The 72,089-nt window shown below is 39.5% G+C and overlaps 2 protein-coding genes and 1 long non-coding RNA gene across 6 annotated transcripts; 1 reads left to right on the top strand and 2 right to left on the bottom strand.

Moving 5' to 3' along the window:
- Nucleotides 1-19,995: 19,995 nt before the first annotated feature.
- On the bottom strand, nucleotides 19,996-21,063 carry LOC112848014 (uncharacterized). Its single transcript, XR_003221885.1, has 2 exons — nucleotides 20,927-21,063; nucleotides 19,996-20,220 (listed from the first exon to the last, which is right to left on the bottom strand). It is a non-coding gene; the product is annotated as an uncharacterized LOC112848014 (long non-coding RNA).
- A 9,517-nt stretch (nucleotides 21,064-30,580) lies between these two features.
- On the bottom strand, nucleotides 30,581-66,155 carry septin8a (septin 8a). Of its 4 annotated transcripts, none has more exons than XM_025910770.1 (10): nucleotides 65,844-66,134; nucleotides 57,319-57,433; nucleotides 56,845-57,040; nucleotides 54,433-54,619; nucleotides 49,113-49,274; nucleotides 47,155-47,251; nucleotides 40,988-41,156; nucleotides 40,692-40,824; nucleotides 39,508-39,677; nucleotides 30,581-31,402 (listed from the first exon to the last, which is right to left on the bottom strand). In XM_025910770.1, the coding sequence occupies exons 1-10, from the start codon at nucleotides 65,871-65,873 to the stop codon at nucleotides 31,234-31,236; spliced, it is 1,428 nt and encodes a 475-aa protein (XP_025766555.1). In that variant the 5' UTR covers nucleotides 65,874-66,134; the 3' UTR covers nucleotides 30,581-31,233. The 4 variants fall into 4 exon arrangements, with proteins under 4 accessions (XP_025766555.1, XP_005452619.2, XP_025766556.1 ...); XM_005452562.4 differs by having other exon boundaries at nucleotides 30,581-31,399; nucleotides 65,844-65,873; XM_019363935.2 differs by lacking the exon at nucleotides 30,581-31,402 and adding an exon at nucleotides 36,582-37,740 and having other exon boundaries at nucleotides 65,844-65,873.
- A 2,434-nt stretch (nucleotides 66,156-68,589) lies between these two features.
- sowahaa (sosondowah ankyrin repeat domain family member Aa) lies at nucleotides 68,590-71,573 on the top strand. Its single transcript, XM_005452564.4, has one exon. The coding sequence runs from the start codon at nucleotides 68,748-68,750 to the stop codon at nucleotides 70,365-70,367; it is 1,620 nt and encodes a 539-aa protein (XP_005452621.1). The 5' UTR covers nucleotides 68,590-68,747; the 3' UTR covers nucleotides 70,368-71,573.
- Nucleotides 71,574-72,089: the final 516 nt, after the last annotated feature.

The following is a 72,089-nucleotide window of genomic DNA, read 5'->3' as shown; positions in this document are numbered from 1 at the left end:
AAGAAATGAACAGAACAGTTTGAGCATTAAAAAAAATCCAGTTGCTGAAGTCAATAAATATTTAGATTTTACACATGAAATGCCTTCTCACCTCAACCTGACAACATCAGCAAAAGCACATCTGTTTAATCGGTTCTCGGGTCGAAACCACCACACGCAACTCCCACCTCCCCCACCCTCTGTACAAGCTGGATTTCTATGCATGGACGGGCTGCAGATGTGTCCAACTAACAGGCCAGTAGCAAGTGAGTCAATTCTCAAACAAGTGTGCAAAGGACAAACGCGGTTCCACTGACATGTTCAGTCAGCGTTGTTGAATAATGGATTCTGCCTCGTGAAACTGAATTGGTCATGTTTTTTTCATGTCAGCGTGAACTTTGACCTTGCGTGTGCTTTCCTAAAACGAAACAAAACATCCTTCCCAATCAGAAGAGAAACAGGCTCTATAATTATCATTGCAACAACAGATAAACGTGTCACCCAAATATTCACTGACTCGTGAATAATAAGGACGTGATTTTAATTAACATTTCCGCAAAGTTACAAAGAGTTCACAGTCAAATTATCGGCTACATGTTAGCCGACCATGTATTTCATTTGTTTTCCTCACGCTGTCTTCTTTTGCTGTAACTACAGCGCAATGCACTCAGTTATATAAAGGCAATAAATTCACTTGGTTAACCGTTGGTTTAAAGACGGCCAACAGTGGCTAGGAGCACAAACACATGGCTGTTTAAACATGCATTTTCTTAACAATGCTTAAAATACTAATATCATAATAAACACAATAGCCACTATTTAGCCCTCCTTCCACTCCTACAACCACTCCAAATCGCAACACTTTTGACTGCAAAAATGATGCATAGCAATTGGCTGTTATCCAGACAGCAGTTTTGTTTCCTTTAAATGTTGCGTGGGGAAACAAATGTGCAGGCTGTATTTTCCTGCGGTCTTAGCTGCCGACATTTTCTCCATTTAAAATTCACATCTCCGCTTCATTTGTCAAAGATGAAGCTCAAACCCTACCGAGTCACGTACATCCAGCTTTTCTTGTGCTGAATAGATTCATGCTTCAAGGTCAATTTTGAGCATTAAAAGGATGGTATAAAATGCCTCAGAGAAAAGGGGAAGAAAATACTGAAATGCTGCTCATAAAGGGCCTGTTTGTTAAATATGGCTATGAGATTTATACATCGGGTGATTGATAAAATGTTAGGGAAATAAAGGATCCCCTATAACTGACAGAAAACTGTATAGGAAAGTGTGCTTTAGGAAGGGTACAGGAAGACGCCAGTGTAGACAAACTTTTTGCTCAAGCTAAGATGGAAGCAAAACGAAAGGTTCATTGGAGAATATATCTTGAAACTGTTATTTTCCCACAATCCTACTGGGGTTAGCATGAGGACAAATCCAGCATAAGGCCATATTGAGTTAATGGGCAGAGAAGTCCCTTATTTGTTCAAGTGGGCCAGAAACATTGGATGGATGAATTAAAGCTAAAGCAAAATGGATTTGAAAGTTTAAAAAAAAAAAAAACACTTAAGAGATGTACTGGGAAGCTGTTTTGATGTGGAGCGTAGATGAATGTCCACAGACAAGTCTTAATTTGTCCTGATGCACTGTGATGAACTCTATTTTCAGCATGCACTGCTTACTTCGCTACAGCCTTTTACCATCAAACACAACCCCATCAAGAGCATCTGTTGTTTACTGCAGCGAGGAACATGAGAAACACGTGTCCCTCGCCGCATTCCATTTTAGATGTGGCCATTACTCTTGGTGCCAAAATATAAGAAACGGTGTGGTACATTTTCACTCCACCTGTGTTGATGCTTCAGTTCTTATCATGTTTGTCACACATGAAAGGCATGCCCGCTCATGCTTCCTCCACTGTTTGTAAATGGGTGTGCTGTGAGTGAAATGAACAAACACATATCTGTGTGGCAGGGATAATAAAGCAATGTCAACTTCCCGATGAGTGGACAGGATAAAAGCATTCAGATGAATCATTGTTGTCTTTGTAAATTTTAACTTTTGCGCTGAGCAGAACTGATAGAATTAATAGATAAGAATTATGGTTTCAATTATAACCCTGACAGTTTAAAACAATGCCGAACCGAGACAATTTGACATCCTGTCAGTGAAAGCATTTTGCTCTGTTCTGACTCAGAAAAGATCACTATTTTTGCCTGCATGAAACACGGAAGCCTCGCACACAAAACTGTAACTTTCCGCCTCAAACTTTCCACCTCGAGTCAGGAAAAATGAATCATTACTCTTCACCTCTTCCCCTCTTTTGGTCACATTCACACCCACGCACTTGTCATCATATTGTGATGAGCTGTCTAGCTTGCCTACAGCATTCTGCCGCAAGTGTTGGAGAATCTTCAAGAAGAAAAGAAGTGCTGATATTTCACCATTTTCTTGACCTTGCTATTTTTGACACATATTCAGTGAGCTGTACAAGCTGGCCCACTGGCAAATACACAGTGGTAAGGCATTGTGCAGCATATCACATGTCTTTTTAGCTTCAGATTTATTTTTCTTGAGCCCTTAACTAAACAGGAAGGGTTTTATGAGACATACTTGCGCAACAACATACAAAAAACAACATATTATTGATCAAGTAGCTTTCAGCTTCCAGAGTTCTCCTCAGGCAATAATCATATTATATTGTGGTTCACATTACCACATTAGCATCATGCACTTTGTGCATGAATTTGTTGGCCTCGCATCCATGATGATATGATGAAGCTCTGGTTTCACCTCATCCAATAGGTGCTCTGCTAGATTTAAATCTGTTGACCGTGGAGACTTTTGAGTACAGTGGACTCACTGTCATGTTCAACAAACCAGTTTGAGATGTTTTGAGTTTTGTGACATGGCTGCTTCCAGCAGAAAACCATCAGAGGATGGTCATAACTGGATGGACATGGTCAGTAACAACATAGTAAGATAGGCTGTTGTGTTTAAATGATGCTTAGGTAGTACTAACAAGCCCAAAATATGCCAAGAAAATGTCCCCCTCATCATTGCACCACCAGCAGATGCCTAAACCACCAATACAAGGCAGGGCAGAGCCATGCTTTAATGTCGTTTATTCCAAATTCTGACCCCACCATCCTAATGTCACAGCAGAAATCAAGACTCATGACAGCAAGTTTCTCGAATATTTTGTTCTCCAATTTTGATGAGCCTGTGCAAATTGTATCCTCAATTTCCTGTTTTTAGGTGAGAGGAGTGGCACCCAGTGTGATCTTCTGCTGCTGTAAACCATCTGCTTCAAGGATCACTTCAAAGGTGCTGTGCATTCTGAGATGCTCTTCTGCATACCTTAGTTGTTTTTTGAGTTGTTTTGTCTTCTTCCTGTCAGTTCAAAGCAGTCTGGCTAGTCTCTAAACTGCAGAGAACTGCAGCTCACTGGGTATCTTGTCTTTTTCAGACCATTCTCTGTAAACCCTTGAAATGGTTGCGTGAGAAATCCCAGTAGATCAGTAGTTTCTGAAATACTCAGACCTGCCCGCCTGGTACCAACAACCATGCCACGTTCAAAGTCACATAAATCACCTTTCTTCCTAGTTTTGATCCAGGTTGCCTTTATTGTGTCTACTTGCCTAAATTCACTGGGTTGCTGTCATATGATTGCCTGATTAGAGATTTGCATTAAATAGGAGTTGATTAGGTGTACCTGATGATGTAACCAGTGAGTGTAAATGTTGCTTTTCATACAAAGTCAGTCTGGACAGCAAAATTCTCAAAATCCTCCCAATTAAGCTTGTTTGCATATACAGCTGTTATGACTGATCATAACAGCTTCTGTTTTATCTGCATTTAACCCTCCTTGAACATGAAAATCACATTTGTATGATTAATAAAAATCCCTCGATGTTGTTAATTTGTAGAGTAAAAACTTCAACATTATCTATAAATTATCAAAAACAAGCTAAATTGTTCTCTTGAGGACCTGAGGGTGAAAACATATCTGGTAGAAATGTACTATTGCATACAAATGATCTAATCAATCAGACTGCACTTGGCTGGAGCAAGCCTGTACATATCACAGTGATTTTCACTATTTGTGCAAAAGAAAGGCTTGTGTCAAATCACTGCTATACATATATATACAGTAACTGAAGTTTGGTGCAGTAATAGATGTGCTATGAACTTAGATTTCTTGCAGTGACTGTCATATATTTGGTTATATGCGTGGTCTCCAGGGAATAACACTCCTTTCGTATTAAGCTCTTCCCCCACTGAGCATCCTTCCTTACGCAGACCTCTGCTCCCTTTTAATTTTCCCTGCTTCCAACCCTTTGAACCAAACGTTGGTTCATTCATTAATATTTATTTCCCTTTACATCACTTTGATGGTGGAGCCTTTTAAATGTTTAATTTGGTTCAGGGCCATTAAACAGTAATGCTGGAGTCTTTTAATTCTAATGTACACATTATGCCACAGACTGAATACAAGCTGTGTGGACATGGCCTCTACAGTCTGCATCATTGTGGCCAACTGTTTTGCCTCAAGTCCATTATATATTGATGTTGGTCAGAACCAGTAGGAAGCACATTTGAATATACTGGATAGTTCTTTAAGACCATTTGCAAATGAGAGCAAGTAACCTTGTAAAAGGTGCTTAATAGTGTGAAGAGGAGTATATTAAATAAAAGTGTTAGCGAAAAGCTAAGACTAATGAGAAATTTAAAACTTAATATAAAATGAAATCAAGTGTGAAAAAAACAGTCTAGTCTGGATTCGAGTCTTCTGGTTGTAAGTCATGTGATTATGCCACCCAACATACCTCAACTCTTCATATTTTGCCTCCAAGGTGCAATAGTCCTCCAAGGCTTCTGACACATTGGCTGCTTTTTCAATCATTTTCATTCCAGTCCTTGTACCTGAGCACTTTCAGAGGCATGTTTGTTTGATAAGCCATTTAACATTCACAAGCATGAAAAGTCATCCAATTCAAGGGATGAACCAACATTGTGTCTACAACTTAGCAAAGAATCGATTCAAATTTTGTCTTTAGGCACTTAGTTCTTTTTTTGCTAGTAACAATCAGCCAAAAACTTGGCACATCTGAGGATAGTGTACAGTGTGTTCCTACAAATGTGAGGAAACCAGATAAGTAGATGGCCAAAAACTACAGCAGGTGAACAGTATCTGAAAATCATGTCTTTAAGACATAGGAGGAAAGAAATCTCACCAAGATCTGAAACTGAACCTGGGACCTGCAACTGTCTCTGTAGTTGATCCATCTACTGTCAAAGAAGCCTCATCCAAAACGGTTTTAGAGGAAAGATGTGCTGTCAAGAGGCAGGGGAGAAAAGGCAGAGGTATGCCAAATTACACAAGAACTGGACTGAAAATTAGTGGCCACATGTCTTATGGAGTGATCAATCCAAATGTGAAATTTTTGCTTCAAATTCTCCTCAATATGTATCCAGAAGGTCAGGAGAGAGCATCAACAGCTTGGGGGAGGCTGTCTGAAACAGCATTTCAACCAGTTGTGTTAGGGATCGTCAAAACTGATGGAATTATGAATGCATAAAAGAACCATCAGATTTTGATCCACTATGCAAAACCACCTGGAAAACATCGGATTGGCAACGGCTTCATTTGTCAGCATGACAATGATACCAGATACACTGCCAATGCATTAAACGTGCACCTGGATAGAAATACACACAATGGAACACTATCAGTGAGCAAAATTCCCCATAACATAAAGTTGAAGACATATAAGGCTTCCAAGTTTGGTTTGTGCTGCATTACTCTCCTCACTTGTCTGCCTTTATACTGAAATGGAGGTCTTGTTAGACCACATCAAACACATGTCCCAGCTCTCTGTTATCCCCACTCACACTCATTTCCATGTCTCTCTAACTGTTGGGCTCAGTTCTTTCCTACTAATGCATCCCCATCTCTTTTTACTTTGTAGTCCAACACATGACACCGACATCAATAGAGGTCCACCACCTTTAAAGAAATTGCATTAAGTAAAATACTGCTCAGAGGGAAAGCAAGAAAGGAGCCTCTCATAGGAGGTTTATATATAACACACATAAAGAACCACAATCAAGTAGTCACACAGAGTGTTACACAACCTGTGAAATGTGTTGTATAATGTGTCTGGTTGCTTTGGAGGAGCTTTGAAAAGTCATTTAAATAATGTTGTAAGATGTAGGAGTCATGGCGCCTGACAAAAGATGTCATCATGTTACATTATGGAAAGTTTAAGACCCAATTTTTTGGAGCTTGAGCTTCAAAAGTTTTGACTGTCCTTTTTAAACATGTCTCTGCAAGTTACTGCACCACTGGAGTACTCGCTTTAAAAGGCTGCTGTGTTTATTCATAAACTTTAGAGACTTTTCAAAGAGCTCTACTTGCAGGGCAAGCGGTGAAAACATGTTATGGATTCTCTTTGACTTCTCTCTGCAGCAGGAAACCTTTATGTATTTATTTATATTTTACAGGTGATCAATGTTTTGGAAAGGAATGATTTAGCTTTGAAAAACCATAACCATCACTTACACTACTGTTGGACCACGTGTGTTTTATGACCCGCTGAAAGCCTCAGCTGGCCTGTGCGAATGAAATCTGTATCCAGTAACTGGATGCAGGAGGTGATCTGGTGGGACTGCAAAAAGATGACACAGTTACAGCAAAATCATTAAAGTCTTTAATGAGCTGGAGTTTGAATGAAACAACACATCTGTTAGAAAATTATATCTATAAGATTCGAATGATTTGTGTAATTACTTCCAATCATTTCACTGTGTGAAATAAACTTACAAATCATCTGATTGATTTTCATTCAGGCAGGCCTAAATAAATCTACATGTTTGCAGTTCGTGTGAGGATTTATGGTACCCTGCTTATTGAATGTTTCATTTTAAAGGGACAGCATGCACATGGTTTCACAACCTTTTTTTTCTTCCCCTCAACTAACCCAGGAAAGCTAAATAAAAATGTAGAGATTACATTAAAATGTTGCCCAGTAACAGGTAACGCAGATATAAGTCAGGTACAAACCCGTTCACTTTTTATTCACAATTTAAAGTTGAGTTTGAAGATCTTATAGTATTATGTTTACTTATAGGCTCAACATATACGCTAAATACACATCAATTAAAACTGATATCCAATCCTTCATCCAAAAACACATTATTCCCCAAAAGACTTTTTTAAGTCATTCAAAATTCACTTTGAATGAATTTTAAAATCTATTAAATACAGTAGATGGTGTTTTCTTCCTTCATTCTCATTTACCAGCCCCGTGAGTGAATGAGTGATAACAGAAGCAAGCTGAAAAAAAGCTGAGGCAGGAATCAATTTAGCGTGGATGAGGGCTGTTAAAGTGCTGTTAGAGGCCACAACGCTGGCCACCCGTATATCACTTGACAGTATGTGCAGGCTGTGTTTTAAGCTGAGGGTAAGTACACACAATGTAAAGCATACTTTGCTCAGTAACTGTACAACAAGCAAGATTTAAAATGCCAAGTTACAAAATTCTATTAGCTCTTAAACCGACAACTCCGAGAAAACGTACAATATTAATGCTGGATTAACCTCGGAATATGAAACAGTAATTTTAACATTAAGCAATAAAACAGAGAAATATCCTGTAGGCAAAGTGGTTAGTAAATCTAATAAAGCAGTTGTCTGCTTCAAACTGTACACATAAGCTGTTCCCACAATAAAAAGACGTTGTATAAAGATCTAATAAAGTCGGCTATAAAATAATTCAGAAGAATGGGCGTAAAATCCCATCTCATTAAGTCACAAAAACAAATAAAAATATAATTTTCATGTAGACACAATGTATCACAGATAAAGTGCACTACGGTGTAATTACTGAAGTAAGCTACACAGCTGGAACAGACAAAATGCATTTTGTTACATCTGTCAATGAATTTTCTTGCAGAAAACAACATAATCCTGATATTACAACTAACCACACACAGTCTAGCAACTCAAATTATATTTTTACTGCCAGATTCAACAGTTTTTTTTAAATATTCTAAGGTTTTATATAATATATGCAAGCAGAAAACAGTAGCTGTGTTATTTTGAGTGGAAAATGTTTATTTTGTTGTTTTTTTGGCAGGTGAAAAATATGGTTATATCTCACAGCTGTGGCTCGTTGCTTCATGTCTTTTCAGTTCATGATCATTCAGCGTGATTTTGTCACAGAGCAGGTATTCAGGTGTGCGTGCAGACGATACAGTTGTGTATCTGTCTGATGGAAAACTTTCATATTCAAAGCTGTTAGTGCAGATAGTGTTTGACTTAAATACCGAGGTTTAGACACAGATATGCTTCTGTATGTATCAGTACAGCTGTTTGTACACGCAGCACAATAAGATGCATTTTTCTAGGGCTATACAGGTCTTAGCATGACCTCAAGCATAATTTCATACTTCCCATCTATTTATCCAGCATATATAAATAGTTGAAAAACGCATTGTGACTGAAGCTCCTACAGTACTGTTTCTGTTTCTTCTTCAAAAAGCTTTCTATTGACACGGGATGAAAGTCAAACTTGAAACAGTTTCTGTATAGTGATGAGGTGTGTAGTCACGGTGGTGGGTGCCTTCGATTGTAGTTTATACACTTTGGTGCCTTTGTTGTGGTTCATTGCGTAGTTGGCTGCAGCTAGACCAAACACCTGGTGGTGGCTTTGGTGGTGGAGTTTCAGGGTGACCAGTTTCTCCGAGTGTTTTACTCTAATCGTCCTTGAATTCCAAACTCTGAATTGCAGTTTTTCATTCACCCATTGGCCAGTGTTACTCAACAAAACTCATCAAAAGTTATGAATTATATAATGCTCATTACTCGTTTTAAAGTGTAATTTAATTACTCTCTGGAGAAAGTAAGTCGTTACAACATAAACCTCAGGCTACACTCCTGTATATTGACACAAATACCTATAATAATGAGGATAGACATATGGGTTTTCTTTTAGCCTTTAACGTTGAAGACAAAGCCAACAACACAAATTAAAGTTGAAAACTGGCCTAAGCAGACTTCAGTCCAATGACTATTGTGTTTCTACTATAGAGGCATGTATAGGTAGAAATGGAGGCTACAATGCTACAAGCCTGAGAGCTCATCACCTGTTGAAAATCAGGCTCTGGCTGTTAGGCTGGGGTCAACATATACTCAGCTTTAGTATCATTCCTTACCAGCATCGTCACAGTCAGAACTCATTCAGTTGAAGACCGAGTCAACCATATTTCCATTTTATCACCATCTGGACACACCAGAGTGGTTTTGAACGTCACAAATCTGGTCCCCATGTTTTAGGCCATTTCAAGGGCAACAAGATTGCAGACATTTGCAATAATTTGGGTCATGCTACAGTCTCCAGCCACCGTTTTTCCTAGTGTGACAGTAGAAATAGTATTATAATGGAGTTGTTTCTGTCCTGAATGCTGTTTGCACTCAAATTGCAGACCATCGTTGAGAGATACGTTTTCAATTCAATTCAATGCAATTTTATTTATATAGTGGCAAATCAAAACGACAGTTGACTCAAGATGCTTTTATATTGTAAGGTGAAGATCCTACAATAACAGAGAGAAAACCCCATATATCAGTTGGCGACAGTGGGAAGGAAAAACTCCCTTTTAACCAGGCGCAGGGAGGGGCACCCATCTACTGTGACCAATTGGGGTTGAACTTTTTAACATGTTACACCCAATATTGCCATTCGCACATGCAATGTAAAGCCCTTTACAGTACTGCTATAAGTTTTATAAAATGCTTTATATTTAGAGTATTTTTCATTTTTTACTTCTTGCACCAGCAGCAACAAGTGAATTAAGCTCACAAAGTATTTAGTACTCTGAAGCTTTGTCTTTGGCGTGCACTTAAACAAAACAACCTTAAAATTAAGTCAAGCTAACATGAGTCATTCAAACAAAAAGGACGACACCGTTATCTAATCGGTTTAAGCTCATGGTGGGGAACAGAGGATTTCTGAAACAAAGTTATGCTGATGTTATATGTAAGTTTATTTTACAAAGAGGTGGAGAACAATACACTAACCCAACGGCTGCTGAAAGAAGCTTCTGGTCTGGAACACAGAATTTCCATTGCTGTGTTTCAATGGCTGACAATAAAACATTACAATAATAAAACATGACTGCTGTTTGTTTTCTTAATACGGACTTTATCTTTGGGAGACTCCAAGATGATAAAAAGAGGCCGGCGAAACAGATGTTAGCATAAACTGACTTTAGTGTGATAATTAAGATCCTGATTGTTGGGGCAGGCATTATTGCACAGCTGTTAACAAAACAACTTGTCTTCATTTAAAAATTGGTTGAATAACAATTATTTGATATGTTGAAGTAAATAAAGAAGAAATGTCTGCTTACTGTAGATGTCAGTATTTTCCAAGTGTGTGTGTGTGTGTGTGTGTGTGTGTGTGTGTGTGTGTGTGTGTGTGTGTGTGTGTGTGTGTGTGTGTGTGTGTGTGTGTCCATCACTACATTAATGAGCACCTTCCAGGCAGGTTGCTGTGATGAGGACCGGTGCTCTCCTTTCCACAGAGATGAGAAATGATGGTGGCAGCCCAAAGTCTAATTATAAAGTGGGTCTAACAAACCAGCCGTTCATATGTCTCTCACAGCTTAATACCTCAGAGGAGGCAAGACAGATTTTTCCTGTAATTTTCATTCTTTGTCTTCTGTGTGTTTTGCTCCCTCAGAAATGTCGGAATGCCGCGTGCCTCCGTCCTCCACCTACACAGTAGCCGCTGTCTTTGATGCAGCTCCCTCAGTCACTTCCCGAGAAGAAATGACATCAATAAACAGTTGTCATGGTTTTCAAACTCCACCAACAAGACTTGTGGAAATGGTGTTTAATCTATTCTTTAAAATACACGTGGGAGGATGTTTGTGCATTGTGTATTCTGAGTAGTGAGAATGCCTTCAGACATTCATCAAGAGTAAAACACTGTAGTTCCCTAGGGGTCAAAAAGACTTTCTAAACATAGTTTAATCATAGGAAAGAACAAAAATAATTAGAATACAGTTTAGTCTTTCTGTGCTGACAACTCAGTGTGACTGAAACTAAAATGCCTTGATACTTAAGTCTCTGACCCAGGAAACATGCCCATGCAGGCCCACACCCCTCTTTACAGAGATGGTCACACTTGCAGATGATTAAGACCATATGGTTAGCAGAACCTGGCTGCTACTTAATTTTTTATTCCTAGTCCAGCAGTACGGATATCGTAGGTTTTCACAGGACTGCACAAAGTTCAGTAAAAACTTTCTTTTGTAAGTTTTCTTCACCGAACTATCAGAAAATTGATAAAATACCCAGAGTTGGTAGAGTTTCACTATTGAAACTGATACTCAAAGTTGGCTAAAGAAATAGAAAGATTTTAGCTTTAGATTGTGGCCCCTCGAGCTTATATAAAAATTATTTGGTTGGTTCTTAACTGAGCTTAAATGTGAGTGTTTTGGTTTTTTTCCCAGCCCTGAATATTTCACCTGGGTATCAAATGTACTTCAGAAATTGTGAAGGCTCAAAAATAAGATATAAAATTATTATGATTTAAAAAAGCAGCAAATTTCGATCCTATCTGGCCCTGCAGCATAGACGATTTTCCTAGTACGAAGGTAAGGTTGGATGGCTTCACTGGATGTGCTAAAGTGAATGTACAAGAAAAATCACTTGACTTTGTGGGATCAGGTGGAGACTGGTCACTGATTTGACTGATTTTATATGGAACGAATTTTGGGATAAATTAAAAAAAATCAGCCTCCTGACATGTTCACATTCTGATGTAAAATGGAGCAACATCATCAAATTCAGAGCCCCTCTGTTTTCTTTTCCTTATTTTTTTTTTTAACGCACAGCTTATTTCTTTTTTGGTGTGGATGTACAAATTTTTCCAGGTTTTATATTCCCCATTAAATGCCCATTATTACTGGGTAATTATTCCCATAGTAGTGCAAGTTAGCAAACTTTGTTTCCCTATACTAGTTATCATTTCATCCATTGTAATCACCAACAAACACCTAACCAGCTATGTAGCCTGGAATGTCCTTAAGTGACTGGCCGTCAACTGCAAAACAGTGTGAAATGAGCGAATCACTTCCAGTGGGTACGCAGCCCGCCTGACCCTCACTATGGTTGCAAACGTCATGCAGGTTTCTGTTTAAATAAACTCAATGACAACAAGGAAAACCACTAAACGAATATGAAGTGGAGTCAGGCTTCTGAAAGAGGAAGTAAGAGGAGAAACATTCACAAGACAAGTGGAGCAGATAAAAGTAGAAGCTACTTTCAACTGCTTCTTGTCCTAAGGGGTCGCCACCCCAACTGTAGAGGAGAGACACTTGAATAACATAACCTAGCTAGGAGGGCAGCCTAGCATGTCCAGGTGAGTCGACATGTTTAGCAGAGCATAGTTACCAACCAACCTAACCAATCCAGGGTAATAATTTAACAGTCATTTTATTGTACTGCTTTTCCAGTTGGTGTCACATTATTTATAACAATAATGGCAATGAACTCTGGTTAGAGGAGCCCCCTGTGAATTTTTTGCCCAGGGCCCCAACAGACTCTAGAATTGCCACTGGCCTGTAAATTTTATGACAATCCAAATTGGTGAACTGACTGACAAGACAAGTGCTACTTTCCCAGGAGCTTTGCTGCTTACATGGCTAGAAAGTCATGAGATTCTACTTCGAAAGAGCTGTGCCTCACATTTTCGGGGTTGTGAATGAGTGCAGTCGACTCCTTATATAAGATGATGAGGCGAAGCAAGCAGATGAGAAACAGTTGGAGGGGTTTGTGGTGCAGCATGAAAACTCAGCAGCTGCAACTCCTCCTTCACTTCAGCGAAATTAGATCAGAAGGCATTTTGATATTTCGAAATGGATGTACAGCTGCTTTCATAAACCCAAACTACATTATGCATAGAAGTTGCGTGGGGGTGCAACAATACAGATATCATATATTAACGGATCATTCTGATCGCATGGTTTTATTGTTTAGGGTACTTTATAAAATTGCTAATAATTCCCATAATGAACACAATTTTTCTGCCTAATCTCCACTGAATTCTAGATAACTGTAAAGAATGCCCTTGCAGGTACTACTACATAATGATATGTACAGTGGTGGACAATTAGCTGTGCAATAATGATTATTATACAGTGGGTGGTTTCAGCCAAGCAATCTTGAGCCATAAATTTTAATTTGTTTAATGCCTGAAGTAAACCCGCACTCAATACAGATCAGACCAACATTTAACTCTTCACCCGAGGTGCTATGCAACAGAAAAAAAACGATTTAAATGGAAATTTGCTTATTCCACTTTAACTTGCATGAGACTAGTGATTAGAATTTAATTTTAAAGTTAACTGGTATTCAACAAAGGGTTCCACAAGCGCCTCAGCCAATCAGAATGAGACTGGAACCAAGTCACTCACACTGAAATTATTCAAATGAGTGAGCGTGATGCTTGATTTGTCTGATTAGCTAAACCTAAATAAACTGCTCTCGCTGAGTAAATCATTGACTCTTTGCTTTCAGATTTACCAGCGAGATGCACTTGAGAGTTAAGGACGCGAGACCGCAATCAAAATATAAAAGGTAAAATAAAATCCACGGCTGACACTCCAGTCACAGAATCTAATGCCAAGAGAGAGACACAGAGCAAACACAAACTAAACTGAGCACACATGCTAAAATGAAAAGGTTTGCGCTGGATCAAGGTCGTTTTAATATAAGCCTAAAAGGTGAAAGGCACCAGAAGAATTGGGGATAGAAAACTCAAACTTGAACAATGAAAGATATTGAGTTTCCAGAAATTCCTAGGCGACTGCTGCTCTGCTTCCAAGATGATTTTATTATATAATATTTTCCTCTCTTTGTACTCAAGAGAGCTTTTGTTCACTATCCCTTTTCACTTAAAGCAGCGCAGCCTCTGTGAACCCACACTGCCCCCTATTGATCAAAACCAGCCCCGGCATCAACACTTGGTGCTCTGTGATGAATAACAAAACTGCTTTCTGTGAAGCAACTTTCTCCTCTCCAGTGTTTTACTTCCACAAAAGAAAATGTGACTCACGCTTACCTCTGTAAAAGGACAAAGTGAGAGCCCACCGGAGGACATAATAGTAAAGACTAGATAATATGCAAGTTCAAACAGAAAACTTGTATGCACTCTGCAAAAGTATTCTGCATAAAACTGCACTCTGGTTATACTGCAGTGGGAGTGCACGGAAACAGCTCCGCACAATTTATTTATCAGTCAAGATGCTTGACTCATTTGCATATGCTGAGTTCCTGCATATATTTATGCAGCAATAATAGAAAAGACGGTGACTCAGTCTCTGGTGATTACCTCCTGCTTTTTTTTTTTCTTTTTGAACAACAAAATTAACGATCATCACTCAAAGAAAAGAGATTCTATTTGCTGTCTTTGGATTTAAGAAGACACGGACAGGTGATGTAACCTTCCACTGTTTTATTTCCGTCCATTATGTCTCATCAGACACACTGACTGTACAAAGTAATAGGACAACCTGCCACCTCTCCATTAAACAGCCCATGAAATTGATTGAGCTGGCCTCAATGTTATTACCTCGATGTTTTCCACCTTCAGCGTACAACCTTTAATAAAAGCGTAAAGGCAGGGGAGAAAGTAACACAGTGGGTTTTTTTTATTATTCAGATGGACATGATGGTCAGGCTGTCTTCAACCCTTTCCCTCTTCTCTAATTCTTCTCTTACTATATGAAGTCTTGCCCTCTTGAAGTTATGCACTAAAGCTGGGGTGAAACCTTAGATCAGAGAGCCAATGACAGTAGGGTGCTCCGGAGGAGGACCAAAGAAAGAAATGTACTTTTATTAAAAAAGGTCCAGGGAATGGGTGTTCAGTTCAGCATTTGATCTTCGTATCACAGAGATGATGAAGAAAATGAAAGAAAACATGACTGAGGTTAATGAAAATCAGCTGAATGGTGAGACTGCTTGGAACACCTATGAGCTGGCCTCTGTCTCCCCCCAGTGGTGGAGGGAAAATGCAGCGATGTTTGATGGCTCATGTTAATTTTATGTCAGCTGGCAGGAAGTAAGCCTATTTGCCTTTAGTGATTCCAGCAGCATTTCGATGGCCAGCTTCCATTTACCCTTCTCGTATCTGCACTATGAAACGTCGATGAATAAGTGCAGAATACACAGTCTGGTCTATTTTACTGGAAGCATTAAATATTTGGCTTGAACTGCTTTAGTGTACGCATGTGCACTATGGGAAGTGTTCTATAGATTAATAGTACAGTCAGACTTTGAAAACATTATTCTGCAGCAGAGCAAAATGTCAGATGTTTGGGTTTAAACATCATTAATGCACATTTTTCCTCTTGAAGATCTTATTTAACTAACAACCCTTGTTTTTGTTGTGTCATATAACTTCAATTAAACTGAAATGAACATATAATGATGTTGAGATTATGGACTTATATGACATCAATATTCATAATAAGTCATAAAATATGTCATCAAAGCATTAACCGGGTCCATTTATGAGCAAACCATTAAACATGAGACTAACGTTGGTTATAAAGCTAGTCAGCACCGTCACCTCACCAAAAACAGGGTTTGAATCCACTGACTGACTGAGGCCTCTCTGTGTCTGTCTATATTTGTGATTTGTCCAAAGACAAATTGGACATAGGCATGAATGGTTGTCTGTCTTAGTCCTCTAATAGACTGGGGACCTGTCCAGAGTATACCCTGCCTCTCACCCTGGTATACCCAACCCCAGGTGGAAAAAAGTGGACGAATTATAACAAACAAATCAAATATTTCCTTGTTTAAGCCTCTCAAATGTGAAGATTTTATACTTTTATCACCTTTATGTCTCTGTAAATTTAATATGCTTGAACTTTGTTGGTCTAACAATAACACCTTGAGTTCTTGGCATTGAGATGGGCTTCATATGGACCAAATGATCACCTACTTGGTCAATAAAAATTTGTTGTTATTAATATAATTTCCATTCCTATCTTACACAATCTCAGTATTACTTTCCCTCTTTTTTTTTTTTACTTTACTTCATATTTATTTTTTATTTTCTTCACACTTTATCACTGTGGTATATATAAAAGACTATGTTTCCACTATCTCATAGTATGAAGCCCTCACTATGCATCTGTGGCACTTATTTTAGAATACACTGTTTTTATTTTTTATCCTGCTGCTGTAAGACAATAATTTCCCTTGTGGGATCGATAAAGCATGAAAAATCCTATTCCTTCAGCATTTATGAGTGCAATGAATAAAATAAAACATGACGTGGAAGACATAATGTCACAAACCAACAAGCCCAGAATGACAGCGCTAGAAGGGGGTACTGTGTACCATGCTAGAAAGCTAACATTCGCTGATTATCACTAATCCCAAAGAACAGTTGAGGCCAGTGTGAAGGTAATTAGTTTTGTAGGTACTGAACTTTAAATGTTAAGGGATTATAAAATGTTTTTGCAATTCATTCTCAAGAGGACATTTATGTCTTCACTTAAAGGCAAAAAAGAAAGTCAGAGTACCACCAAGGTCAGTATAATTCAGCCTCTGGAGGCTATGTCTGGGTCATGCATTCATCAGTTTTTAAGAGATTTTACTTTGGAACAAAATATTGGCCCTAGTAACAACAGTCTGGTTATATACTTAAAACTCATAGTATGAAACTACTGCAGGATGAGCTCTGATAATCAGTGATCAATTATTTTCTCATTATCAGCCACTGTCTGTTAACAGCGGTCATCTATGAGGACCTTTTTTTTGTACATTATGTCCAAAAAGGGAATTCCCAAAAATCTGGGCATGCCTATGTGAGCTGTAATGTGGAGGCGACGTTGCTCTAGAGGGGCCTCAAAAAGATCAGCCATCTCAGTTTGGCCCCAGCAGTGATCAAAGTCAGAGATCAGATGTGACTTTGGGCATATAATGTGCTCAGCCAAGTGCACAAAACCTTCCTGACAGGACAGAGATGGCTCGGCGTTGACAATGATTTACGGTGTGGTGTGGAGCATTCTTCGCCTACGAGGGTAGACAGGAGACATAGGAGGTCTGCAGACGCACTGTAAATTCTTGTTAAACTGATCAGAGCAGACAGCACTCAAACATCACCGAAACATCAAGCTAAACATGTAGAGTCTCCTTCTGCTTCCCACTTAAGATCCAAGAAGCCGAAGCCAGCGTACCCCTGAGGCTCTGTAAGTGTTTTCAACTCTTGTACAAGCACTCCGGCTTAACTCCCTTGTGATTTTACTATAGCACTGCATAATTACATACGTTCCTTTAAATTAAAACTGTGTTAAAGGCAAAAAAAATATTTTTACTGGGTTACCCAGATAGCCTAAGGTAAATACTGATGTTGTCTAGGGAAATTGTTATTGCTTCACTTGACAATTTAGGATTATTGGTTAAGTCTAATCTATTTTATTTATTTATTTATGAAGTGAATCTATAGTCGGTTGCAAGAAACAGGAAAATAAATAAGCACATATATTTTTTAAAGTCCATCTAGAAATGATTTTCACATGCCTGAAAGAAATTGGCTTTTTTGTACGCAGGCTGTTAAAAAAAAAAAGACACCTCCTTCCAGACAGGTCTTTATTACTTTTTTTTTTTTTAAGTAATAAAGTGCAAAAGTTCAAGCAATCTGAAACTGTGAAATCAAGTGAGTATCACAAGTTATGTGAAGTGATTAAAGCTCCATTGTTTGCTTGCTGAGCTATGACCAATGAAGGGTAAAAGAAAGGAATTTTGCACAAAAGAAATTAAACTTGATTAGTTCGATCTCGATTCCTGAATTTTCATATTAACTTGGCTAATACAAAGAAACAACCCCTTTGAAACAAACCTTGCAAAAAAAATCAGTCAGGCATCATGTTTTAGTAACTAAACAAGTGTTAAAAAGGAATACAGTTCAAGCCCATATCAGCTGATAGTTTAGCTGATTCATATAGAGCCTTTGCTATTTAAGCCGCTGTAGCCAGTCTATAGTTAGTATGCATTTGCAAGCCTCTTTGCAACCCTCCTCCATGCTAGCTTCTCCTTTCCATGCTGTATCTGGCATAATCTGTCCTATCTGTTCTTGCTGATGCAAGCTCTTTTACCTTTTTCCAGTCTTATGTCCTCTATGAATAAATGTGAAAGAATGCTGGAGGTCCAAGAAAGGAGATATGCTGCCAAACATAAATTACTGCATATAAAAAGAAAAACTGATTTTAAATATCATTGTCTACATAGTGCAGAGGTTTATTTTGCTGCCTTGACCAGCTTTAGATGCAAAACTATGATAAAACACAAAGTGTCCAATCAAGAGAAGCACTGAAAAAGAATGGTAGCGTTCAGATTCTAGGAAGTGAAGATAATTGGGTAAATAAAGAGAATTACACCATATGAGGGAGATATAAAAAAAGTACTGATATGTGCATCCCCAGAATATATGTGTGCATAACCTCTAGATCTTTGCACAAACTCGCCAGTCTCAGTTTAAACACTCAGAGCCTGGAGGACAAGAAAGATATATATAAGACAAACACAGCCTGACTTGATACACTACATACTGTGTTCACTCTGCTAGTTACACTCTGTCAACATGCAGATATGCTGCTTGCTGTGACTGTTGTTTCTTATCAACATTCCTGTCTTGACCTTGGTTCAGACACACTGGTCAACTTTGAGACGACTGAGAGGAGAAAACAAACACTTTCTGCCCATGGTTTGTTGGCTGGTGTAAGGTAAGGTTTGCCTGGTGTATAAATAGACAGACAAGGTCTAACGCTTCATTTCTGAGGTTTTCCTGACAGGAACCACAAGCACAGAAGCAGTCAGGAAACTGTGAGACACAAATGTGTTCTCTCCTAGAGCCGTTGTGTTGTTTGATTTTCTCTAAATGTGAGCCTAATTTTACCTCATGTTTGAAATATTCCTTTAATGAGTCTATCGTGGGAGAGTGTGTTTATGTGGTGGAGGAGAAAACTGGAAGACCAACACAGATATAAGTATATAAGAATAGCATGATTTTAGGGTTTAGTTTTAGTTTAGTTTGAGTTTACTAAAACTTTACTTTAACTAGCTGGAGACACCAACAGACTAAATAAACCGAACAGGAAGGCTGACTCTGTAATTGTCTGTTGGTTGGTGTTGATTGGTGTTGATGGTTGGTGTTTGTAGTGATTTTTGGTAGCTGTCATTGGTAGTTGTAGTGGTTGGTTGTTGTAGTTGGTTGCTGCTGGTTGTTTATTGTTAGTTGTTGTAGTTTATTATTGTTGGTTTCTGCTGTTCGTTGGTTGTAATTGTCATTTGTTATTGGTGGTGATTATTGCCAGCTGCTGCTGTTGGTTGTTGGTATTGTATCATTATTCAACTGCTGAAATACAAGAATTTGTGAAATATGGGATTTTGTGTTTTCCATCAAATTGTATTGTAGTTATATCTAAATTATTTAAACAGTTAGCTGTTAAAAATGTACTAAAGTTACATTTGAAGTGAGGGAGACACTATGTGATAATTTCATTTGCTCACTGAAGATCAGGCTGAAGGCAAAAAGGCTGCTGATACAAGTGTTAAACAAAGATAACTGCAGCACAGCCTCTCACAGTACCATTAGTTATTGGCAAAAAACAGATTTTAAATTTAACCTGTCATTAAACACAGGTGTTTGCCTTTATGTATAATTCCTCTATGGACTCGATTTTATGGCAGCTGAACGTAGCAACAGAGTAGCAAATAAAAAGAATGATGTGTGGCTGGTTTATGGGCTGAAGTGCGTTTAAACAATAACTTAAAGCACATAGCAAGTATTTTATTTCTTCATGTGAGAGCAAGCACTACTTCAAACCGGTTGTCTGGGTTTCATATCAAAAGCAGGCTGCTGGATTAAAGAACCAAGCAACAAAAACACCTTTTACTGTTTTCAGTGTTTGGTGTCGTGTTTTTTGTTGCGCAGCATCTTAATTTGACTTCTCTAAAGGCCACACAAGGTAATCTTCCTGTTCAGAGACATCACTCCCAGATCTGACTAAATGGGAGCAAAAGGGTCAGAAAACAGTCACTCCAAATAATAGTCTTATCATCCGTCCATGGTTGGGAGACTGTATGAAATGCATCTTGGGTGCAATTAATCAAATTCTGCTGCCAGTGGTGACACATTGATGAATGCTCCCATGTTTTTACTGGTTAAAGACAAAGGTGGAAACAAAAGAAGCAAATTTCTGTGTGATTTCTTACTGTCACTCAAACAAAACAAGTCTTTACACTTCTAGAGAATCTGAGAACCTTGTATTGATCTATTCAAACATTTTTTGTTTCTTTCTAAGTGCTTGTTTTACTGTAAAAAGCCTCACATAGGTGTGATTCATGATAACCGGATAAAACTAGAGGTGAGCTTTTATGAGCTTTCATGAATTCTTATAACCAAGTTTTCTACGGATTCTGAGGGCGACTGAGGTAAACAACCTGCTGTAAAAATAAAAATGCTTTATTGAGCAATACTTAGTATGGATTGCAACATCCTGCGGTGGTGCAATACCAACGATGGGGTTTCATTTGTTTTTCTGAGGTTGGTAAAAATTTATGTAACAGGAAATTTCATTTGACTGTGGCATTTTGATACCCGCATTCAGGCTATCGCGTGCAGCAGATCCGCGCTAGTTGCACAGAAAGTCAAGTTGGGGTTTTTTTATGTTTTCCTGCTATGGTGCTTGATATGGTATAATGTGTTATTCTATGTGTGTGTGTGCGTGTGTGTATATACATTCTTGAGCACCTTTATGCATCTAAATCAAACTCTTGAATTTGTTTTAAATACTAGTGCATTCCTAAATAGACTGCTCAAAAAATTAAAGCAACATTTTCAAAAAACAATGGGAAAAAAATTACCATGCTGGATATGAACTGGGTCGGGAAAGAAAGGATGCCACGTCATTTGACAGAAATGAAAATTATCATTCTGTAGAGGGCAGGGGTCATCTTGTTCCTCCTTACACAAAAGAGCAGATATCAGGCCTGCTGATGGGTTAAGGCAGTGGTTCCCAAACTTTTTTTGCCAGTTTCACACCTCAAACATTTAGTAAATGATTAAGCAAATACAAGTAAACGGCAATAAATTACAGGTAGTAATAAAATAACTCTTTTACGCTGCGTCCACACCTACAGCGGTATTTTTGAAAACGCAGCTGTTTCTATGCCTTTGGGCCTTTCGTCAACACGTAAACGGCGTTGCGATTCACCGAAAACGGAGATTTAAAACTCCTTTTTTGCATTTACGTGTGGACGAGGATTACTGAGTTCGTCACGCAACGTCAAAGCTATGTGCCTCTTTTCACGTCACGCTGTGCACCACGTTATTGTTTACATGAGATGAATTGCAGAATGGCAGATAGAGACAAAATACTGTTAATCTGACTATCTTCAGGTTTCACACGCTTACATATACACGCAGTTACTGTCCCTGCATTTAGAAAGGCAGAGGCGTCACAGTGTGATTGTTTTACATGTAGTTGTTTTTTTTCCTGTGTAATAATATTCAACATTGCTATCAATACATTTTTCAAAAAATGCCTCTCTGTGCAAAATGGGTTTAAACACAAACAGCTGTGGGATACTGTTTGTCCGTGATTTAGACAGGGGGAACAAATTACGGCAGGATCAGCCTGATATTATTTGTATCCCACTGTAACTTTACTGCATAAAGAGCTAACATGTCCAAAATGTCAGGAATAGTTAGTCATTACAAGAAGTGTTTGTGAACTAAAAATCAAGAATGTGGGATACTGTTTGTCCGTGATTTGGAGAGCCCAGCGCGTGCTCCCGACACAGGGAAACTAATTTTGCAGGGGAGACCTACCTCGGCACTTGTGCAGGTGAAGCAAAGGGAAGATATGCTTCACCATATTTTCCTGTCTTTGGCTTGGAAGGAAGTTGGTTTGGAAACATATTTGGCGATGCTTCATCTCCTGCTTCGCGTTTGTGTGGGAGCCCCATCAAAAACCTGTCCACAGTGTCCAAGCGCTCTTTTTTTTTTTTTTTTTTTTTCTTTTCATACCGCGCCCCCCCTGGCCCCACACTTTGGGAACCTCTGGGTTAAGGAATGCCTTCTATGGTCTTCTCATAGAGTAACTGCCTGTCTCCTGGAATCTCCTCCATGCTCTTGAGACCATGCTGGGAGACACAGCAAACATTCTGGCAATGGCACGTAATGATGTGGAATCCTGGAGGAGCTGGACTATCTGTGCAACCTCTGTAGAATCCAAATATCACATCATGCTACCAGTAATGATACTGACCCTAGTCAAATGCAAAAGTAGTGAAAAACAACAACAAAAATGTCAGCAGCCTCCAAGTATAAAAGCATTTCTGTTTTGGGTGGCTGTCTCTTTGTTGCCCCTTTAGTGCACCTGTTGTTAATTTCGTTAACACTAAAGCAGCTGAAACTGATTAACAACCCCCTCTGCTACTAACTGCCCAGATCAATATGCCAGAAGTTTAACTGACTTGATGCTGTACTTTGAATTAATGTTCCTTTAATTTTTTGAGCAGTGTATTTATGTTGAAAGGGTTCATAATGGCGCATAGCAGTCAGTATACACTAAAGCATGTATATATTTGTAATATCATTGGCTAAGCCATCTTTTCATTTGGATGCATACCAAATAAGGCTTCCGTCTTACATATATAGTATTTTTGTATATTAAAAGTTGCATAGGCTTTAAAAACAATCCAGTGATAGTTGGGCTGTGTGTTTTTTGATACAGAGAGATCAAATTCAGTTCTACTATATGGTGGTCCACTGCCTATCAAGCTAATACTTGATAGGCAAGCTAATACTGCTGACACAGCACTTCGCGCCTGACCAAAGGAATGCCGATGCTGTACGTAGAATTGGTTTGTTTAAGATCCCAATTTCAGACTCTCCTTCATTAGGCTAAAGCAGCTAAGCTATAAGCTCAGACAGCACCAGATTAAACAGTGTTAAACTAAGCTAATGGCCCCTGTTGACCACCCCCAACGCGTCGCCTCTATGCACACAACTTCAAAGCAAACAGTAAGACTACACAAGTCTACAGACTTGAGCTGAGATAAAACCTGTAGCAAGTTTGCAAGAGTAATGTGATTGAGGGAAATTAAAATGTTAGATGCACATTTCTCTCCGTGGTGCATGAACTAACATTCATTTCAGCCATCACAAAATGTTTAATGCTACAGAGAACTGCAAGTTTCGGGCTTATGGAAAGAATTTCAGTCAGATTAGATTTCAGGTTTACAGATTAAGAATTCAGGAGTAGTCCTTAAGGTAAACAGTGTCTTAGCAGTACATTACCCACAGTATTACCAAACAAAACTTAACACAAAGAAAGAAAGGTGAACTTTGATGTCAGTGAGAGAAAGATTAACAAAACTCTTCTTCTTCATCTGGCTGCTCTCTTTAGGGGTCAACCATCTCACCCGATCCCTAGTGTCCTCTATCACACCAACCTTCTGTAAGTCCTTCTCCTTCTTGCCATCTCTCTATGGTCTTCCTCTTTTCCTCCTGCCTGGCAGCTCCATATTCAGCATCTCTGACCTGAGAGAACAAGGCAGGACATATGGATGCACCAGCTAAGACAGATAAAAGGGGGCACAACCACTAAGAGACTTAAAGACATATTAAAAAATTTTTAATAGATTAGTAAATGAACCGGAAGCCAGTTAGGGGAAGCTAAAATTGGGATGACACGCTCTGGTTGGTTGCATCAGATTAAAATCTAGCTGCAGTGTTTTGCACCAGTTGTGGGCGAACAATACATCGTAGCAGGTCTCACCACCATAATGTAAACCATCCCTTTTACTCTTACTGCTATCCCTCTCTTGCAAATCAGCCCTGAGACTCATCTCCAGCCACACCACTGTCAAACTAAAGATTTCCTCTTACTTGCAGGCATACATATTACACATGTGCTTTCTATCCCACAGCTATACAAAAGATCTACCTGAAAAGGTCCATCCATCCATTTTCAGACACTGAGACCTCCCTGTCTTTATCTTCCTGGCCACCTCCTCCACCTCATGGGGGGGGGGGGCACCAAGGTGTTCCACAGCCTGCCAAGAGAGATAATTTTTCCAGCATGTCCTAGGTCTTCCCTGAGGCCTTTCCCTAGTAGGACATGCCTGAAACACCTCACCTAGGAGGCATCCTAATCAGGTGCCTGAACCACCTCATTAAAATAAAAAAGTCCTAATTGTAAAATCAGACAAAGCCACAGAGTTGTGAGGCTGCAAGATCTCACAGCCCTGTGGGGAATGAGCTGTAGCAAAGGACTTTGGGGGGGAGGGGAAAGAAAAGGGACAGGACCAGTAGCATCCCAGCAGTGAGAAGAGGAATGGATGGGATTCAAATGGAAATATTTTTCAGGTAGAAAGACCAGCTGCTGTTCATCCTTCTGCCTCTGAGCCGGAATGATTCCCACACAGGATAAACCGAGAGCAGCTCCTTATATTTCAGCACCTGAGCAAACACCATCACTTTCCTGCTGCACACAGCACAAATCTTCCATTTCCAGAGCGAGCTCGCCCATTTTGTGTGACGGGTCCCGTATGTCTGACCCACTAACACATTTCTGTTTATCAGGCGGCGTTACGTCACGCCAGTGGGCGGAGTCTAGTCGTTCAAAACACAGCCTGTCTTCAAATCCTCCCAGATTTTTTTTACGCTTCCCACCTTTTTTTTTTTTTTTAATTTATTTTGCTCTCATTTTGCAACCACCCGCAGCTTTTTCGGTACTCGGCGCCTTTTTTACTTTTTAAAAATTGTATCTGCTCTTCGTATATAATGCGGTGGATCTCCGACCTTTCCGACCTGCTTTTTCTTCCGAGATTGACTTCACGAACAGCATCATCCTCTGTTGTTTGTTTTCTGGATGCTTTCGATGGATATGGATTGATTTAAAAGCCGTATAAATGCACCTGCCGTCGGAGAGACACTCGGCTTTTAAAATCGCAGAGGTAAGGCTGAAGTGGAGGGTTAAAGGGAACGAATTCAACGGGAACAAATGTTTTTGTTTGCAGCAGCAACAACTGTGCAAAAGGCTGCAGGAGCAGCTGCGGCGCATTATCCCGCCTGGAGCCCGTCTGCATTGTGCTGCACGTACTGCACAGCAGAACAAAGTCCATACTTTCAAATGACTTCGAATTTGCATTTTGTCAACAGTGTCGAAGTCTGGGAAAATGGCGTTATTGTTGTCGAGCAGACTTGAGCGCGCAGTTCATTTCCTGCTTCGCTTCTTTTTCTGAGTAGAGCAGATTGTTTACCAAAGCAGACTAAAAACCGCCGCTGCAAATTTCGGTTTCGAGCCAATACCAAGTGAGCGCAGGCCCAGTGTTACCGATACCAGAACCGATACTGGTGCTTTAACCTTCTGTAGGCAATCTCAAAAGTACATTTCAGTTTTTCTACGTGATGAAGAAATGCCGCTGTAGTAAATGAAATCCATCTGTAAGCACGACTCTCTGGGTTACATGTGTAAAATTACAGATTAAACTTTGGTAGCTTGTTGCCCAGACTTCCCTCTAATTATAAAACTTTCTTTTTCTTACTATGAAACTATTTTTAAAAAACAAACAAAAATTCTAAAGTAGATGCAGGAAAAACAGGAAATTTTGTTATTTAATAGTTGTAATTAAACATGTAATGTGACCCCACTGCTGAGGTCTTTATTATTAGGAAATCCTATATATCCTTTGAAAATACTGCATTAAATGGCAGCATTTAGACAAATGTGTCTCCTTTCTGATTAATAGGAGAAATATATTGAACTTGGGGGGGTAGAAACAAGGTCAATTATCAATCCTATCCATTAGTATCAATCCAATACTAATATTACTGTTGATACTGTCGATATTTGGATCGATTGACTCATCTCTACTGTGGATCGTGGAAATCACTTTTTTTGCACAAAACTGGTTTATATTTAAAGAAGCTGCTCAAGTTGCTGTTTCTGTGAAACGTTTCAGCTTCCTGAACTTTACTAAGCTGCTATCATTTATCTTCTATTAATTAATAGAGGAAAAAGAATGTGATAGCTTTTTAAAATCTCTTGCTTCTTGTCTCACCCAACCCTCCCCCTACCATCAGGTGTGTGTGCCCTGGGTGCAGCCTGGCCTGTGCTGTGGATGTGATGAAGAACCCAGGAGCTGCGGAGAGCCGTCGGCTGGACGGCCTGCTGGAGGCCGCTCTGGTCCGAGAGGCTCGCCTCTGGAAGGTACCAGTCTTCAAAAATGGATGCATCCAGGTGAGCCAATAGTTGTTAGGGGATGCATAAATATAGGGTGTCATTTTTGCATTTTCAAGAGTAAAGGTAAAGAGTAAAGGTGTTTTTTTTTTTTTTTTTTAATGTTTATAAAGCACAGACATTTTACAGGCAGCTCAAACCTTTTTTTTTTTCTTTTTTTTTTCCAATGATATAAAAAAATGCAATGATGCCAACAGAAAATCAATTTTGATTCGGTCAGTAAAAGGAGCCGTTCTTATGACAGGAACCAATAAATCTCTTCATCTCAAAGTAGTTCAGCTGGTATAATAGAAAGGCAGCCTGTCATCTGGTTTTTATGTTGCTGTCATTGTGCCTCTTAAAGCGGTACCCACAGCAGAAACCTTACAGGTTCTGGTTTGCGCCAGGTTGCATTTTATTCTTTCATCTAAAATGTAGTTCTTTGCACATGTAAATCATTAATCGGTGGTTTTATCCTTTGCCCGCTCAGGGTGCTGACATCTCTTCATCCCAACACCAAGAAATGATCCTTTGGCTTGGAGAAATGAACAGGCTGTTTCATTTCTGTCCAGAGACCTTTGCACTGGGAGTGTGTGTCCTCAACCGTCTGCTGTCTACTGTGAAGGTAGACAACAACACGTGATGGTGGTGGTGTCTGGCTTTTGGTTTACACTTTAGAATAATGGATTATGTAGTTTTAAATTAAGCTGCATATGCAACCAAAAATTCAAAGTTGCATTGCGCACATTTCACAGCTGATATTGTGTATGCACACCCTGAGGGGCTGTTAGTTTATCCAGTGCTGCAGGAACAAAGAGGTGAGAACGAGGCAGATCTGTACTGTTGCAACATATCATGTACTTAAGTTATCAATTGTGATGTTTGATTTAATTCCCGCGGGTCTTTCTTTATGGAGGCAAACTAAACAAATCCTTTTGTGTTTTATAGGCTCAAACAAAGTACCTGAAATGCATTGCTTTTACCTCACTGCTTCTGGCTGCCAAAATCAACGAGGAAGATGAGGTAAGAGAAATAAGCTACAATGCAAAAATGAAACCAAGAGTTTAAGGCTCAGTCACAGAGTAAAATTGGAGGGCAGCCTCCTTGCGACTGTGGGGGGGAGAAAAAAAAAAAAAAAAAAAAAAATCAGTGGTTGCCGGGTGACTGCACTGAATTTATGTACTTTGGTTATTGGGTTGGGGTTTTTTTTGTTTTTGTTTTTTCACACAACTACTTGAGCGTGTGATATCCTCACCCTCCACATTGGATTGCAAGGTGATTGCACAGGTTGCCAGTGACTCAGACTCACTGCAATCACTCTCAGACTGACTGGTAAAGGTTTGCATATATTTGCTGTCTGATTTATAAACGTGCAGATTTCCAAAACCTTGCAATCAATCTTATTCAGTCTATGCAAATTACTGAAACTCCTCTGCAACACATCTCTTTTCAGCAGGAGACTAGCCAACTGTATGTATTCTGGTAATATTCTTGCAGCAACTATGTCACTATTTATAGAATTTTCTAAACTGAGGTTCTGACTGGACACTTAATTTAGCATGTAGATGGCAACAGAATTGGATTTTCACCGATTTATCACAGTAAATTGCAATGTTATTACAAACTGCATGTAGTTGCCAACCAGTTGCAAACTGATGGCAGACTAACTCCGTCTTATTGCCGTTTCAAGGCAAAGGCGACAAAATCACAAGTTTGTTGCACATGATCGCCAATGATGATTTTAAAAATAGAAATAAAAAATAAATAAACACCTCTGACTTCAGTGCATTTTCAAAACATTATTTATTCATTTCCCTTTTTGTCTGTGTGTGTTTAACAGGTTATAGGCTCTGTTAAAGACCTGGTTGTGCAGAGTGGATGCAACTTTTCAACAGCGGAGATTCTTCGCATGGAGAGGATCATTCTAGACAAGCTGCACTGGGACTTGTACACCGCAACACCCATCGACTTCATTCACATAGTAAGAGAGAATTCAGCAGATTGACAAGCAGACAATTTTTTTTTTTTTTTTTTTTTTTTTTTTTTTTTTTTTTTTTTTTTTAAATCTGGACCTGAACTCTAAATGCTTCATGAATTCAGGTCCTGGTCTTGCATAAAAACACAGGTGGTACAAAAGCGCACATAAAACTGTCATGCTTGCATCATGTTTGCTTCAAGATGGCGTTCACAAACCCTCACACCTTCACCTCCCCCTAAAGTAAAGAATTGGTCCTCGTAGTGATTGTGCATTTATTTGATATGACTCAATGTGCCTACAGTTATACATATTAATATAACAAACTCCATTCAGTTGATAAACAAATCCTGCATTTCACTCAAAGCATATCTGGAAAGCTGGATTGTGTTTTTCTTCATGCCACTGTTTAAGACATCAGATTTTATTTCTTTATTTTTAATGAGCAAAAATTCCAAATTTGTTTTTCAGGTTCTGAAATCCAGATTTTAAATAAATCCTCCAAAGATTTAATCCAGACATTTTTTTTTTCTTTTTTTTTTTTTCTTTTTTTTTTTTTTTCACTTCTAATTCATTGGCAAAGATGACATTTAGTGATTCATAGACTATTAAATTTGTCCATTGCAGAGTAAACAGATGAAAGAATTCAACTTGGAATTAAACTTGACATTAAAATAAAGCTTTAGTGCCACTTTGTGATCTAAAGATTTGACTTGCAGTCTCCAGAGTGGACAAAATCAAGTTTTTGTGTTTTTTAAGCAATACATCAAGCGTTATGAGGCTTCTCTAACACAGAAGGCTGCATGTGCAAGCTGCAAGCAAAGTAAAATACATTGCATATCAGGCCAAGGCACTTCTGACGAACCCTGCAGCCTCGCTGTGGAGACCTAAAAGATGAGCGGCCAGGAGGGTAAAAGATCAAGGATCTCTTAAAATTATATCAAGGGTAACCGCTCAAAAGCTTCATGTTTACGGCTTGGATCTGTGGCACTACTTGTTAAATCTTCCCAAGTCATTGCCTGAGGAGGTAACCGCTCTCTGAACTGTCAACACACACACTATTTAGATCCCCCCCCCCCTCGTGCAGTTGGGCCTCGGGCTGTATTCATAATGCTTTTAAGTGAAAGTCAAAGAGCAAAAATTCACGGGACTGAGGTAAACGTCTCGCCTGTGAAGGTGCTCTAAAGCAAAATCTTTATCCATGTGATAGAAATAAGGCTGGTTGTAGGCCAGAAGCTGGAAGCTTTATGAATACAGCCTTGACAAATGGTTAAACTGAACTCAGCCACATGCTTTACGAGTTTTACCTACGACTCGTGATGCTCCCTTTCAAATGCATCTGACTCTTTAGAAAAGTTAAATATTGTTGTTTTTTTTGTTTTTTTTTGTTTTTTTTTTTTTGTCTTCTCATGGATTCTGACTCTGTCTCAACCCACACTTCAACGACCACCAACATTCCCAACAAATGTATAAATAACAGCGTGATTCTGAGAGCAGTCTCTGACTTCTTGTTAAAGCCACCAACCATAAACTGTCCCCCCCAAAAAGCAGCTTGGCACATTCAGGCTGAATCCCCACTAAACTTGTAAGAAAAAAAATGGCACTCCCCCTCCAGGCTGATATTTATGTCACAGGTTTACCGAGTGCGGTTCTTATTGTGGATCTATTATTGTCCTAGCGCTCGACTTTTCAGGTATTACAAAATCCAAGACTTTTAAAATAAAGACATGATGTATTAATAAAAACTATAATAAAATAAAGACATTTTCTCTCTTTGTACTATTCAAATAAATACTTTAACTATACTTTTAAGTATGTCAATTACATTCCCCCAGCCCTGAAGAAGTTTCCCTTCACTAAATAAAACTGTATTCTACCGTTGTCTACAAAACGGCTAACAATAGACTCTATCGATTAATTTGTCACAGACGCTCCACCATGACACTTTGATATGAATAAATAAGAGGATTTACAGAGTTTTCTTCGTGTTACCTCTCGTCGTTCTTCAACATCCAAGTGAAACTCTTGGAGAAGCACAATCAGCTGTGTGACGCTAAAAACCATGTTTACTGCTACATTACCCTGAAAAGGACTCCAGAAAGAAGTGTAGTGGTGGGGGGGGACTCAAGAAATTATGTTGTGACTTTAGCGCCACACCGCTGAATCTGCAGCTCCAAGAACATCGCACTTTCTTTGAATCCCATGGCTTATATTTGCTACAGCGTAAAAGACTAAATAAAGCAGATGAACCAAACGCTATGTGAATAAATGAATGACGGGGTTTGAAACAAAAGCTGGATGAATGCATTCCTCTTTTGATTCTCGGGATGTTCATCTAAACCAAAAGACTGAGCCAGCTTATTCAGCCTGTACTCACTGGTTTTAGTGAAGCAGATTAATTAGTTTATGTTGCTATTTGGAAAAACCACCTTCTTTTTCCACTGAGCCCCAACTCAGGTTTGTCAGTTACCTCCCACAAACGGTAACACAGAAAAGCACTGCACGTACGATACGATACAATGAGATTACAATAAGCAGTCGGACAAAGAGGAGGGGGGTTTGGCGGGCTTCATTAGCAAAACCTGCACTGCTAGAGCTTCAGGTTTGGACCTCTACACTCACCTTTGATGAAGAGTGGATGATCAATCTGCAGATTGATCATGTCTTTGTTGGTGAGAAATTTGAGTAAAAGGGATGAATGATGTGCAGTTAAATGCACTGGTATACTTTGATATAAATCTAGCAGGTTAGGAGTGGGCGATGGGTGGACAGACGATGAGATAACAATGACATCGTTATGCTAACATTTTGGTCTCGATTATGTTCTTTCCCCCCGTTGGTCCATCCTAGTTCCACGCCATGCTCGTCTCCGGCCACCCCCACCTCATTCCGTCCATCGGTCTCGGATCCGGTGTCGGCTGGTACCCTGCAACAGACCCCGGTGTCCTCCCCGTTGGGCTGGGGAATCAGAAGAGACCTCCCGGCCTCCAGGTGGCGTTGTGGACCAGGCAGGTGCAACACTGTATGGCTTGCCACCAGCTTTGGCAGTTCAAGGGCTCCACATTGGCTTTGGCCATCATCACTTTGGAGCTGGAGGCACTCACACCCGACTGGTTCTCCGTGTTAACGGATCTGCTGAAGAAAGCACAAGTAAGAAAAAGCACCTGCTGCTTTCTCTGGTCACGTTAAACATCTTAACGCAAGATCTTCAAGATATTCAGGGATTAACACATGCTACAGCCCAACCAACAGTTTCATGTATTCTGCAATCAGTGGTTGATTTTTAGCTCAAGTAGATTTTACCACGTATGCGATAATGGGGGGGGGGGAGATAATGGAAAACATAGGCAAAAACCTGGACAGTATTGGGCGGTTTGTTGACCTCATGCAGAGAAATGTAATATGTTGAAAATCTAGCGCTTTCAGTCCACTCCATGAGTCATAGCAAAGCAGTCTATCTCAAAATCCAACTGGAAAAATCCCAAAACCTTGCCCATAGCTGTAAATCTGCAAGTTGCTTTGCAACCTTGTTGTTGGGTTTTTTTTTTTTTTTTTGTTTTTTTTGTTTTGTTTTTTCCTGATCGAATTAGTGTCATGGCGGTCACTGATGTCCACTGTGCTCTCAGCTTTTCATCTGTGCATAAGAAATAAAGCTGAGGCCATAGGACAGAGACATAACGACAAACATTTGATCGTAGGAACTGTTGCACATCAGGTATTTCTATTTGTATACCACCAATTCACAAAAAGCCTCAAGATGCTTTAAATCCTAGAGTATTGGACTGAACTCTTATTTGCTGCCATGTCCAATTTTTAATTAGATAAGTAACTTATTATCAGTAACCCTGACAACAAGCCTGTACAGGAAGTAACTAACAAAATGTTGTTTAAACACTGTCTTCATTGTTTGTATTATGTTGCAATTTCCATTTAAAAGCATATGAACACACCAGTCACAAGAAAGACTTTCCTACTCTGTGGGACCATCTGAAGTATAATAGACTAAAGTAGAATCGACAATATAGTCTGTAGGCCAACGTTTACATCATGCTTGTCTCTTCTTTTTCTTGTTCATCTCACACACATTATCATGTTTCTTCTTGTTCCCGTCTCCCAGGTTGACAGTGCGGAGTTCATCCACTGCAAAGAGGTGGTGGACGAGTACCTGCACAGCCTGGAGTTCTCCCTGACGACCAACGCCGTCTACATTTTCGACAGCACTCAGATCCAGGAAGAAGAGCGAGCCCAAAGCCCCACGCGGCACTTACAAGAGTCCAGGAGGGGCCGGGGCGATGGAGAGCAGGGGGACTCGGACGAGTATTACGACGGATTCGGAAATCTGTATAACGAGGAAGCGACTCCCGGGGCAGAGGGGAGCGATCGCGACGGTTCGTTTGAGCAGGAGGACATCTCGTCGTGCCCGCCACTGCACCCTGCCGTCAACTAGGAGGACATTTTATTCACACCGTCCACCTTTCGTCCATAAGGACATCGTGGGACCAGATGCTCCTCGCTAACCATAACATTTCAAGATTATTTTTTCTTTTTTTTTTCCAAAAAGAGTTGGCTAATGTAAAATTTAGTATTACTTTAGTCTCGTCTTTGCACTTGTCCTTACTGACTCTGAAGGTGTCAGGATTTTTTTTTTTTTTTTTTTTTTTTTTTTTTTTTTGTCTTATTCTGATTTTGTGGCTTGTTCTTGGCAGCTGAGCTGAAGCTGTGGGGAATCACTTGCGTTACCAAAATTAGATTTGAATGTTTCTCTTTAGTGCAAAGTTACTGTTCTACCTGTAAAGGCCTCCTTCCCCTTACTTTACAACCTACCTTTGGTTCACATCAACCCCAGATTTTGGGGGTGGTGTTTTTTTTTTTTTTTTTTTTTTTTTTTTTTTTTTTTTTGAAGGCCTGTTTATTTGCTTCTTTTCCAAGTTTGACAGTGTGCCCACATGTAGTTGGAGGTAACCCGGTGCTCATGCCCCCCCTTCCCCGAGCCACACAGCACTTTGATATTTAAAAAAAAAAAGAAAAAAAAAGCTTTTCTTTTTTATACAAATAATTATATATTTTTAACCTCTTTTTATTATTTTAATCTTAACTCTACTAAAGTTTTCCAGTTTTGTTAAATGTTTATTTACCCTTTTATTTAGAAAAGTTACATTTTTACTTAAAAGCTTTATTTCATGACTTAATTATGCAAATGGTTTTTATTAAATTAAGTTTCAGCCTGAGTTGGTTTAAATTATGCAGCTGTTACATATCATAGCCGAGCACCTTTGGGAGATTGATTCAACACTAGAGCAGAATAATAAAAACAATGGTGATTTTTTTTTTTTGACAGCATGAGATTATCTGGTTGATGATGCAGCATCAGTGATAAATTAGCAATATTTTTTTTAATTATGTACTGTATGATAATCTGAGGTTGACCTATGGGATTATTCTTTCCTCTGATTTGTAAACTGATGAAGGCTGATGGATGGAAACGCAGTGTCTCTTGAGGAACTTTACCTCCACCACTCTACCAATGCTGGAGAGACTGATCTTTGATTTTATTTTTTTTGTTTAGGTGGCTCAAATTGTGTTTAGTCTCAGTAACATGATCTCTAATGTGAACTAGTTATTTTCTCATTTGTAAAGTCTGCTTTGACTCATCAAGTCGATCTGGACCAAGCCACACATATTCCTTCAGATACTGAGGCAGCTATATCTTATTGTTTTGTCTACCATAGAAATAAAGCTATGATTTCAAAAAATAAAGTCATTTCCTGATTTTATTTTTTTCAATACCAAAGGTCTGCAGCTGGTTGGAGCAAACTTCATGAGACTGGAAGGTTGCCAGGGTCTACCAAACAACACTGTTGGTCTGTTGCATGTATACAGTTAGACTTCATTGTAACCAGTTTTTTTTGCAACCGCAAAAAAAAATGCAATTGAATAAATCTGTTTGAATATATTAAAAAATAAGAAAGTCAACAGATTAGCTCAATACCAGTGATGCGGAAAATGCTAATTTGCTATTAAGGAAAACTTGAACCGCTTTCATTCCTAAAGATGTCTCCTATACAAATGTTAAAAGACCTATTAGCTGGATGTTTTTTGGTTTTTAGTTTTTTACTCAATTTTTGCTTGAGATTTAGAGATTTTGTCAATTATTCTATTTGAGAAAGATCAAGTAGTTTAATATACAACCTCAATTCCAAACAAAGTTGGGATGGGGGGTCAACTAAAGGCTGGAAAAGTCGGTGACACTAAAAAAAAAAACGGGTGGTGGAACATTTTACAGCTAATTGATTACTTGGCAGCAGGTCAATAACATGACTGGAAACTGCATCTACAAACTGTGGAATAATGTTCCTCAACATAAACTTGCAAATATTTCATCACCTACAGTACATATTATCAAAGGATTTAGAGAATCTGGAGAAATCTCTGTGCGCAAGGGACAAGGCCAAAAATCAATATTGGATGCCCAGTATTTTCAGCGCATATTATTTAAGTTAAATTATGATTTCCCATGAATGTTCTGAACTTACTGGAGCCTCTATACATAATTATGTAAAGCAGTTTCTTTTGTCAGTGGTCTGTTGTGCTTGTAGTTCGTTCAGCCACAAAATTTGAGCTCACAATCAGTCGTAATTAGGTAAAAACCTTTTATCTAGTCAAAGCCCTGAAATACGTCATGCATCTCAGCAGCTATCACATATCTGTCACTGGCTTTGATGTTGTGGCTCAGTCCAAGTATGTACATTGAGGCTGTCAGGGTGATTAGCAGGCAGCTTTCTTGGCAGAGTGTTAGTGTACTAAAGCACAGAGAGGAGAGATCTCTGAACATATTGTAGGGCTGAATGAGGTCCAGTGAACTCTGCAGGTGGTAGACAGAATAATACCAATGCTGGCAGATCCTTCACAATAAACGGAAAACCATCTCAAACAGTTAAACTGTTTAATTGAGTCGAGCACATGGTCTATGTGAAAAAATAATAAAATAAATACTAATACTAATACTTATTATTATTATTATTATTAGTATCATCATCATCATCATTATTACCATGGATAATTCTAATATTAAAAAATAAGAATATATAACAGTAGTTTGGGGGGAGGGGGGGTTCTGGTGGTTATTTTTGATGGTTCCCTAATGCTTTAAAGAGGAATCAATTACCCAATAAAATATATCACAGATTATTATAGTCTGTGTAGTTTTTCATTGATAATAAATATAGAATTTATATACATGTTATATAAATGTAGAAAAGAAATGCACTTGTCTCAAAGAGTACCTGTTATATCATACAGCAGTTAGTTAACACTAGCTGCATGAAAAAGGGGGATGCCCCTGGGCTCATACCCAGATCTGTATTCATGACATGACCATATTAGGACACAAAACACACAAACTAAGTGTTTTGTGCAGTAAAAATACAATATACCTCACCTATCTGATATTTTGTTCATATTCAATACGAGCAAGCAGGTCTGTATATTAAGTTGCATTCAATTAGAAAAGGTTACTTATTGAAAGAGAATGGTGGACGGAGTGAACAAAGATCCCGGTCACTTATGAGCATCTGCCCAGTTGGTGGCCCAGGCAGATGCTCACAGAAAGCAGCAGTGATGACTGAGGTTGATGAAGATCCACCTTTTATGACCCATGACCTCGATCGGGTGGTCAGGGATCCCTTTGGCGAAGAAGTTACAGATGGAGTGTCCAGAAAAGAAATCTGTAGAATTCTAAATAATGAAAGAACTTAACTGAAGTGGGGAAGGAACTGGATAGGATGTGGCCGGCGTCAGCTCGTACGAGTTTACTTTAATAGTTTGTCATTTTTTTGATATTTACTATCTTTCATTAAGATACTCCTGGACAGCAATTAGGTCAACTTATACAAACCACTCTGTTCCCAATTACCATAGTTTATATTTTCATACTGGAATGATGAAAAAGCTGAAATGCAAACTGAAGGGAGGACACAAATTGCATAAAAGGTCAATGCATTTCACATAAACCTTTTCCAAGCTCTCGCTCCTTTGACAAACACACAGCCACACCCAACAGAGGTGAGCAGTGATGGTGAAAGCAGGGAGGATTGTGTGCTAAGCAAACAGCACTTTGTTCTTCAGTTAGAGATCGCTACACAGGAAACACTGCCTCAAGCTGACAGCTGTTTGGGTTACAGCGAGGGGCCGTCAGCCTCTGTGTGCTGTCTTAATGCGCATCTGAGGGAATGAGAGTCTTCACCTGCCTGTGCTTCACTTTCAGCTCCCCGCTGGGTAAATATAGACAAACAAATCATGGCAGAGACGCATCAAAGTCAGGAGTGGAAGGGTGGGGGGGGTTGCATTTATTTCCAAAAGACACACAGTAAATACAGCTGCTCTCTTCTACATCTGAGTGTAAACGCGTCTACATCAAGCTGAATAGTTTCCTGAATCCTGGGTTTACGTCAATATACTGGCTTTGTGTTTGCGTCCACTGTCATAACAGTCACATCGAGACGATCAACTCACCATTTACAATAAAGTTAAATCACTTACGGACAATGTACACAATCATATGTGCTTCTTATAACAATATCAGATTTAAAAACTAGTACATTTTGCATATTAAGCTTGGTAAGCTCTAGAAAATATTCACATACATTTAATGAGTTAAACTGAAACAGCACCAGAATATTGCATACATTTTTTTAAAAGACTTAGGATTATTAGGTTTAGGCTGTCAGCACCTATGTGTATGCAATATGCAGTACACAGGTGCTCAGTTATTGCTATTTAAGTATATTATTTGGGCTTAATTGATAAAAAAAAAACAACTTTAACCGACTTTAACCGACACATTTTATCTGGGCAATATTTCAGAAAGATCATGTATTTAAAAACAAAAATCTTTACTGATATCTTCTTTGGAAGTGTCACTTCTATTAAAAAAAAGTTAAGCACATCTTATTATTTTTTTAATACTTGCTGAAGAGTTTCAAAAATGTTGCCCAGGTGTTACGTTGTAGTACCAAACAGTCAAAGGTTTGAATGGTTTTAAGCTCTTATTTCTTGTGTGGATAGTTAATGAAGAAACAAAAAGAAAACAACAATATATTTAAATCACAATTAAGCAAAACAAAACGCATATACATACATATATATTTTTAAAAAAGTGTCCAAAGGAAGAAAAAAAAAAAAAAAGCAAAACAAACAAACAAAGATCCTGAATAAATGAGATGGCCTCTGATGGACTGTGAATATTTTATGCTCATCATCTCTCACCATCTTTCACTCTTTTCTTCCCTGTGGCTTCACCATCATCATCATCCTCAGTGTCTTTGGTCCGTGTGCACAATATCAAGATGGAATGTCATAACAAACAAACGAAAACAAACAAACAAACCAACAAAAAACAGATGTTGTCGCTGCTATGGTGATGGAGGACAAATCCATGGCCGTGTGTGGAAGGGTATACAGCGCCCATAAATTAACTGAAAAACAACCACAAACAATAAACAAAATAAATCGAATGAACAAACAGCGACTTTACTGAAATAATAAATGAAATAAAAGAGAGGGATCAGAAAAGGAGCACTGAAGCAAAGAAGTTAGGAAGCTCAGATAAAATCGTAGCGCGTGTGCTGGTGAAAGAGGTGTGAACCTTTTAAACTACACTCTGTATGATGATTACTTCAAACATCAGTCCTGAGTGAAACGGCCAAAAATGATGTTCGGAAAAGCACAAAATGGAAGTTCTGCAACATGAACAAGAGTAATGCACGTGAGCGGCCACAAGATGGAGCCATATGTCGGGTGAACTTGGTGGGAATGACCATGAAGATTTCACCTATGACCAAAGCTTGGCATACACACCGAGATGCTTTTTAACCACTCAGACGGCCACAAGCTTCACCCAAAGCCAGCTCTGATTGTGATACAGTGTGTCAGGGACCGCCAGCAAACAAAACAAAACAAAACTAACACAGATAAAGAACTGAAAAGGAGCTACACGACAGACGAAGTAAAGTGAAACCTGAACATTGTACACGTTTGACTGTCTGAAACGGTCTCCACAGTGGATATTGACTGAAATCATCAATATGAGATTAAAGTGCAGACTTTCAGCTTTAACTCAAAATCCTGAAGGAATGTGCAGGAATTACTGCTATTTTTTGATATATGTGCCCCATATTCACAGGACAGGCAGGTAGAAGCTTCGTGGCCAGGTCATTTCATGATAAACTGAGCAGATAAAAGTTGGTTCTGAACTTGCAAGTACTGAACTTGCATTTGGTAGCTCCTCATAAGGATTTCAAAAGGTTATCAGCTTCAAGAAACTTCAAGCAAAACTTGTGTTTTACTACATGAGTTTTATGGAGGCTGAGCAAAAATGTTGGTCTAAGATCGAACTCATTTTATAGCTTCAACAGTCAAGTTGTACTTTGTGTCTTTGCTTTACTAGACTTGACCTTTTGCATATAAAGGATTGTCACTTTATCATTTTATCCCATCAGAAGGCCAAGACTAAACCAGAAAAAAGTATCTTATCAAAAGTATGTGAACAAGTCGGTCTAAAGACAAAACAAGCTGAAGGTTCTTAGAATGCAGCTTTAAACGAAGGAATTTCAAAACAATGCCAACTGAGCTTTGAAACAACCGCAGCACCTGGATCCCTGCTGTGATGGGTGAGCTATAGATCACTATGCATCTCAGTGCAATATTGTACTTAAAAAGAAAGCATAAAGTATAAAGTGGAAGATTTAACAACAGTGTACACGATGAGCACACCCCTATTGAAACATCAGTTTTGCCCTTTCTGAGGTTTTCACTACCTCCTCACTGAGTATCCTGAATAATTAGAGCGAGGCGAAAGGAAAGAGTGAAAGCACAGGAAATGTTAAGCTTGGGCAGGACAAAAAGGAGAGGAAGTTTCCTTAACGCATGCCAGGCCTTTATAACAGCTGAAATGCTTGTGTATTGGAGACAGGTCGACAACAGGTCTAAAGCAGCAAAACACGCTCTATTCAAGGCTCCATAAAGCCACGGGAATTAGCAGAATGCTAACCTCGTGTATCAGTGTTACTCAGCAAATCAAGAAGGGACAAGAGCAGCGGGGAAATCATTTCAGGTTCTGAAGGCACACAGTGAAAGGCAAGAGGATTACTTAAAGAAAGGAGTAGGGTTTAAAAAAGAAGCAGCTTCCTGTTACTGAGAGAAGAATGACACGAGTGAGTGACTTAAAGGAGGGACTGCCTTACTTTTTCTTGTCCTTGTCTTTCTTGACAGGCTGAGATAAGGACAGCGTCTCGGCTGCCGCCTTCCTCTTGTTAAAGGCGTTCATCTCCTCCTCCAGGTATCCCCGCTTATCCTCCACCTTCTTCTTCTCCTCCTGGTGCATCCGTTTCAGCTGCTCAAACTTTTCGTGCAACTGAGGGGGAGAAGACGAGTGTGGTGACGGACAAACGGGATGAAGACAAGAGAGACGAAACTTTAGAAGAAAGGGCAGTTTAGGAAGAGTTTGTCTGACTAATACTTTTATACTCAAACTGAACTGAACATCGGCTTTTCTTATATTTTCTTCAGTGTATATAATTTTGTCATGCATGGTTATAATACTAAGAGCAGGTTAAATAACCATATTATAAAGTGCGGTGAAAAACAGGGCATCCCCCTGTTTAGTCATGCACTGCTTCCCTTGTGGTCGACAACACACCTTCATCTGGTATTGCAGTATGCAACACTTTGGTATGTATAACATTGGATGCACTGCACGGCTGCTCAAAGTGTTTTTGAGGACCCTGTATAGTTGACAAGTAGACACTCAAACAAAACAGAAACTATTAAATGCCGGTGTTATAGACCTAAAGTGTGTTTTTTATGGTTACAGGGAGCCCTTAGCAACATTTTATGCACAAGAATGCACTATTGCAGATTTTAATCGTAATACTATGATGGGAGGCGAAGACGCCATCTCTTTCCAACACTGAGAAAGTTGGTGGTAAACTGTAGAAACTGCACAACATTTAAAAATGCCAAGACAAATCTTAGATCAGACATACAGTTAAGTTACAAGCAATAACTTAAAGTGTTTGATCTGTGCATTTCTTTCTGTGTAGTCACAGCTTCCTAAACTGACACTGAGTCATAACTTTGAGCCTCACTGTAGGGAAATAGTGTGATGAGGGGCTTGGTACTTTCTCACAGTGGCGCCAGACATGAGTGATTAGGATAAACCAATACAAACAGAGTCCGGTCATTCACATGTGCAGACACTTTGTCATATGTTAAAATGTACTGAACTCACCAGGTTTTACAGATGTCATGCAAAACTGTGAGCACATTATTTCTGATCTTGTGACCAAATGCACCTGAAGTTGATTTGTGGACATGTCAGGTGCAATTGACTATCAAATAAACGACAGCTCGGCTTTTCCAGACTGACCTCTCTCTCCTTGTCTTTGAGTTCTGCTTCCGTCTCTTTTACTTTGTTGACAAACATTTGCCGCATTTCTTCCTCTTTGCGCTGCAGATCCCCCAAGAACTCTTTCCTCTTAGCCTCATACGTCTCCTGAAGGCTGCAGAGCAGTAAAGCCAGGACAGAGAACAGAAACAAAGAAAGATTAGGCACAGTCTTTAAAAGATAATCGTTTGCTTTCATTGCTGTTGACAGTTGGTTGACTGTGTGAGCCTTTCTATAAACACATTGTCTGTGTTGCACTGGGTGTGTCCACCATCTACCTGAATGGCTCGCTGTCAGGATCTGTATCTTTAAAACCCATCTCTTCGAGCTTGCAGCGCCGGTACAGCTCATAATGGCGGGCATGTGTCTGCTCCCTCAGATCCTCCATGTTGACTCTGATCAGCATCTCTCTGAGTTTTACAAAGTCGCAGTGGCTCTCGTTCTCAACTAAAAGGACAAATAAAGAACGCCATTAGTACAGCAGCAGAGACTCAGACTCAGGAGGCCATTTTAGTTATTCCCTCCACATTAGACTCCTCTGGTGTCCAAATAATGTTGTGTTTTCAGTCCTTGCTTCACGCCTTCATTCAGTGCCTGGCCATCATTTTCAAATGACTTTAACATGCCATCTGTCACTCCCTCAGCCTCTCTTCCTCTTAAAAGCAGGAATGTGAACCCTCCACAGGGAACAGATAATTCGGCATGTACATATACGCCATCCTGAGTGATTAAATTAAACCAAAGCTATTTTTTCATATTCTGCACTTTTCATGCTCACTTGTTCAACTGGAGAGAACTTTCACTTTAGTTTCACGTTTGAGTGAGTCTCACACTTAAATGCCTTCATGGTGACGAAAGGGCAGGAAGTGTTTCCTGCCTCACAGACTGACAGCAGAGGAGGGGAAAGGGGATGATGGGTGCCCTGGGCATCCACTCAGTCACAGGTCACCTCACCCCATCAAAACAATAAGGACTGTTCTGATAATAAAATGGGTTTCATTTTGAGGCCAAAGCTAAGATCTGTAATAGCAGGAAAACCTAAGATGGACTGAATCATTTTGTACAGAAAAACAAACAAGTGAGTAATAAAGAGCTAATACAGGCAGAAAGAAAAGTCAAACAAGCACTTTGGGGGACTGTAGATCAGGAAGTACTATAAACCAGCTATATAAATGCAGTCCATTTGCCATTATTTACTGAAGTTCTGACGCCAGTTTTGTATTTTAGCTAATACTGACAGTTTCCCACCATAAAACGATGATCTTCCATTCAACTATAGCTAGCGAGAATCCCAATGCTTGCTACAGATCTGCTGTTGCTGAGAGAAATCTTATTAAAATAAAATAAAAATAAAAAGTGTTTAACTTGTGTGCAACATCTCAACATCATTTGTTCAGATCAAACATGCAAGGCAAGACTTTAGCACATTAAATAAAAACTTTTGATACCTTCTGAGTTCATTCAATCTCTTTTTGTCTATATTGGAAACTAACTTGAAAAACATCTTCAGTAGGCTTCTTTTGTTTTGTTTTTAAATAACAAGAAACAATTTGGAGAACAATGAATGGAGTATTAGTAGACCCCAAGGATATCTTAATAGACTGTTTGACTAAACTAAAAAAAATAAAAGCATAACTCATTAAAAAATTTGTTGAAAGTCAAGGTCATCAACCTACTGGCAAAACTCAGCAACCCCTTAAGATTACTTTGGTTGCTTCAGACCCGGTTTGTGAAGAAAGGTCACCATGGTGAGAAAATACAAAGGCATTGTGTTTAAATACCACCAGAAGCTCTAAGGATGAATAAACAACAGTGGTGGCATTCAAAAAGCACAATTAGCAATGCAATTAGCTTTTCCAGGTGGACACAGATGTGAAAGTCTGCAGAGGATGACGTTAAAATACAACAATGCAACATAAATATTTCAGCAAAACAACAAAGGGTAACTTTAAAAAAAATAAGGCATTCCATTATTAGACTTGGACAAAACACAAAATAAACTAACAAATTCTTTTGAAACCAAAATTAATTTAAAAAAGCAGCAGTCATTCAGCTGCATGACTCAGTCACTCGTGTATTTTTTGCTCAAATTTGCTGGCTAACCGCACATCATTAGTGGAAAAAACATGGGTTAAAATAGAAACTAGCCGTTTACTGGGGCTGCATCCAGGCTACAGAAAATTATTGTTCATTTGGCATCTAATAGCCTCTCTTCTGCACACTACCACCACCACCACCACCACACCCCCCGTGAGGGCTGAATGAAGGCCAACTCTCCAACTGACTGCAGCACTGAGCCCTCAAGATACAGAAGCACATGGCTCTGCTGGTACACAGACACATGCATAGAAATATAGAAGCAAGGAAGAGAGATGTGGCTCCAAATAAAGTTAGCAAAAGTAAGCATTCATGCAATTAAAAATCTAGAATGATCGGTTTGTACTGGGTTGATTAACTGCTCCATGAGTCTTTGGAAAGGCTTCCAGATGTTTGGAGTTTCAAAGATAAATATTACAGATTAGGGAAAGCTTTGCCTCATCATATACATCCTTCGGTCTCTGCTGAATCCTTGAATTCCTTACTGCTTTCCAAATATTTATTCCCTGCGCCAAGGAGGTAGGTAGGTTTTTGATAGTGTTTGTGTGTCATTCTATCTGTAAACACCATAGCTCAAACGGTGTTGAAACAATTCCGATAAAATTTAGTAGAGGTGTAGAGTGGGGTCATGTTAACTATCCATTAAAATCTGGCTTACATCCACCAAGGTCTTCAAGGTCAACTCACTGACTTATTGGGCAAATGCTGACAAAAAGCCTTAGCCAAGCGTGGGCTATATAGAGTTGTTTAAAATTACAACAGGTTTTCACACTGACAAGAAAATATTGGCATGGAACATTAACCCTAACCCTTTAATTTTATTACAGTACAGTAATGGGTTATAACCATTTAAATACAAAACAATTTGGGCACATGTACAATGTTCTGGATCATTTATGATTTCTTTAAGAATTTTAAGATGGACAGATGGAAATATTCACAATTTGCTAATCTCTCACTGTCTTGCTGTGGGCTTATATACATACATACTATGTGTATATACTATTACGATATTTAAATGGTAATAAAAGCGAGTGATGTTGTAAAGTACATGCCGTACTTCATGCAGGGAAATGGGAAGCAGCAGTGCTGTCTTTTACAGTATGAAGACGTGATCTCACCTCATATTACTTTAGTGCATGATCATTTCCTCTTGGGCCGGGTCTTTTTTTTTTTTTTTTTTTTTTTACTCGTTTGTATAAGAGAACGTTAATAAATTGTGGTCAAATAATTCCCTTTTACAGTGAGGCTGTTTGGCTGGTGCCGAGTCTTCAGGCGTGTTTGGTGAGGAGTTCTGAATTTAAAAATCCAGGGTCACTGTTTATTTCTGCTTTCTGCTGTTGACTTTTAATGGTTAAATAAGCTACTGTGGAAAAAATTTAAAACCAAGCATATGACGGACAGGTCAGTGATTATTTAGTTGCTTTTAGTGATACTTTTACTAAATAATACATTTTTTTTAATCAAAAACAAATGTACATTTCTGAACTTGCATAAGTCTATACATTCTCAGTATTTACCGTTTACGTGATTACAGATGTGTAATTTGATACCAGAAAAATATTCTTAATTTTGTGTTGTTTTCTATCCAACCACACTCATGTGTAAATAGTAAAACACATAGAAAGCTGCAGAGAAGGTCTGCTACGTGTCACAGATGTCTGGAGTTCAGAGATAACAGCACAATGAGATCTTGGGGAAGATAAAACACACACACACACACACACACACACACACACACACACACACACACACACACACACACACACACACACACACACTAAGACCCCTTGAGTAACTCTTTTAGTCAGCAGACAGCCCTCGTCTGTCTTTCTTCAAGCCCATGGAAATTTCTCATGACTCTTCAAGAGGTTACCATAACCCATCTATATGACATCTGGCATCTACAAACTGTTTCCACAGATAGTAAGCCTCCCTTCAGTCAGCTGCATGTTGTAAAACACAGAGACCTCTGTGCTCAGATACTGTGACAAGTGTATTGTATGAATGATGAGCAATCAGTGTGAAAGCAGGGCTGAGTCAAAATGGAAGCAGCTTTGCTGTATTATATCCCATCAATTTAGACTTTTGATGCCAGACATTGATGGACTTCACTGATGAGACAATACCGTGCAGACAACAACAAGCTTCAAGAGCCTACTGCACAAATTATAGTTGTTTCTAAATACAAAAATAAACAAATACTACATACCTGCTTGCAACTATAGTACATTATTGTGTGTTGTGTAATATATAATATATATATATAAGCAAGCAGTAAAGAAATGAGCTTACAGCAGGGCTGACAAATTGTTTTTGCAGTAAGCACCAGTCTGTCGGATGGTTGACTGGACTACAGCAGCACAGTGACCGATAAGTCCAGAGGAATCCATCCCACAGGAGACACGCAGCAGGCTTTAGAAATAACCACAGTGTCCTCTGAGGGTTGGAGAATGAGAGTGGTCAGTAGATAATGGAGAGAGGAGAGGAAGAGAGGACGGGTGAGGGAGGGAGCAGTAAACGAAAAAGGAAGGAAGGAAGTGAGAGATGGAGGGAGAGTGGAAGGGAGTGAGCGAGGTTCTCTGAGAGGATGACTCCCACATGAGCAGCAATATTCTCACAGCAAATCTGTGTGTGTGTGTGTGTGTGTGTGTGTGTGTGTGTGTGTGTGTGTGTGTGTCTGATTATTAAATTAAACTGTTTACCATCATTGACAAACACAGAGGAATGAGCTGTGGGAAACAAAAAATCCCAAGAAACCAGACTCGAGAAGTGACGTCTCCACGGGCAACGCATTCATGCCAATATCCAGGCATACATCCAGGCTCTGCACGCCTACAAACACAATGCATGAAGCTAAAGACGAGACATCGTTAACGATAAACTGTCTGCGTGCGCACAGAGACACTGACAAAACGATGTCCATACTTCATTTTAGTGTCACTCCGCATAAAGTGACACCGTCAGCTGTGGAGGGCACTCTGCATTAACAGAGCGGGTAAAAATAAACAGGAAAACTGTGGGATGCACTCGCCACTGTGCCACGTGCAGGAAACATCCTTCACCAAGGATACTTAGCTGAGTAAAACGTCCTCAACAAACAAAAAACAAACAAACAAATAAAAGACAAGAACAACAAAAAAGTAGTAAGTCCAGCTACTAGTTTTTGTTTTGTTTTTTTAATTAAAAATTAATCATATGATTCAGAGCTTTGTCAGTCATATATTATTTTTTACTGTACATAATAATTCAGTGATTCCTGCAGGTTACTTTTCTTTCCAATGGCTTTATTGTTTTTCTCATTCTACTTTCTCAAATACAGAGTTACTGCCTGTTACTGCCTGGTATGACTTTTAAGATGGCAAAACATCCACACGAACACCCAAACACAGGCACAAGGACACTGAGTCACCTACTTCCTCAGATATATAAAAATAAACAAAAGGTAAAAATCCCACATGACCACTTTCAGCCACATTCACAGCCCAGCAAAAACAAGAAAATCAAGCAAACTTATAAAACAGCATAACAGCAACTGTACAACAGTTCAGCGTTTCCAAGATTTTTTAAGTGCCAATATCCCAAACAGTCACCTGTCACACATTAGGTACACCTATTCAACCGCTCAATAATGCAAATGCCTAATTAGCCAATTACAACTTAGAACTTTTAGGCAAAGAGACAAGGTCAAGATGACCTGCTGAAATTCAGACAAGAGCATCAGAAAGGGGAAGAAAGGTCACTTAGGCAACTTTGAATGTGGCATGGTTTTTGATCCCAGAGTGGCTGGCTGAGTAATTCAGAAACTGCTGATCTACAGGGATTTTTCCCCACAGAGGCATCTCTAGAGTTTACAGAGAATGGTTCAAAAAAGAGGAAATATCTGATGACTAGCAGTGCTCTAGAAGAAAAGGCCTTGCTGATGTCAGAGGTCAGAGGGGAGTGACCAGACTTCTCTGAACTGATAGCAAGGCAAAACTAATAATCATTTACTACAATGCAGAAGAGCATCTTTGAACACCCTGCAACCTTGAAGCAGATGGACTACAGCAGCAGAAGAGCACACAGGGTGCCACTCCTGTCAGCTATTAATTTGCATAGGCTCACCAACACTGGACAAAGGACCGGAAAAAAACATTGCCTGTTGTGACTAGTTGTGATTAAAAAGTACTTTATGGAATATAACCATTTTCTCTGACTGAGGATATATAATATGTGGTATATTACAAGAAAAAAAAAAACACTTTATTTTTGTCAAACAAGAAATGATCCTTTAATAAACCAGCTATTTGATTGTAAAATACAAACACAACATATTGTGGTTACATTTCTTGTCAGCATTTCTCACCTTGAACGACACCCCAAGGGTACTGTCTGGCCCTCACTGCTTTGTTCCCCACTTTGACCTCTTCCACACTCCCGACTACAGCAAATGGCAGATGGGCCTGCACAGAAAAACAGATCAGTGTCAAAAAGCTTTTTACAAAAAAAGTTCTTACGGGTGCAATAAGCAGGGGACCAGGGTACACTCCCTAAAGAGATTTTTTTTATTCTTCACAGAACAAGTCGATTTTCAGTCGGCTGTGGTGTAAATTGTACTACAACGCTCTCTTATCCTTCACAACCAAACCACACCAGTGCAAAGCGTAACCATGTTTACATATGAGCTGCACCAGTGATCGGTTTCACGTTTTAAAACAAAATGGGTCTCCCAACTGCGGCTCAGATGGGAGACCCATTTTGTTGAAGTGATTAAACACACACGCTTTATTATTGCTCTCGGAGCTACTATGCTTCATTAAGACCAACAGTGAGGAGGCATCGCAGGGGAAACATGCCTGACACGCTACCTCAAAAATTAGATGGCGAGTTGAAACCAGCTGGCTGGTTACAGCTCAGAGGAACCAGCAAGCTGGCGAGTGTGGGTGCTGATGTAACCAACTATGAATAGACTGGGATACTGTACAAGGACAGTGCCTCGGAGAACCAAATGCTGTCTTGTTCACCATTTTTGTACATGCGTGGGTGTGTGTTTAAACATTATGATTATACATGAGAGGCATAATGAAATCTGATCTAAAAATAGACAGATATTCTCCTGAAAATGCACTTGTGTCTGATGCTTCAGCAAAAGTCTGCAGCATACGTTTAATTATAATCCTACTTGTAAGATGAAACGTAAGTTGGAGTAATATCATAAAGTTTACACACTTTTTAAAATTTTTACCTACACCAAGGAGGTTACATTTTTGGTAGCGCTTGCATGTGTGTGCATTCAGTTTTCTCATTCTGTCTGCAAACACACCAACTCTAAAAGTCTTGCATGAATTCTGATCAAACTTTGTAGGACTGTAGAGTGGAGTCGTGAAGGTCAAAGTGATAATACAGAGCTATTTAAAATTATGTTTCTTACTGCTACTGTTTGTATTAGCAACATATGGGCATATAGGTACTGATATATGGTGAATCTAAATATCACGTTACTTTGGACCTCTGACCTCTTCTTCAAGGTCAAGTAAGGTCAAACTTTCATAAAATGCTTTTTATCTTTTAAACTACGCTTAAAATATACTGTGTTTGTCTGTATTGACAAGTGATACTGATATATGGGGATTCCAAAAATCACATAATAGTTTGCATCCAAATATCATGTAACATTTGACCTCTGACCTCACGAATTTCACATCCGCCTTTCTTTCACACTGACCCCAAAATGTGTTATATCTTTAAAGAAAGCATTACGAAGAGAAAGAAAATGAGCTGATTAGTTGGATAGAAGTATACTTCAGTAAAATATTATACAATACGCTCAAGTTATTCATACCCAGTTATTTATAAATCAATACATTTTATCCATTACCTACTCCTCCATTAAGTTTATATACAAAATACAATACTGTTCCCTTAAAAGTAAATAAGGCCCAGAGAGTGAGCTCCCTTGGCACAGGTTTGTGCACTCAGAGTGCTTGTTATGGTTATGCTTGCATAGGCAGACTAGTGCAGAACTTCTTTTTAGTTCGTAACAAGAACTAAAAAGAAGAATAGAAAAGTGCAAATCAGTGCAATCAGTGGGTCCAACAACATATGATCCTTGTATATAGCTACATACCCACGGTTGGCTAGTGTTTGCAAATATTATAAATATTTTACAAAGTATACAGTGAAAAATGTAAGACTGTAATTCATCTGCATTGAAACATTGACTCTTTATTTCTGGTGTTTTAGTCAAAGCATGTGTTACCGTCATCAAAACAAAGTATTTTAACTTTTTGTTTTGTTTTGTTTTTTGCCAAAAATGTTACTTACATTCATGGAGGCATTGATCTCACTGACAGTTTCGTCATCTGTTGGGAACTGATATATCTGGACGCCGTTGCTCACCAGCTCGCTCATTATCTTTATTTTGAATTTATGAAGCTCGCTCTTGGAGATTGTGTCCGCTTTGGCAATGATGGGAATTATGTTGACCTGCAGAAATAATGACAAAAAAAAAGTGACATAGTTATTAAATATGTGGTGCACTGCACTGTTGTTGCTAATGTGGTGGAGTCTTCCAAAAATGATAATGTAAAGACGTTTAGTGTTACATTATGGAAGCATCTGGTTTACCTGGTTTAATTGTTGACATGACAAAACAAAAGGATGCACAGGAAACACCCAAATGTTTTCAGATCATGACAGATTACAGCAATTGCCATCTAACCATCATGAGCAAACACTGTTTAAAAAAAAATTAAAGCTACATTAAATATATTGCGGTTTTAAACAGCTGTGTAGCGCATCTATAAGACCACGCACAGTTAACTGAATAGCAAATAAGCCCAATCAGAACCCCGACTGATAAATAAAACAAACAGTGATTATGAAAACAAACTCGGCTCCATCTACAATCAGCAGCAGATGTGAAGAAATAAACACACAGTTTGTCTGCATTCCTCTGTACGGCTGCATTTCCCAGATCACCAACTGGGAAGATGGGCAGGACTCCCACAGATCCACTCAGCAATTCCACAGCGCGCCTTAGAGCATGAGTCAGAGCTTGTTAAAATTCAAATTTGAATCTCATCATACTTTGTTGGCTCATTAATTTGCAGCGGGGTGGCCAGTATCAGGTTTTAACCCTTATTTAACCAACTAATTTAACTAATCTCGGTGTTATATTTGCTCGCTTCCCACAACTGAGTTTTCCCAGCTGACCAAAGATCATTCCCAAACAGTTAATGTTTGTTCTGAGGGACGAGGAGCGCCAGCTGTGATCACATTAAAGCAGTTCACAGGAAAGAGAATCCCTGAAAAAACAGCCCAATATTTTTGGCATTTTGTCATTTAATGTTATACAGGGAAATATCTCTGAGTGTGCAGGTGAAACCATGCTGATACAGTCTGAGCCTTAGTAATGAAAACGCTTACAAAACAATATGAAAACACCTAATATGAATGGATCCCATTATTATCATTTGTGTTACATAATTGTGGGGATAATGGGCTGCTTAACTCAGTTTTCATAATGAAGTTCCTGTAATTTGTGAGCTTTGGTGAACAAGAAATTGATGTACAATGCTGCTGTGGAGTCAATTAGTCACCTTTTTTAAAGGCTGGATTTGTTTAGAGCTATAACACTGCTATGATAAATTACTTATTGCATGCCTCTCATAATAGATTAGTTTCAATCATCATGTGTTTATTTTTTTAAAGAAAAAATAAATACATGATGACTCTGGGGACGCTCTGGAGTATTTCCTGATTTTTTTTATCTGATTTATGGACACTGCTGGATAAGAAGATTCTGGGAAAGTCGCAATGAATCTACAAATATAAAAATAGATGTTTAGCAAGATGTTTTCAAGCATGCTGTGCAAGCCTAAACAATACCTGATGGCATGAAAAGCAGGAACACAACAAATGTCTCACAGACTCAGATACGGGTTTAAAAGATCTCAAACCTGCAAGCTGCCACTACAAACTGTGGATAATGTCACACAGCACTGATGTGAGAACAGCGTAGGCATGGTCTGCAGGACTCACGGTAAGTGGGCAGCATGACGTGTCCTGTCCCATGCACAACCTACTCAGGCAGCGGCTTCTCCTGAACCAAACCGAGTATTTTCAGTACCACTGTGTGCTATATGTAAGGAGCGGACAATGCCCTGACCTGATTGTGCCGACACTGTGCAAAGCTCATGTGGGAAAACGGCACTACAGGAGTCAGGAAGCCAACTGCTTATTACTTTTAGAACCCCAGCATGTATGTGTCCTTTCAGTAACGCTTCATCAAGTCTCTCCCTCCATTTTTACCTTGGAAAACATCTCATCTGCCACAAACAGGAAAAACGGTATAACCAAAAACAGCAAAATGGAACCTAACCTAGCCATGTGACAGTGGATTACATCGCAAATTAAAAAGGTATTCTTAAAGTTAATTGGGAGGCATGAATCCTTTCACCGAATAACCTCAATAAACTCGCTCCTTTACACTCTTAAATTTAAAAAGTTAAAGTAGCAAAGTTTCCCATCCGTTAACAAAAAGAGTAAAAACCTTAATTTAAAACAAACGACACTCCTTTCAGACTCCTATCTCTCTTCCTGCCTTCATTTACCAAAAAACCACATTTTACTTTACTGTGCCTTGTGTGGGGAGGGCTGATCTGTCAACAAGAAAAACACCATTGTCTGGGTTAGACAGAAAAAAATACACAGACTAAGGGCAAAAAGCTGTTTCTGGTCTCCTACCCTGGTTTTTCCTGTGACAACGCTATCTGTCAGAGGGGACAGTTCATTTATCTTTTTCATTTCCAGATACAACTTAAGATTTACACACACTGTAATGATGCTTTCTTTGACAAGGATATGTCTCTGCATTAAATTTGATATTAAAAACACATAGCCCTGATTTATCGAGCCATAAAAAAAACATAACAATTTCCAGCTACTGGGATGTTTTTTTAAAAAAAGCCATTTTCTTGGTTCTGCATGTTTAAGAAGTAGATTTTAGGCTGTAAATGCGACTGTAATCTGTTGAAAACTAACTGGTATAATAAACTGAATGCATAAACATAAAATAATTTTGTTGAAGCATTCTGTTAAAGCTATTTGTTTTTTTGTCTTGGTTTGTGCAAAACAAAGTATGCACTTTCTGTGGTCACCCTCCAGATATCCAGAGCCCATAAACATGAAATAAGACAGAAATCTCATAAATGTGCAAAGGCTGAATATTGTTTGGTTTGCAGGGGTCTTAAAGGTTGCCTCCAAATCTATCTAGAAAGAGAACCTTGCACACATAAAGTCCATCTGCCCTGTAAAACACAGTAGTGTCACTTCCACATTGCAGTTACTCAACATTGGCTTGTTTTCAGATACAACAGCAAACACACTGCACATTGTGGAAAAATTGCTGGGACAGAGCCACTGAGGTCAGAGTGGTACTCATCGTGAACACCCGCAGTCTCACTGGTGGGTTCTGAATTGTGTAATTCATTAAGGATAAAAAAATAAAGCCTACATTTCTTCCGGTTTAAACCGGAAACACTTTGTGAACCTGTGCAAAAAAGTGTATATATAAAATGTCTCTGATTGTTACACTGGAGAATCAAAAGAAAGAAAATGTTAATCATATGGATCTACATAAAGTTTAGGCTGTGGTAGCTGCTCTGCTACAGTATATTTAGCTCAGGTAAGTTGGATAATTCAAAGCAGAGGCCATGGCTTGGCTGTGTTCACTGTACTCATTTGGGTGGTATAAGGAGACAGTTGGCAAACATAGTGTGCCAGGTTTTGATCGTTCTGTTGGCACATTAAGACAGCACACGGGCTCGGTGGTCAACGCCATTGTTTCACAGCAAGGAGAGTCCTAAATTTGGATTTCTGTCCTTTTCTAAAGTTCTCGTAGCTTCCTTCACAGGTTAGGTTAGTACTCTTGTATCCCTAAAGGATAGTTTTAGTAAAAATACCAGAAGCACTGGCTTAATTTTGTAATAACAAAGTACTTCGAAAAGAAAAGAATAAACCCTTGGGTTTTTAAGAAAGGGTTTAATATACTGAATCAAATTTGTTCCTGAAAGCTGAGGACTGAGTTAAGAGCCGTTGCATAAATTATTTATACACTTTTTCTGATGCCATAAAACTATTAAGTGTCCCTGTAGAGCGGCATTTGGCTGAGGTATCTAGTTTTTATTTTGAAGAGTATCGAGAGACTTCTGGCAGAGATGGCTTGATTGTTGGCAGGGGAAAGCCAGCAGGGTTGGTCACAAGCTGACCATCTGCTTTATTCTGGATTTATTATCACTGCACCAACAGAAACAAACAGAGACAAAGCTACCACTTCATCTACTCTACAGCAGTGCCATTAGAAGTTATATAGACTGAAAAACTAATCGCAACCACTGCAGATCAATCTGAATGATCAAATAAAATTTGATTGCTGAACCTTACAGTGTATTGTTTTGGTGCAATCTCATACAAATTCACAACAGAAAACAACAAATGGCTTATGGCTTCCACATAAAGCTTTGTAAGTGAAATGTGACAACTCGTGTGTGAGTTTACTGCCTCACAGCTTTAAAGTTAAACGAGCTCCTGCAGAGCTGAAAATACAAATCTCCTCTTTCACTGTCATTCACTCTCCTCTGGGTTTTGTCTGCTTCATAATGTCGTAAAGCTAACCTCCCTGGCTTTTAATAATTGTTTTTAATAAACTATGAAAACAGGAATAAAATGACAAAATAAACAGATAATAAACAGACAATACCCACTTAATACAATGAAAATATAAATAACAAAATAATAAATACAAATGGCTCCTACTTTGACCATAAACTGACTTATCTGGCTTGTCTATGTACACCACAGTGACTCCGCCCCTTTCCCCTTCTTTGCCCCAAGTGCTGTTTTGATGAGATTTTTTTTTCCATTTGTTATTTAATGAAGGCAATCCCAACGACTGCATCTCCAGTGAGATACACTCATCACATACAGCAAATCATAGATCCATGGAGCAATAATCTGTGCAGTAATACTCACAATAACAATGAAAATAGCCACAAATCAATGTGTTCCTGAATCTGACTATTGACTGGTGTACAGCTGTGTGCTGACCTGCAAACATATACCAAACTCAATGTCAGAGTGAATTAGAGGGTTGTGATGCTGATGTATTGGAAGCAGAGTAGTTTAAACTGACATAAATCTCTTTTTTATAACTACGAATCTGTCCCTTAAAACACCAAATCAAATGTTTTCACTATGCTGGCTTTTTAGGTGTAAAACTATTCATGGAGAGCTTCTCTTTCCCCAAATCAGGACTATTACAGTTCAAACCATTAATCCTTTTCCACAGAAATGGCCAAATAAGTTCAGCCTAAAGACAGCCATGTGAACTCTTCTTGAAATCCTAAAAGATGAAATGGAAACTTGCATAGTCACTGGAACATTTTTGTTTTAACTTTACTCTTCTCTTGTGGGGCACAGAGTCCACACCCTGGTAGGCAGATCAGGGATGTCCTCGTTTCAGTGAAATTCAAACCAGTCACACGGAAAGGGAAGTCTGATTTCAGACTAATATTATTCAAACACACTTGCATTTTTCCAGAGGGAAAACACAGATGCATGCTTGTGTGTCACATGTGCGTACCTTGCTGTCCAGTTTTTTCATAGTAACGAGGTCCAGGGACTTGAGGGAGTGTCCTGTCGGGGCAATGAAATAAAGGCAGATGTGGATCCTGGTGTCGTGGTAGTTAAACAGCGAGCGTTTGATCTTCAGCTCTTCCTGGAGATAGTTTTCAAACTGAGTGTCAATGTAGTCAACAATGGGTTTGTAACTGTGGAGAGAGGAGGGGAGAAAAGAGAAACCGTTAGGATTTATGTCTGTGGGTCAAAGCTAAATATTTGTCTTCTTATTCATGCGCTGGTAATGAATATGAAAAGGGAAAGGGGACTTTTCACAGGGAAAGGAAAAGACACAGATATGTTTTCACTAACTGTGTGATCTGATTCAATGCCAAGATCTCAGCTTAGAGTTGCACAGCTTAGTGCTGCATGAAATTTGTGTTCAGCTTATGGAAGGTCCAGTTGAAACTAATCAAAGAGGCTGCAGAAAACATCGCGTCCTCTCTCTCACAGAGCTGTGACCGCTTTCGGAGCTTGTAAGTGTCACCAGTAAATCAGTGAAGGGCACGAACACAAAGTAACACATCGTCATCTTTACAGCCTTTTCTCCTCGAGCATTTGCGAGAAAGGACAGGAGAAATGGGGAGTGCCTTTAATGCTACACCACCCGCTCACAGCTACTTGACTATACAGCTAAATGTCAGAAAATGTTACTTGCATTTCATCAAAATAACACATTTTTGTTGGTTATTGCTCCAATACAGTTGGTTTCTACAAGCTGTTTTCAATCTTTTAACCACAAAGGCCGGTGACCAGCCTCACTGTGATGCTTTGAATCACATTCACACCAGACTTGTTTATTTGAGTCTGCAGCTTTAACTCGTTTCATTTGGGAAGATGAGAAGAAAACCATTAGAAGGAAGCCACATGCTTAAATAAAAAAACTAAGTGAACTGTTGGTTCGTTAATCATAGTAGATAAAAATCACACAGTCGTAGTCTGGTTCTCACATCAACACTTGTCATTTTCTGGCTATATAGCTCTACAATTATGATCATCTATATATGAGATGTTCAGTAAATTTGTTTGTATTGAACAGATGTCTCCAGACGAATTCCTTTGTTTATCTCATGCTGTTATATTTGGACACTGCACAACCAACTCAGACACTGTATGTTTTTCTTGCTCTGAATAGTAGACATGCTTGAAAACAACTGCAAGCAGTGTCAAACATCTTTAACACCTCCTGAATCCATATTCAGTCACACAGACTTCACAGTGCCTCAGAGTGACCAAAATGCAACCCAGATGCTCATGTTTAACATGTGTCTGCAAAAGTAAAAGTGATAACGATGAAATTTTGTCTTTAGAAAACAACAAACTCTGAGAAACAAGCCCAAAAAACAGGGCTATAAGGACATAGCTGTTTTGTTTCTTTTAGAATTAATAGGAAGCAGTTCCCTTGTGTGCTCTGGAAAGATGCAGTCTAACACTAAAGATGGAAAATCGTGACACAGTTCTGTTACGTTTAATCTAAGGGCTTGAATGTGATTTCTACAAACTCTCTGCCCTAAAGCCAGCAATTCCAAGTTTTTCCAAGTTCATCTTTGCTAAACATGACAAATACCTGAAAAAATTACACCATCTTGTTGACTGTTCAACTCCGGATGTCCCACTTAACTGATGTTTTACAACTCAAAAGTGACACATAAGTAAAAAAGAAAAAAAAAATGTATTCCATTCCCTCAGCCAGCAACATATTTACAGTCATCTGTCCTCTCACTTCACATCCATCTTCAATCTTCTCTGAGGAATGCACAAACTGTGACCTTTTGAAGCTCTGCAGGCTCTGTCCTTCGCCATTTTGGTATAAACGTATCACGCTCTTTGATAGCAGAGATAGCAGAGAAAGCTGCTATCAAAGAGCGTGAGAGTGCTGCTTGCTGGCTAGGCCACAACAAGTACACTTCATTCCACAGCTGAATGTTAAAATAAACAAATCAACAATTTCCTCTTTATTTCTCCAACTTCCTTCAATTTCGCCCTTCGGAGACACGATAAAATGTGCAGAAGTCTGGACTGACAGTGGTTTGTGTGTCTGGGTCACTCGTTTGCCTACGTAAGCATCTTTTCATTAAAAATGTGTCAATGTCATTTTGCAGCGGGCAGATTTTTGGGGAAATACTTACAGGGAAATCTGCTTTTACAACAGACCAAAGGAAATCACAGTGGATTAGCTTTTTTTTTTACTTCTGCTTTTGGCTTATGGGATAACGCAGAGATATATTTGTGATCACCATTGTTAGTTCTTGTTGCTGGTTACCCATGGTACCCTGGGCTGTGGGTCAGTTTAGACTCCATGCGCACCATTGGGTAACAAGCAGGTCTGGATACTTTGTGAGGCACTCTGAGCTGAATGTGTGTGCACTTAGCTAACCTATCCTCTTTGTTGATCTGATCGCCGAAGCCAACCGTGTCAACGATGGTCAGTTTGAGGCGGACGTTGCTTTCTTGCAGGTCATATGTTCGAGGCCGCAGATACACGCCGTTCTGGTAATGGCTCGCCTCTTCATTCTCAAACATGGTGTTAAAGAGCGTGTTCATTAATGTCGACTTTCCGATACCAGTCTCCCCTGCGAACAGTTGGAAGCAGAGAGGGAGACGGAGAAAGAGAGAGTGCGTTAGCGTCACTTGGGAGTACTTCATCAGCTTTCAGACATCGATTTTTATTGCTGTAACAGAAGTGTAAGCCAGTGTATTACGTTCATGTCAAGAAATACAACACAGTGCTGCTGTTTGTTATTTATCTTTGTAGCTAAACATGTCACTCAGTCCAAAGTAAATCTACCTGAGGGCCAGAGGGACTCTGGAGAAATGTACAGTAGTTACACATTCTCTGTCCGATACTCACCTACACATAGGATGTTGAAACAAAAACCCTGTGTGACCGATTTGCTGACCAGCTGCTCAGGGAGGCTGTCAAACCCAACATGGCCACCCAAACTGAGGTTACGCTTCTCTTCATTCTACGGGACACAAAAAAAAAAAAATCCATCAGAAGTCTGGCGGATGTCAGGAAAACACATGGCCGAGTCATTATTCAGAACAGGATGGCACAGATACTGAAGCGCTCACATTCCAATGCGAGGAAACATCAAAGACCTTCTGCTCAATCTGCACATGTAAAATCCATCACCCCGCACATTATGAGTTAGGTAATCGGTGCCTGCAGTGAGGATGAGCTTCAAGAATAATCACTCAGAAGCACAAAGAGGACAGACATGCTTTAACAGACAGAGGAAGGAAGTGATTATATTTGTATGGAAAATGGAATGAGGCACTTGAAAACATGCAAGATGCAAGTTAGCAGCTTGTTTTATAGAAAACCCCAATGTGAACATTTCAGAACTCCACCAGTCCATCTGTTCTCCAAACAAGCTCATGATCAATATATCAGCTATAACACACTAATAGAAATATATCGGTAATAGTGGGACAATAACAGCAGGTACAGAAGAGGCACCCGGGCTGCCTTATCTGCAACACCTTCGTCAGGTTTGATCTGTGGGATCCCCTGCCACTTCAAGAGCAGCTGGGAGATTTAATCCCTGTACTTCGAACCTCCGCCCTGCTGGAGGTGCATTGTGCGCCTCTACAAAGAAGTACCCACAGGGCATCCTTATGAGAAGGCTAAATCAGCTCAACTGACTCATCTCACCGTTTAGGATCACGGGGATATTTCAGCAGCTTGTATCAGTGATCTTGCTCTTTCAGTCATTTCTCAAAGCTCATGACCATTGGTGACATAGATCGAACAGTAAATCGAGTGCTTTGACTTCTGATTAAATTCTCTCCCCATTGCAGAGGTAAAGTAAGATGCCCACAGATGCCCAAAGAAATGGCCACGGAAGTATATAACCTAAAACACAAAAGTTAGCAATGCACGACAAACTAAAAACCACCAGAAAAAAAAAGGAGGGTTGTAACCTTTTTTCCCACATTTGATCTAGCTCATTTAACCAATCTCAGCCGAAGAAGAGAGTTAAAGCTGTAGAAGAGGGCCAGCACCTTGAGATGAATAGGGCCACCCGATCTCATCTGGCTGAGCCACGAAGGACTGCATACTTGAAGGCTGAAGTCACCAAGCACAGGCAGCTGAGAGCAGAGCACAGCCAACAATACTGAACTGAGAGGTGGAGGCAGGCTCCGAATACACAGAAGATGAATTTTAAACCTAACTGAACTGCATAATACAAGCTGGGAAGTGTGTGTGTGTGTGTTTGTGTGTGTTCAGAGGTTTCGGGGGGGGTTGAACGAGAAACAGGGCTTAATGTGTCAGGCAACACAGCTGGAGTAATCCAACATGAGCTGAGATAGGCAATACTGAGCTGAGCTGCAGCACATTGGGGAGATTACTATACTACACTAGCATGTGTTAAAAGTAATAAATATCCTGTATGCATTGATAATATGAATATTATTTAGATGTTTTAAAATGCACTGATGTTTATTGAAAAAAACCTGCTAAACAAAGACATCAATTTCACTGCAATCCCCACAGCAACAGACAGAAACGCCCCTCATTACATGTCGTTCTGAATTTATTAATTAAACATTGTATTTATAAATGTGAAAGAAGCAATAGCACAATAATTGTGCATTGTAATAGGTGCATGACAGACTGAATATATTAGTATGCTAAAATAAGGGATAAAGCCGGTTTCAGTCGTGTGCACTGTAGCTCCCTAATCATCTTCGATTTCCAGTTTGAGCAGTTTATACAGTTTATCCAGCTCTTGTTCTTAAGTCTGAATACGTATATTGTAAGTCGCTTTGAAAGAAAAAAAGCAATGAATAACTGCAACATTTGCAGGAGTCGGTTTCAGGTTCACAGAGATGAATGAGAGGAAGAGGCTGTGGCCATTCTTTCTTTGTTCTTCGCTGTAAACTCAGACCTTGTCAAACAACATTAATGCTTCTCTGTGGTAGTCAGCCTGCTGAATGAATGAAGCCAGGTAGAGATGTTCAGATAGAGGGGAAGGGAGCAGACTATGATACTGTGCCTGTAACCGAAACAGTTAAAAATTTACATAAGCCTCTATTTATCCAGGAAATTATAAATAAAGGCTTGCGTGCTGCTTTTCCATAAACACTGAATGTTTTTTTGTACTTTAAATTCTGAAAATGTGTACTTTAGTTTGTAAGCGTACTTCTTCAAGCCCACTGTTCCTATTTAATACTTTTCTAGACCTTTAGAGCACAGCTAAACTTAAGGAGGGTTTGTTTGTTTTTTTTAAACTTGTAAACCTGCTTCTGTGGATATTCCTCCAAACTTACTAAACCACAATGGTGAAACTAAAATTCAGAAAAACAACAAGAATTCTGACTCACTCTGGATCATTTTGGGTTGACCTCCTACACTGAACCTAATCATGCTGTCAGTAGCACATGATTTTTGTGTGTAAGTGAGCGACACAGAAGAAGCAGATGGAGCCCGTGAATGGCTGCTGCAAAATGAGCGCCCAGGCCTGACCAAGAGTGTTATCTTTTAGGAGAAGACAGCACAGAACTGCAGACGTGGACACAAACTCCCCAAGCTGTCACTCGACTGGCTGAATGTGTAAGTGTATGCACTGGACTGACTGCAGGAGGAAGCACTCAGTTTCCTTAGTGCAGTAAAACGACTATCCAGCCATGTGCAAGTACTCCACTGTAAGTAAAAACTCAACGAATCAAAGAAGTTTGAAAAATAAAAATGGGCTCCAATAACATTAAATTTCTCAAAAAGAAAAACAGCGCAGAAATAGCTCAAATAGAGAGTTAGATGACTTGATAAGAAACTCATTTATTGCAGTGAGTGCAAGATGTTGCAGAACTAAATAATAATGTGTTAAATAAAGCACTTTAATTTGTGAATACCTCAAAATTTCAGCTGCCAAAACACTGCACATTTTATTGTTAATATAGATTTATATTAAAGATTATGGATTTAATATAGATTTATGATAGATTTCACTTATGCAAAGTATGTTAAACATTTCTCCATCTTTGGTATTTTTCAGGGAGGCGTTAAAGGATTGCCTAGTTCACTATACATTCTTTTCACCCTATGTAATTCAAGCCAACTGGATTTCTTTAACAACATGACATATCTAAAAATAAACCTGCCTCTTTTTTTTGCTTTCTGGTCCATTTAGATTTGATGTCGAGAATATAATAACACCCATCAGCAAATACAGGATGTATAACCAAAAGACAAGAACAGTTAGGGAAACTATGAGGTATCTGACTGTCCACCCACCCACCCGAGCTAGCTCGGAAGAAGAGAAAAGCAGCGGCACAAAGTATGTCAGGAATGAAAAGCTTCTGGTTAACTGTCTCAGGGTGAAGAGACAACACAGTTCCCAGGCCACCAGGAAATGGTTGCACAGAAGAGGCCCCAGGTGGCTCCAAGTGAAATGAGCCACAAACAATATGGGCTAGGTCACAATGCTGCTCGCTTGAAGCTAGCCGAGTTACTAAAGCCTTTTATTATCGTTGCAGATGAAAATCCGATGTGAAACAAAAAGACTGGCACAAGTAAAGGTAATTAAAGGTAATCAGTTTCAAGGTCCTCACCGTCACATCTGCATGGTCTACTGGGTCACCCAAAAAGAGTTGTGATACGTTTTTTTAAATAAAACCTGTGCAAAAACTAAAAGAAAAGCTCTAATCTCAGTTTGTTCTGTAGTATGTGTATCCTGCACTGCAACCCTAAATTCTGTGTAACCATTTTCATTGTATATTCTGCCACATGTTTAGTTATGATTGTTTAAGCTATAAAATAATGAACCTCTGCACGGGATCACTTAATCAGGGACCAAAATACTGCTCGTCTGCCGCTCTTATCCAAGCTAGTCCTTTCCCCTGACACCATCAGTCTTTAAAAATGCAACTCAGTGCTACAAAGCTGTAGATATTCAGTGAATTTCTGGGCTCTAACCAAGCAAGCCGTGAGATCATTTTTTCAAACATTCTAATAAATATGTGATTCGGATCTGACCTGATATAAACTCAGGCAAAAACCAAGCTCGGTTTCATGTGCCCATCAGTCCACAGAAACACTCGGTCACCGGCCATCAGTTGGCCCCTCCCTCTCTAGCCATCTTCTTTTCCCCTCTTTTCAGCTGTCTTCCAGCCTTCTGGTCTACATCCCCGGCTGACTGGTGTCTGCCTCAGTGAACCTCCACCTGACAGACAGCAGCAACCACACAGACTGAGACACACACAAACACACAGCTGCAGCTCATGTTTGTGTGTTACTACTACTACTTTAACACCTTGGTGTAAAATTTGTTTAGATATAGTTTGTCTGTTAGCAAAGATGGAATTCATCCACTTGAATGTGGCATGAAATGAAATGACTTTTACTGTGATTCAAACTGTATATACTGTATTAAGCTTTTGCAGGTAATGAAAGCGCAAATGACATTTTGGGGGCTTCTTGTCACACTTTGGGCTCGATTTGACTTAGCATCTGTGAAGGGAGGAGACCACAGGACAGCCTCAGTGACAAACCCACACACGCATACATTTATCACTCTTTAGCTGAAGTGGCTGCTGACTGGCGTTTCCTGTCCAATGAGAGCCGTGTAAGTTCATGAAAGTGTAACTCTACTTCTTTCAAACTGCCTCTCCAGTACACAGTACTAACATGTCACACTTTTGAAATCAATAACGCACTTTATAAATTACGTTACAAATATTTTTGCATCTTATTCCACGTCAACAAGCATGAAATGCTGAGTGAGGTGTTTTTGCGTTTCTGTCAGGTCGAACCACACCTATAGATTTTTGCTCCCGTGTACTGCTCCACCGGTTCTCAACAGCTGCCCGTGCTGGCAGCGATGTTGTAATGGTAAAAATGTTGACGGTTGAGATTTGAATGACGTGTGCCTCCTTATGTCTTTTATGTTATTATAACCTGCCCCACGCTCATGAACATGCCTACATTACTACTGAGCCTCACCACTCATCCATGCCCAACAGGAAAGACAAAAGGGAAAAAAAAAAAAAGGAGTGACAGATGGGAAGTTGAGACAGGAACCATTTTACGAGACAGATGCACAGCATACTTATCTTTATGGGGGTTCGTTACCATTAGAAAAGAAGAAAGTATGTTTTTTTTAACTTATCCTATCAGCCACAAAGGCAAAGTTTTGTAGGTCAGAGGTAAAAATGGCATAGATTGGATTAGCTTTACTCTCACCCATGCATGCTAAGTACAATATATGCCTTCTTGTTTTAAGATCTTATACTAACTAGCAAACACATTGTTGAATACTTCTGGTTGATACTTCAAAGTTGATTTAATTCAAAAATGTGGATCCCAGGGAAGAAAAACTCCAGGACGTAAAATATGTAATTTGCTTTGTGTGCTAATTTTGAATGAAGTAAGAGCTTGTTTTGGCTAGTCATCTAAAAGGAAAAGGAGCAACTGACTGCACAGTCCATGCGTAAATATGATTTTGACTTAAGAATCTACCTTAACGCAGTTTTCTCTTTTCCTGCCTTTCTTATTGGTATTTACTGATGAAACTGGAGAGACCCTACCTTCTGTTTTACCGTCCACTCTGCCAACACTGGCCAAATTAGTTCTAGGTTAATGAGCTGATGGTTGACTTAATTTTAAAGAACACAAATATAAATCTGGACCAAATTCCATAGAGAAGAACAAAAATTTGATTTAGAAAACATGATCTACAAACATTTCTCACAAGAGGAAAAAACTGATACTGCATGTGAAGGAAATAAGACCTCTAAATCAGGGCTCTCTGATGCTTGGAGCTGATGCCAATTCGAACTTTTAAGGAATAAATATCACAATATTGATGTACTGGACATCATAACGTATAAATGCAACAGCTACTTTTGGCTGCTCCTCTATTCACAAGGGATCACCACAGCGGGTAGCTCCGCACGTTTAATTTGGCAGAGTTTTTACACCGGACATCCTTACTGACACAAGCCCAAAGGCATTTGCGTTTCCTCCTGGGATGGAACTTGGGATCTTTCGCTTGTTCTGCAAATGTTTAAACTGCTACTCAAATACAATATGCGAGTTACACTAGAAAGGGAAAATAACTTTGCAGCATTGTGGTTTACTAACCCATTAGCATCTCAACATGAACACACTGCTCATATCCATGCTGTCTGCTCAGCTGCGGTGTGTACCCTGCTGCATGTGCTGCAGGGTGCACAACTCAGCCGGAGAATCTTTTTCTACATCCAGACATATCAGCGTACAGTCTCGTATATCAGATGAGCTGTAGGTATGGGAGCATGTCTAGCCGCCAGTCTATCCAGTTCAACTGGTCATTGTGGACCACACTTTGTTACATTTCACTGATAACCAAGAAAATAACTGAGCTACATACATGGCAATCCTCATTCAGCCTGTGCTGACATTATTTTGCAATTTTAACCTCAGTATATAAAGAATTGGGAGACAGATATTGACTCATCACAGCTGAGGCTGCAGCTTGGATGTCATGATTCATCCAATTTACCAGGTTTGACAAGCTTGCCTGAAGGCCGTTTAAGCCCCACAAGTTCTATATACAGCTTACAACGCTGATGGCGGTAAACTTGATCCACACTTTGACCTAAACAACGTGATACAGGCGTGTTCCTTCTTGTTCCAGGATGTGTTTCATTAACAAATGCATGTGCAACTAGAGCACCAGCTGTATAGAGACATTGTAAGCACAAGTTAAATAAGCTTTTAAAAGAGCAAGGGCCTGCCTGCTTGCCTGCTTGAGTCCTTACTCCACATCTCTTGGCTTTAAGCACTTTATGGAGCTAATTTCATTTCACGCATGCAGTCCTCACGGGAGAGACAATACTCTTCAGGGTCAGTAAACACTGTACTTGCCGCATACGCTCAGGCCTTTTTTTTTTTTATTGGATCCAAATTAAAATGAACATCATTATTTTTATGCTACACACTCTAATGCAATCAATAATCGAGAACAACACACATTGTTAGGCAGTTGGCTTGTATTGATCACTTCATGTGGATCCGGCCTAGAAAGTTATCCCAGCGCTACAGGCTCCACTGGATGGGGCTGACGTGGAAAAACAATCCAACAAAGCACACATCTCTATCAATAGCTGTGTGTAATTAAACAGTACTCTCTTTACACAAACTGCCAGGCCAGCAGGTCAGTTTGTTCAATGTGGTCTCACTTAGTTCAGGATGTTAGACAGCTGCGTTGCTGCCAACACCGGCCTGTTTCGCTGCATTCTCAGCATTTTTCTCATTAATCAATCCTCTAAATTTCGTATTCCAAAAGAGACATTTTGGAAACTTCCACTGGGCTCTGAGCCCCCATTCCTGGATACCTTCCTAATTTAAGAAATGCGAGGAGTGCAATATCCTCTCTTTATTTCTGGATCCTCTCCTTTTCTTCGCAGACATGTGTTGCATCAATAAGTGGTAGGAGTGGCCGGGAGTGTGTCCTTAATCTCTTTATCCCTGCAAGTCAGCTCTGCTTACAGCCTAACACAGAGATCTTTTCAGGCATCTGCCAAAAAAGTTAATCACCTTCTCCCATTCATTTGCCACTTTACTACAACATCATCATCACCATTATTACTAACATCATTCATACACTCACCCATTCTTTGTCGTGTGACTTTGTGTGAATTTACAGATATGTTTTGCGCCACTTCACTGTACCTACAGAGTCACACCTGAATGACAACATGGAATGTTACTATGGATGTAATCCAGGATGCATTCCACCCTCAACTGATACTACTCTGCCCAGCCTGCTACTGTGCCACTGTACAAAGCAGTGTCATGAACTGACATACCCATGGCTTTAAACATAACATTTTGAGTCTAAGGAAGAAAAACACAAGTGTATTTATTACTCATCACTGCGATTAATACACCTAAAGGAGTCTTCAAGTAGTAATTTTATCCACTGGCTAGCCAGTGTACATGCCTTACTGTGATAAACATTGCAACCGCCATGCAGTGTTTCCTTAATTTTCTAATAATCTCAACAGTAAATAGTTTAATGATGCCATACGCTACACCCATATATTCAGCAACGCGTCCACGCGTGTAAACGCAACCGAAGAGAAAAAAATGCATTACACGGCACGACATTAAAAAATAGTCAGCTACTGTAGCGTACTTAATTTGCCCTAACTGGGAAAAACACAGTCACCATCACCGAAATCACTCCCACCATCTCGCCTGAGCCCACAATCCAGGCTCCAAAAGCGGGGGAGGCTTAGCTACATACATACCCACACATACACAGCAGCTAACACACACTTTTACTAATCACAGCCAAGTGTGCCCGTAGCTGCACTTGCAATGTTTACTGCTCCTAGAAAACAGAAGGGAAAAAAAACAAGGAGCTCCGGATAGCATTTGCTTACCGAAAACACGTCAACGTCCGTGGCAGCCATGGTGCGGAATGTATGGTGTTGGTGTGCTGAAGCAGACCGAGCAGAGGCGAAAGGGAGCAGCCCTTGTGTCTCCGTACTAGCCTGCTAAACTACTGACTGAGCCGAGCTGACAGTGATAGGAAGAGAGGGACACAAGGCGGAGAGGAGCAGCTGAACTGGGCAGGGAGGGCGCTAAGCTAGGCGACGAGAGGACTCCCTGCTACTTCGGTTCTGCTTCGCTCAGACACGCTACAGAGTTTTTCATTCGCTTTTAAGATTCAGACGGAAAACGGTACTAGTGTAAAAGAACAACAGTTATTTTTATTTTTTATAAACTAATTTATATATAAGCGAAAGGGTGAGAGAGTCGGTTATTACAGTACTTAACGGCTGTTTGATGGAGCACTCTTTGCGCATGCGTACGCACATTCCACATTTTCGCTATTTTCAGATAAAGAAAGCTATTTTAAGTAGCTTTTCATTATATTGATTATCAAAGTGAACTACAAAAGATGGTTGCTATGTAGTTTGTATTAAGCACTAAAGAGTTTCCAGGCGATATAAGAATAAATATTTATACCTTAGTTAAAGTCGAGCGTGAACTATCCCAAGCATAGTTGACATCTTTGGTTGTGACATATACGTTTTCAATATGGCCAGCTTTCTCAATCGCTGCAGGAATGTCATGTTGCACATTCTGCAAGCCAGGACAGGAGCGAGCAGCAGAAATATGTGTCAGTCAGAGGTGGATATCATTAAAAAAAATACCTAATCATTTGGATGCCAGTCAAAACATGGCATTCATATTTAAATTAAGCTAATTAGATCAGAGATTGAGTTTACTAGAATGCAGATCAGCCAATCAGAGAGTTGGAGCAATCCGTCACGTGATGTGATGTCTCAATTTTCAATATTTTTCTGTTGTCTGTCACGCAAAAAATAGAATATGTATCTTGTATGTGTGCTCATGTGTGTATATCAAATTGGCTTTGTTCCAGATAAATGAATGGTATTACTATCACGAGTAAGAGCAGTGGTTAAGTTGTAAAATACCGTTGCAATAATTAGGATTTCCAAAGAACTAAGTGGCAAACCTCCAGTACGCAAAAGTCAAGCTCACACATGCCACAAACTGCAGTTCTTCCAGTGGCCACTTGTAGCTCGCTCGATGAGTAAGTCTGTATTAATTACAATGTTCATGTTAAAGTGCCCAACTTTATCAGGAGAAATAGAAAGAGTTGCACGGTGTCTTTGGGGATCTCAAGAGCGCATACTGGAAGAATTAAAAGAAGTTAAAGTGACTAAGCAGCATTTTAAAAGGCTGGTACAAAAATGCTTTTGGCCTCTATGGATAGTGCCCCCCTTCATTGGGGAGATGCATAACTCATCCACGTGGATACTGGAGTTAGGTGTGTGGCTGTCTGATTGACAGGGACAGTCTGCCGTGATAGTGATGTGTTGTATGACCATGTTGGTGGTGTTCCTGGATCATTATAATAATGTTGGTCCACAATGCTGATGTGATGTCATAGCTTGACGACTGTGATGAGAAACGACAAAAAAAATCCCTTTGTTTATATAAAAATCCCTTCTGAAACAAATGTTAAGCATTTCAAGTGTTTTCCTTAATAATTAATGCAATTAAATAATAAAGTTAGGTTTGCTGTTAGCCAAATTTAGGTTCCTCATCCTGGTTTGCTTGGGATAGTTTTTCATAGATTTAGTTAACTTCTTGGTTAGTGCTAACTGAATGTTCACACAACATGACTGACCAGTTGTAATGTTTATTCTAGAACAACATTATGATGAAGATATAAGATATATAGGAACAAAACTAACCTGGCGATATCAAATCGTATGTGGTGGTGCCTTTTACAAATTTTAATGAAATTATCTGACAAATACTACGGCTCGCTGCAAGGTACAGACAATCAAAGAAGTCTTTGGTTCAGTTTTGTGGTGTAAAATTGCAGCAATTTATTAGCCCGATGCAGTCAACAAGATAGGATAGGATGGCCACAACAGCCACAGCCACAACAATGATGATTCCAATCAGATGGGTGAGGTCACGGTTGCTATGTCCATCTTTTATTTACAGTCAGTGATGGTAACAGATTATATAACCTGTATGACATTTTCAAAATACAAAAAAGAAATAATGAGCCCACATTTCATTATAAAATATATGTAATTAGATTGTAACCACAATGATTTATTAATTTATTTATTTATTATTTTAATCTTTAAATTCCATTGTCACCATTGTTTACAACAACTTATTTTGTTTGTTTGCTTTTCTTGAAAAGGGGAAAATTACTTTTTTTAATGTGGCTGCATTAGTTTGTATATTATTATTATTATTATTATTATTATTATTATTTATTTTTTACTTTATTATCATTATTATGATTAATATTATTTAAAGTGTAATATTTTCAATGTCTCAGTGTTGAAGTATAACCCTTGAATATAAAGTATAATCCTTATTACAAACATTTCGTGTTTTTGAGTACAGTACCTACATTTCAACACCTCATGTGAGCCTAATCCAATATTTTTTAGCCTAATTGCCAAATATTTTCTCCTTATCATTTATGTATGTATGCTTTAAGTATGCTTTTTGTTTTATTTTACTGAGGTCTATATTGTTGATTTACCGAATGTTAAATCAACAATAAGAATGTTGAACTACTTTGTTCATAGTAAAATATGTACATACATTATTCAAATTGTCCACGTCCTCACTTTCCCCGGAAAGAGCCTCCTCCAGGTGTGGGGAGGAGAGCGAGCGTCCAGGTAAAGCGGTCTGTGCCGTCACACGGATAAAGGTGTAACACACCGCGCAGCTGTAAGGAGCTTTTGGAGCTTTCGCTTTTTTCTTTCACAGCTTTAATAATGATTTTGACACAAGAATCCATCCTGTCTTTGCTGGTAGCGGAGGGTGGAAGAGTGAAGAAATCCGACTTGGTTGATAAGTTCAGAGGGTCGGTGGACACCGCGGATTCCGAAGAAAGAGAACGTAATAGGGAGATTTTCAAGACTTTTGTCAACAATGTAGCGTTTGTGAAAGAAATCGACGGCGAACGCTATGTTGTCTTGCGGAAAACCTATCAGCATTTGTTGGAAAGTCCAAAGATCCATGTGGAAAAGCCTGAAAATGAAAAGATCCCGCTGACAGGTGAGCAGCAGCGCCCACCTGCGCAGGCTGGAAGCTCTGAGGATCAGGGAGGTGTACAATCAGCTGTTACTGAACCTGATCAGGAAGAGGCAAGTGAAAGTAGTGACCATCCCACAGAACTGCTTTCTCCCATACAGATGGCACTGCAAAGGAGCAAATTTGCAAGTGTACGACTTAAAAGGTCACTGAATGTTGATGTCCAGCAGCAGGATAGAAAGGGAATTAACTGCTCAAATGCGCCTGTAAAGAGCAAGCCATATGCCTTGCCTCTGAGGATGCCCCCCAGCGCAACTAAAGTGGAGATCCACAAACTTAAGCCTGACCCAGATGAACCCAAAGAACACCCAAAAACGGATGCTTTCAGGGACAAGAGAAACAAACTTACGCCTGACCCAGATGAACCCGAAGAATACCCAAAAACGGATGCTTTCAGGGACAAGAGAAACAAACTTACGCCTGACCCAGATGAACCCGAAAAACACCCAAAAACGGATGCTTTCAGGGACAAGAGAAACAAACTTACGCCTGACCCAGATGAACCCGAAGAACACCCAAAAACGAATGCTTTCAGGGACAAAAGAAGGATGCCTTCGGCGGAGAGGGGCGGCAGCACCAGCTCACCCCAGCTAAGGAGGGCAGCGAAGAGCACCAAGGCATCAGAGGAGCACAAAGACACCAGGATTCCCTCTGTGGTTCCCCTGGAGCACTCAGAGCATCAGTGGCTTGTCAATTGCGCCGCCGGCCACTGGACCCAGGTTTACGGCCTGCTGCTCAGAGACAACCAGCTGGCCGAGAAGAAGGACTTCATGTCAGGGTTCACTGCTCTGCACTGGGCAGCCAAAACCGGGGAAAGCGACATGCTTGTGAAGATTATCGAAACAGCCAGGCAAGGAGGGGTTCACATTGACATCAATGCAAAAACACATGGGGGATACACTCCTTTGCACATTGCTGCATTGCATGACAACCACTATATCATTGGCATACTGGTGAAGGAGTACGAAGCCAACATAAGCATCAGGGACAACTATGGCAAGAAGGCCTACCACTATCTCAGCAAAGACATTTCTGAGTCTGTGAGAGAGATGCTTTGTAAGCCCAAACCCCAGCCGGCACAGGATAGGGCCCTGTATGAGAAAGAGGAGCTGGATTTGTTCCCGGATCGCTCCAAGGGCCTGCATTCAATAAGCCGCCTCTTTCAACCAAACGTGACAGGCCACAAGAAGAAGCACAAGCAGCGGCCGGGGCTGTACTCCCTGAACGGCGACCCCAGCGAAGAAGGAGAAGACAGCGGCGCCGGCTTCAGGCACAGGCTCATGTCAGATGTTTTTATGTGAAGGCAAAGCTCTTCCCTGACTGAAAACACACCAATGACCTTCAAAGGATTTGTTTAATGCTCTCTTTAATAACGGATTTTTTATTTTTAGCCTACTTTCTGCAGTTATTACTGGAGATAATGATACAAAAAACATGTGGAGGGATTCTATAGAAACACAATTTAAGTGGTTAAGATCAAAGAGAAAAGATTTAAAAAACCTCGAGGTTTGTTCACAACTGAGTCAGCAGACACTGTGTGTGACGTTACCTGCATGAGGTGAATGTCAGACAATGGTGGCTCCTGTGAGTCGCCGTATTACTCACACATGTGTGGGCTTTTGTGGGTGTGGCCCCTTTAGCCTGTCTGTTTTCACTTGAACTGAGCTTTAAAGATGTACAGAGAATTTTCTACTGAGTCATTTCAATTAAGACCAAAGCATCATCACCTGAGAGGAATCCGCGTGTTCAGCAAACCGCTAATGAGGACTAATGTATAATATCACAGCATTACAGTCACAGGAGTTAGCGTGTGGAACAATTGTACAGACAAAGTGGAAAAAAATATTACATCAGTACATAACTTCACAGACCAGCTGACAAAAAACAAACTGAATGAATATAGGAAATGTTCCTCTCAGTGATTGAGTTCTTTCAATGTGTTCTTATGAAGCTTTGTCTTCATTTTTGTTGTTTAAGGTGAGAATAACCCTCTTTTTTTTGTAAAAAAGGAGTAGGTCTCAATAAGTGTTTAACTAATACATACAACTGTTCAGGTATATTATGTATATAGTATGTAAAATTTAAGATTATTTCATATTGTGTTTATATATCACACATGGAGTGTTAGGATGGTACCTACACTTTTCCTGTTTTTTCTTCTGTTTATGTTTTTTATATGAATACTATAGCCAGAATTAACTAAACTAAACAAAAATAAATGTAGGGGTTCAGTCCAGTATCCCAGTTCATGCCATTAAAAAAATTAAGGTGTCCGTGTATGTAATCAAGCTTCCATGGCCGGTAAGTCGTGCCATGAATTCTCTTCCACTGTGATGTTGAACGGGCTGTTTTTCTTTTAACCACAGACTTCAATCTGGTTGATCTTTTTTTGTTTTTGTCAAAGTACCCGTTCTTATTCTGCTTTTGATTTCAAACTAAAGCGTACATACTGACAGGAAGTGAATGCAGAATAAAGACATTCTGTTACTCATTTACTGAGATCAAGACTTGACTTGCTCTGTGTTTTCATTTGTGAGTAAGAAATGAATGCAGTGCAGTGATCTCACAAAGCAGGCATGCACAAACAGAAAAAAAGAGGAGGTGTTAATTTATAGGGGAATTAAACTTCCAGTAGAGAAAATATAATTGTTTTGGAAAGAAGGGACTTAAATATTTGTGCATCTGAGGGCAGGTTTAGAAGACTAACCTATTCACTGCTTCACTTTATAATAGATTAATTATTAAAGGCTGTGAAGCATTAAGAAAGGCCCCTGAAGGAAGCGGACTCTGGATTTCACTGTAACATAATCAAATTTACTACAATATAATGGGGAGGGGGGGTACAACCTGTATCATTCATTAAGGCTGCACAGGTGCTCCATAAATCATTAATGTCCCTGTATTTGCCAAGTAATTCTCCAGGCTTGGCTACATCTCCTGACTTGTTGAGACAGCTGTGATTAAGCCAAGTAAGCATCTGGCATTGAATGTGCGTGGCTGAAAGATCAGAACGAGCTTTACAT

This window comes from Oreochromis niloticus, linkage group LG10 (assembly GCF_001858045.2).
Source record: "Oreochromis niloticus isolate F11D_XX linkage group LG10, O_niloticus_UMD_NMBU, whole genome shotgun sequence".
Taxonomy (NCBI): Eukaryota; Metazoa; Chordata; class Actinopteri; order Cichliformes; family Cichlidae; genus Oreochromis; species Oreochromis niloticus.
This window is presented reverse-complemented; position numbering and strand designations above follow the sequence as displayed.

What these genes read in the sequence shown, in the direction of transcription:
- sowahaa (XM_005452564.4), top strand. Translation starts at nt 68,748, where the DNA reads ATGATTTTGACACAAGAATCCATCCTGTCTTTGCTGGTAGCGGAGGGT.
- septin8a (XM_025910770.1), bottom strand. Translation starts at nt 65,873, where the DNA reads ATGGCTGCCACGGACGTTGACGTGTTTTCG. An exon ending in TGAAAAAACTGGACAGCAAG is followed by an intron (nt 49,275 to 54,432) that starts GTACGCACATGT and finishes TTATTTCTGCAG; the next exon opens with GTCAACATAATTCCCATCAT. An exon ending in AAAGACAAGGACAAGAAAAA is followed by an intron (nt 31,403 to 39,507) that starts GTAAGGCAGTCC and finishes TGCTTTCTTCAG; the next exon opens with CAGATCCGTTAACACGGAGA.